The following is a 72,089-nucleotide window of genomic DNA, read 5'->3' as shown; positions in this document are numbered from 1 at the left end:
GTCTCGGGTTCGGGGTGTTACAATATAACTCATTTACCTGTTTCATTTCTTCCATATGAAAATAGACTTATCAAGATTCGATTCCATAACTTATTCATCATTTAATTCCCTTTCTACTACTTTTAGGGATTTTTCAAATTTACATCACTGCTGCTGTCTGATTCTATTTTGTGGCCAATTTTACCTTTCCAAGGATTTTCATGGTTTAGTTCAGACATAAAGCATACATGTTATCATATATAAACTTGATTAGCCATTCCAATAGCTAATCATTCTCAAACATTTCCATTCCATCCATGGGCCATATCGTAATATTATACATACAAAATGATTGGAATACTATACATGCCATATTTCCAAAAATTACAAGTCATTATACTGCGATTGTCCAGTGATGGTGTGAGCGTGCCTCCGACCGTCCCAATCTCCAAATTGACTTGTCAAAACTACAAAGAATGAAAAGGAGGGAGTAAGCATAAATGCTTAGTAAGTCCACATGCAAATAACAAATAACTTAACAAAGCAATTATACCAACCAATCATTAGCATAATATCACCAAAACATATATCACATTTCTATTCATCATTCATCATCTTACCATATTATTGTTGTCGTATCAAGTCTCAACCCGAGGGTTAAGTACATACCTGTCCAAAGTGCCCATTCCACAACACTTACTAATACGTCACTTGCATCTTGAGTATTCTTCCATTTCACTAGAATTTTTTTACCCGTTGAACACATCGGAATATAACTCGGATACATGGAAAGTTTGCACATAAGTGCCACATATGTAGCCAAGCTACCATGTAACCCTCCCATAAGCGAACTCGGACTCAACTCAATGAGCTCGGGCGTTCGCATCCATAAGTAAACTCGGACTCAACTCAACGAGCTCGGATGCCTAGTTACATCTCACGAACTCAAACTCAACTCAACGAGCTCGAACATTCGCATCCATAAGTGAACTCGGACTCGACTCAACGAGCTCGGATGCCCAAATATCTTAATCTATTCCTAAGGTTCAACGGGACTTTCCTCGTTCGTGCTCCTTTACCATTCTCCTTGGAATACCAATGACAATACTTCGATAGTCTTTCACATTTTTCACGTAATTCATTAAATTTTTGCATGTTGTCCAACAATGACCACAAAGCATAGAATTGTATGATAACAATCATAATATCGTATAAATAGCATTAAATAATTTAAAATAACGGTTATATTACAATATTTACATATGAACTTACCTCGATACAAAATGAGAATAGTCGAGCCTATTCCTCGTAAACTTGATTTTTCCCTCGATCTCGACTCGAATCTCTTTTCTCTTGATCTATAATACCAAATTAATTTATTTAATACACACATTCATCAAAACAGCCCCTAGTACGAACTTTGATAAAATTACCATTTTACCTCTAAACTTTCACATATTTACACTTTTTCCCCAAGGCTCGTAAATTAAACCTCATCCTATTTTCTTATGTTTTATGACATGCTGATCATTTTTCCCTTCTATAGCAACATCAAATTCACACTCTAACATGTACTTATGAATATTAGGTATTTTTACCGATTATGTCATTTTACTCGTTTTTACGAAAAATCACTTAGGAAAAGTTGTTTAACACAATCTCAAACTTTATATTCTACCATAAAACATCAAAATTCATACATATCATCCATGGGTAAAATTTTAAATATAAACCCTAGCTAAAAATATTGGTAGAAATAGGTAAACCGAGCTACGAGGATTTCAAAAATGTAAAGAACATTAAAAAGGGACATAGAAATCACTTACAATCAAGGCTTAAAAGTGTTGAAACCCTAGCTATGGTGGAGAGAAAAATTTGGCAGCAACTTATGGAGAATATGATCATTTTTATGTTATTTTTCCCATTTTATTTCATTTAATATCCAAATGACCAAAATGCCCTTCCTTACTAAACTTTCAAAAATTCCATCCATGTCCTTTTTTTGTCCATAAACTTAGAAATTGGTCAAATTTCTATTTAAAACCTCCTAATTAATATTTCAAAGCAATTTCATACTAGAAACTTCTAGAATGCAAGTTTTGCAACTTATTCAATTTAGTCCCTAACTTCAAATTAAGCACTTTATGCATAGAATTTCTTCACGAAATTTTCACACAATCATTCAATCATATCATAGACCTCAAAATAATCATAAAATAATTATTTCTATCCCAGATTTTTTGGTCCTGAAACCACTATTCCGATTAGGCCCTAATTCGGGTTATCACAGACGGTAAGCACTATTTAGACCCTTAAATGCGTGAACTGTTTGTATGATGTATGTACTGAGCATGATGATTACATGAATGAATATTGAACTGTATGTATAATTGATATTCATGTATTAGCATGTCATATGCTGTTTGTTGCATTGCATTGGGTTGGGATATTAATATTTAAAGAAAGTGTTCTGAAAGGCTCTTAAGCCTATTATCTGGCAGCTCAGCTACAATTTACTGATTATGTACTGCATTCAGTACTACTTGGAGTGTAGGGATGGGAGGGTGTTTTAAACCCCACATGGAGTGTAGGGATAGATGGAGATAGTGTGTAAAGGCTGGTTGGGTAGGACTCTATTTACTGACTAATGTATATCTGATACTATTATTGTGATGGGCTTAGGCCCTAATGCATATCTGGCCCAAACCGAAATGGGCTAAATCTCAAGCGCTCATCGAAACTAAAAGCGGGCTTAGCCTGCATCGCATTTGACTGTTGGTTGTGATTGACTGTATGCATGTTATCTGTGGGGATTACATACTGAGTTTACATAAACTCATCCCTTTTTGTTTTATCTGTATAGGTAATACCTAGACTTAGAGGGTTCGATGTGGCGGAGGATTCAGCGGTGACCACTAGTTTATTGAACGGTTTTAATTCCATTTAAGGTTTTTAATTTCTATTATTCTGGGAGTATTTTTTATGTAATTTGGATTGTTTGCTTTCGTTTTGGATTTTTCACTGTTTTCATGAACTTTTGAACTGCCACAAAAGCTCGGCCTTATAATACACTACGCTTTCTTAAAAACGCATGATTTTCTTTAAATAACACGTTTTCAAAAGCTTCTACTACAGAATATGTTCTTAAACGAATCAAATTAAAGAGAGAATGATTTTGAAATTGACGCGAGATAAATAGAAGATAATAAATAGAAACAGTTTTAACTTTATAAATTCGATTTCAAATTTCATTCCATGTGACGTCGCTAGATTCAGCCATAACATCTAGGCCGGGTTTAGGGTGTTACACAAGCATGAAAATGAAACTTTTGATATGTCAAAATATCTATCATCTACCATTAAAAATTTAGGTATCCCTTACAAATTTTGGTTCTCGTTAGAAGTTTGGTATCTATTTGAAATTCTCGTATCCATTAGAAATTTTGGTATTTTGTTACTAAATTTTTGTATCCATTAGAAATTTCGGTACACTCTATTGGTCCCCAATACGTGTAACATGATACCAAAAATTCATGTTCTTCACTCTTTAAAACTCCGATCTAACAAATTCAAATCTTTCACTGAAAAATTCAAAATTTACAAATTTATTTAAAAAATTTTAAATTTTTAAAGAACAATTTTTTTCAAATCCTTTTAATTTTTCCTTAAGATTTCATCTTTTTTCTATTTTCATAAAAATATATAATTTTTAGAACAATTTTGTTCAAATACTTTTGGTTTTTGTTCAAAACTTCATATTTTTCTTTTCTCATCGAAATTTAGGAATAATTGTTTTCAAGTACTTTTGGTTTTCCTTAAATGCTTCATCTTTTCTCTTCTCTTTTAAAGTCTAGAGCCTAAACCCAAGAAATAGTTTTAAAATTATTCTTCTTTTCTTTTTCAAATCAAAACAAACATCAAAATGAATATTTTTAAGAATCTTTCAGTTTTTTGTAACATCCAAGTCTCTCCATGCAAACAAAAATGGAGATGAAAATCCTGAAAGAAAACAAATTTCTCTCAATCATTTTGATTCTTGAGGCAAAAACAAAGATGAATTTTAATTATAATGAAAAAAATTAAAGAAGAATTTTTTTTCTTAAGTTGAACCAATAAAAATTTTCTTTTGTGAGAGAGGGAGAGTTGTAGACTTTTTCATACAAATTATGATATTCGTTAAAACTTTTGATATTGCATTATAGATTTTAGTATTAGTTAAAAATTTAGTATTTAATTAAAATTTTAAAATTTATTTTATATGGGAAAGAATATATTAAAATTTATTTTATGTTAGTACTGATATCTGTGCAGCAAACTGGGTATTTCATTCATTTCAAATAAATAAATAAATAAATAAATAAATAAAGAACTAAATTGTCAAGGTAGATAGATAACCCAAGTGGGGGAAAAGCTTATAAATTAGCTAGGTTGAATTTTTATTTTCTTTTATCATGTTTGTACCTCAAGTTTTGAATAATTATTTGGCCATGCAACTTGAGTCATAGTTGCTTTTATTAACAAACAATAATATTAGATTCCTATTAATAAATATTGAGTGTAATAATATTTCACGTTACATTTTTAAAAAAATAAAAAAATTTAAATCTTAAAAACATAATATAAACTATAAAACAAACATAAAAAATAAAAAAAATAAAATTAATTCTCAAAACCCTAAAACTTTAATATCATTGTCCCAATATAAAGAAAAAGTGGCAATAATTATTAGGAAAATTAATCCTACAGAATTCATTCATAAGCAGACATTGGGTAGAGCATTGTAATTTACCACAAAGTAGTTGATCTTCATGTTCAGATTTTCTTAAATTAAAATCTACAAATGAAAATAAAATAATAAAAAGAGATAAATATAATAATGAAGTAGCAGAGATCCTCCATTATTGGTGATTTGGTTCCTGTGGCTGCCACTGCCCTATCAAATTCCACCACCAATTTGCAAGTTTAATTTATTAAAATAAGAAATGGTGATTGGAGCAATAGCCAATCAGATACCCCATATTTATATCAGGATTAGGATAGTTGCATCATTAAATATTAAAATTGGTGATATGTAATTGGAAAGGATTCAAACTTTTCAGGGATTAGTTTAGGTTTGATACTATTTCCTAGGTCATTTATTCTTTTCCTTTCCTTATTAGAAATACGATATGCACAACGCGACAACATTCACATTAACCATACTTTTCATTTCCTTTTTTATGTTAATTTATGATAGGGTAAAATAAACCCTATATCTACATTTTGGTCAATTGTTATTCAATTTCAAATTTTAAACTCAATACAACAATTCAAACGTTAAATTTTATTATTAGTCATGACTCAAACACTAATAATTAAATTTAAATTATTAATTTTAATTATTATACTATTCAAATTGATCAATTTCAGTTCCTATACTTTTAAAATTTAAAATTTTAGTCTTAATCTAAACAGTACAATTAAGTTCGTTCAATTAAATCCAATCATTAGTCATGTGCTATGCATTTAGTTGTAGATTTAATCTATATTCTCCAGTTAGATCATTACGAGTCCTTATATTTTTCTAATTTTAAATTTTCAATCTTGATGCAAATGATAGTCATTAATCCCTTATTAAATTTTTAGTACTAGTAAATGGAATTAACAAGTGACATAACATTACACATATGGTAATATGTTTGTTCCATCAAATTTTGGGAATAGCGAATTTAATTAAACAAATTTAATAGTTATCATTTGGTGAGGCTGAAATTTAAAAATTTAAAAAGTATAAAGATAAAAAAATAACCAAATTAAAGTATAGGGACTAAATCCACAACTTTCACAAATTACATAGACTAACAACAAAATTTTACCCCAATTTAAATATTCTAAAATCCATAATAGTAAATTTAACCTTTAATATTTACTTATTTAATTATGTTGATCTTAATTCTTAATTTAATTATTTTGGCAATCAATTATTATTTAAGTGAAAAATTGATTGAATCATTGATTTTTTTTTGTGTGTAAAACAAACTGAAATAATTCAAAAGGTTTACATAAAAGTAATCGGAGCCAAAATGCATTTTAGTCTATCCTCCTTTAAAACTACTTGAATCTTCATAGGAGAGATATCAAACATACACAAGTCTTCATCATTCTCAAAAGTCATTTTAGTTAATGCATCCGCTTCTTGATTGTTCTCTCTAGGGGTACGCCTCAAAAACCACTTGTTTTCATGGGACAAAATTTGATGAATTCTCCTCAAAAGTGATAAATTTGCTCCAATGACTATCACAAATAGCTCTAACAATCTCGAGATTACCAAATTTAATGATGACTCTATTATAATCTTATTTTTGAAAAAGAGTAAACTATCCAGGATAATCTATAGCTTGGCAACAAAAACTGAACACTTAAAAGTGTGAAAAAAATTAATTGCATCATTAAAACTTTAATAATATTGACGTAACAACTCGTATGACAATTCATATCTACATCATAAAAATTTTAAATTTTAAAATTAATAAAAACGTAGTTATTAAAATTTAATAAATTTCAAAATTTTATTTATATTAGAAATGAAGCATACATAAGTCTTAAGCTGTAACATCAATACCATCAGCTTTTCCATCTAAAAACAATAGGGGTTAAAAGTCAAAATGATAATAATAATAAATTGCAGTAATATTTGAAATTGACGTAGAAGTGGGCATCTATGCTTACTCTCACTTGCTCTACCCTTTAATATTGAGCCAAATTAAAAATTAGATCACAAGACTAGATTGAATTCGCAAATGTGATTTAATTTCTTTTTTCATATGCTCATTAATTATTCAATGAAAATAAAATTCTTTTCGGAAAATTCTAGTATTAGCTCCGCTAAAAAAATTAAAAAAAATCTTTTATTAAAATATCTAAGGACTTATTAATATTAACTTTACCAATATTCTAACACTTTATCAATATTACTAATATTTCTAACATTATATCTCAATAAATTAGTAGATATTTTAATAAAAGCTTTTCATAAACTTTTTTAGTGAAGTAAATTGAATAAAATAGCTTTTTAAGAAAGGATAGCATAAAATAGGGATGTCACGTCATTCTGTAACCTTTTTCAATTATTTAATGACATTTCAGTAATTTTTTTTATGTCATTGATATATAATTTTGGTAATTTTTTTTTAAATTAAACCCTAAACCTTGAACCTTAAATCTTGTGCATTGACCCTTGAATCTTGAACCCTAAACATTGAAACCAAAACCCCAAGCTTGAAACCATGAACCCTAAACTCAAAATTACTATGAACCTCAAACCTTAAATTTTAAATCTTAGTTTCTAAACCTTAAACTTGGCCTTTTAATTTAAGATTCAGGGTTTAATGTTTAGATTCAGAGTTTAAGGTTTCAAGTTTTTGGTTCTGGTTTAGAGTTCAAGGTTCGGGTTCAGAGTTCAGAATTTAGTATTTGAGGATTCGGGTTCGAGGTTCAGGTTAAAAAAATTACCAAAATTATATATCAATGACATAGAAAATTTGTTGAAATATTATTAAGTAATTGCAAAGGGATATATGATGACGTGATGCCCCTATTTCATACAATCCTTTCTCGCTTTCTTTGGGCACCAAATATAAAAATTTTGATACATAAGCAAATATCTTTTAGAAGGAGACTATAAATACAATTATAGTTACAATATAATCATAAATAATATAGTCAATTCTCTTTCTAACAATCTTATTTTTCTGCCAAGATTTTATCTAGTATAGAGAAAGGTGGTTGTTACACATCTATAATAGATACCATGCTGTTATGGATACATAATTTTTCTAAACTTATAATAGAATTTATATTGTCAATTTTCATCAGATGAATGCTAAGCGGGTGCATGCATTAATACTTTTATGCGTATTTTTATTTTACGTTCTTTCACGTGATTAATTATGAAGTTTATAAATCTAGCAAGTTCAATTAATCAGTATGAGTTATCAAATTAAATTAACTAATTTATCATGAGCTATTAAATTCAGGTAACCAATTTATAAGTTTATGATTTTTCAAATTCATGGTAGAATATTTAATTAAGGATCTTAATAGTTTATTTAATTGATATCTTTAATTCCACTCATGGAAGATTATTTTCATTTAATAAAATATAATTAATATATATTTTTCATGTGAACTTTACATATTTTATTGAAATAATATTTTAATTAAGATCATTTTATGTAATAAATTATAATTAATAGGCTTGCCTATATGAAATAACTAAAATTTTACTTAAAATTTTTGACAATATGTTGTTATATAAAACAAATCTAATAAAGAATGTACTTCATAACTATGGTTGTTGTTATAAGTGAATAATTGTTATAGAGAGTTAAATTAAAATATAAAAATTAGTTCTATTAGAAACTTGGTTATTATAGTCAAAAACTATTATAGTAGGTGGTTGTTATAGAGTGGGCTGATTGTACATGTTCAAATAACTATAATTACAATCAATTTAGTATGTATAACTAAATTAAAATTTTGAATAAATTCAAACAAAGCCCACATATAGTGAAATACAAACCCATAATAAACTTGAGAGATGATCCACATGTGATATTTACACATGGTAAGATTAAAACCTAAATATTTAAGATACCAAAGTCTTACCTTTTGCCATAATAACTAATGCCTCATTGGTTGGATAGAACAATATTTTTAAAATTTTGCTCCATTAAAATAGTAAATTAATCACATAAAAAAGTTCTTAAATTGTCTTCAACATTCTATGTATAATCTCATCTTTATAAATCTAAGCTAGAACTTTGCTAATTCCATTTATTCAAATAACTTGTCCAAATGTTTAATACCTACTATAAACCAAATTACCACATTTTTTCTTTAACGCAAAGCAAAATTATATTGAACTTGAAACTTAGTCATGCAATTATCATTAAAATATTTCATTCATAGGTTTTGGTTTAAATTTATCTTTTGATCCATTTTCTTACTCTTAACTTATGTCTTTATTGTAATATTTATCTGTACTGGAAAAAGATTTAGTTACATATAGTAAATGGATTCATTTTTGTATGCAAAATTAAAATAGTTGAACAGTTTAGTACCAATTACTTGGGTAAGATGCAACTTTAGTTGCAACTTAGCTTGCATCTAACAAACTAGTGTAACTTAGCTTATGCCAAGCGTACTCAAACACCAAGCCTTCATTCTTTGGAAATTCTTAGAAGAAATCACAATCTCCATCACCTTTAAGAAGATACCCAAAAAGCATTGGTGAAAGAACATCCACCAAGTACCTCAAATCGAACCTCCACTAGAACTTATTCAAGAACCTTAACTAGATGTTCCACCAATTGCAATTGAGCAAGGCAATGATTAAGAAGGTAATCCTCCTACTTGCAAAGAATCACCTTAAATGACATAGTTGATGCTTATTATTCCGCATATGAAAGGACTATTGGTACTAAGAATGTGGTTCAGAATGTTGAAAAGGGTGTAGAAGTTATCTCCACTAAGACTCATGATAAAGAAGTGGAATAAATCAAATGATTACTTGTTGAACCTCCCCATCTAGATCAAGATACTCAACTTAATTAGTATATTGATGTAACCACTAAGAAAAAGTCTTCTAAAGCCCAATTTAAAGTTCATCCTAACTCTCAACAGTTTGTTGAGGAAGTTGTTGATATTAAAGAGCTTGGTAAGCCCATCATAGGGAATGATTATGAAAGTCCAAAGCTAGAGGTAGCTGTTACCTCAATTGCAACTGGCCTTGCATCTCAAAGGCAAGCAAACTAAGGCTTAATCACCAAGGCTAACGAAAATGAGTATGTAAAGCTGAAGAAGACAGGCAAAGGAAATGAACCTTTCATCCCTCAAGTTCCAAAGAAGAAAAGAGTACAAAGGAAAATGAAAAGTCTTGAATGAAATGAAGTTAATGGTTTTTCTAATTTTGAAGAAAACATGCCTTTATCATAACTGGCACATAAAGTTGCTAACCGCATATCAAAGTGGCCTAGTGCTCTCTCATCGACTAAAAAGAGAAACAAAAAGTTAAAGGAAGTTGGATTCATTAAGATTATGAAGGAAGCTATAAAGGTTCCACAACCAAAACCTAAATAGAGGAAGCCAAAGTTTATTAGTCTTGCCTTTGCTAAAAGGATGAAGATTACAGTAGAAAAATGCTTTATTCTTGAGAGAAACATCTAATAAAATGGCTTTTATGAGTACAATGTTGATGTCTTCCTTGGTTAAAATGAACTTATATTTTTGTTTCATATGTTCAACCTTTTGTGAAGAATGTAGTTCTAGAGTTCTACATCAACCTTTAAAAGTCAATTAAAGACCCAAATAATGAACATTATGTGGAAAATATGTGAGAAGATATTATTTTACCTTTAGTATAGTTGTGATCAATAACGTTCTCCATCATTATGGTTTGGGTGATGAAAAATTTTCAATAAAAGATTTCTTGTTGCTCAACTCACTAAAAATGTTTGTAATGCTTAGCTTAAAAGGCAAGACGAAAGAACTTCTTGCGTAATTCATGCCTTTCTGTTTTTATGACCAGTAATTGTTTTTTGATTTCCATTTCAAATTGTTATCTAGACTTTTTATCAATATGAGGTGATCGTAACACAATATATAAGACTCGTGATTCAGGCAATCCAATCTTCCGTGTGTAAGGCGGAAACCCCCAAAAAAGGTTTTCCATAAATGGATGATCAAAAGATCGAATCACTATGCGTATCTTGGTGGTCGTTACTTTTGGTGGTCTTTCTTTTTGGCTGACTCCTCTTCCTGTTCTATTGATCAGGACATTTAAACTTGAGCCTACATATGTATAGTGTTGTAGGCCATTGTTACAAGAAATTGACTCTTTAACAAATAAAACATGGTGGAGAACAAAATGATGATTGTCTTACAATAAAAAGGTAGTTTCATTTATTCCTTTTGATCTTGGTTTACTAATCTTTAATGAAATCGTTAAACATGCAAAGACAGGGACTACTAGACATGCAGTTTCATTTCCTTCACTCAATTATCAAAATTTTCTCAAACAAAAATAAATATATAATGAATAAAGATGGGGTTATTGAGCCTCAAGTTGGTAAACTGAAATATTCTCAAAAATGGAAGAGGGGAAAACATGTTGCTACTGACACAAAATTAGGAGCTAATACTAATAAAGATGAATATCCTACAATAACTGTGGCCCCATTTACAATTGGATCAACATCTAGTGGGGTAGGACTTTTGGAACACCTAGATGAGGAATCAACTTGTATGGACGAGCATATTCAACATCTTGAAAGTCAAATAAAGCTCTTTAATCGATAAAAGAATCGTAGTCTTTGCTACAAGTTAGATTTGTTGGCTCACGATACTTAATGCCTTTGCATTTTTTAGACAAAAAGGGGGGGGGGGACGAATAAGTCTAATGAGTAAGTTAGGGGGAGTGTGGTATTTTTTTTATTCAATGATTTGATACTTGTACTTTTGTTGTTGTTGGATTTTACTAGCTTATGATGTGACAGCCCAAAATTGACCCTAGTCGGAAGGTGGTCTCGGGACCACAAAACCGAGGCATAAAAATAATTAAAAATTTATTTTGATGCCTATAATATGTGTGTGCTCATGTATGACATTTTATGATGATTGATTTAGTGTTATAAGGGTGAATTCCACAAGAAAGGACTTAGTAATGAACTTTGAAAGTATGATAGGGAAATGTGTGATGACTAATTAAAGCATGCATGCAAAATAATGGACTTGCATGTCAAATTCCCCTTTATAGGTGGTGGCGGCCATGACAAGGGAGGATGGGCTAAACATGTCATGAAACATGTTTTGTTGGTGCATTAGGGTGAAATAATAAACAAAGGTGTATGGGTGATAAAAAATGAAAAAAAATGTGTGTGAGTGTGGTAATCCCCCATTGCCGTGAGTTGTAGAGAAGGAAAGAAAAAATTTTGTTCATCCTTTCTTTGAGCCAAAACTAAGGAAGAAGGAGGATTTTTGCTTCATGCTTGGTTTGGAAGAGATCTAGAAGGAGATTTGGCTAAGTTTGCATCAAGATTAAGGTATGTATGAGGTTGTGTTAGGAGTTTCATGCATGTTTTGGTTGCTAACTTGATGTGCATGTTAGCCATGGCTCAAATCTTTGTTAAGCCATGGAAATGGTATTTGGCCAAGGTTGTTATGGTGATAAAGCCATTGCATGCTAAGTGTGAAGCTTGATGATGATGCATGCAATGATGGATTGTCTACTCTTGAGTAAGATTTTGAGCTTTCTTTTTGTTTTATCATGATTGAAGTTGAAAAGGAGCATGATTGTCATATTCGCCATGATGCATTCATGAGCATGGTTCATGCTTCTTGCATGTTAGTTAAAATTTGTGTTTTGGATGGCTATGGACACCTTGAAATTGCCATGCTCATATATGTATATATATGTTGCACATGATGTTTTGGTTATGAAGGAAGTGATGAATAAGTTTGTTTAAAGAAGAAGATGTTGAAGAATAATTGTGAAATTGTAAGCACATCTGCCTAGCACACATATGAGTGCTTGATGCTATATTGTAAGTTTTGAGCTACAATATGCAAAGCATTAACTAGTAAAATGCATGCTGTTTTTGTGTGGTATTAAGTGCATAATTGGCCTCAACATGGACAAGTATATTCGCCTTGGGTAGCCTATTGAAGGCCTTAGCTTTTCCTTGATGCTCGAATAAATTGTATTGAATTGCTTGATGTAGTATAAAATGTGCATGACCATTGTGTATTCAAGCTAAAGGGTGGCCATATGACCATTTAAATTCCTTGTCATATTCGCCATAAGCTAGCACAATGAGGTTTTGATAAATTGAATTTGTTTGAATTAGCTCAAGAGCTAAGAGGGCCACAATTGGACAAGGGAAGGAAAAAGTAATCGAATAGCCGTAAAAGCCGTTCGACAACATCCGAGGTAAGTCCTCAAGAAGTGACCTTACTTGAATTATGTGGAATGAAATATGGATGTATTGATTATTGATTTATGTGTGTATGAGAATTGAATGATACCGGGCTAAGTCCGAAGGCGATTATGTTAGTGATTATAATTGTGTTTGAGCCTTAGTAACGAAAATAAATATGTATGTCCAATGATTATTGATGTATGTGTGCATGAGAAATTGAATGATATCCGGCTAAGCCCGAAGACAATTATGCTGGAAATTATAACCGGGTTAAGACCAAGGCAATTGTGCTAGTGGCTACATCCGGCTAAGACCGAAGGCATTTGTGCAAATCGTGATATCCGGTTAAGTCCCGTAGGCCTTGGTGCGGGTTACCATAACCGGGCTATGTCCCAAGGCGATTGATCGAGTAGCGACATCCGGTTAAACTCAAGGTATGTGATTTGAAAATTATAAGCTTGCTGGAAAATTTCAGCTAATGCACTTGTGAAATTTCCCAATGACAAGGTAAGTGCGGTGAGTGCTTTGCGCTAGGAGTAGAGCGTGTGAATATCCGCTCCTATGATGGAACGAGTTATCGGCCTTAATGAAGCCGTTATTTGTGTATGAACATAAGAGTTGGGATGGTGAAGTAAGTATGATTATGTGAATGTGCATTAATGAAATGATGCATTTAACTATGTGAATGTATTGCTGTAATTAGAGTTGATTATATTCCTTGAGACTTACTAAGCATAAAAATGCTTACTCATTGCTTTGGCTCTCGGTTTTTAGATTTCGCTCAAGCAATCGGATTTGGGATCGTTGAAGTCGAAGTCATCCACACTATCAAGCCTCCATTTTGGTATAAATTTTGGTTGAACTTGAGATGGCATGTATAGGACTACCTCTTGTTTGTTAAATATGTTGTAATGTAAGTATGTACGGCCATGCGAAAATGGCTCGAAAAAGGAAGCATGAACTTAGACTAATTGTGGTTTGTATATATATATTTGGTGTCATGATGTGGCTATGGCTTGGAAATGGGAATGTTGGTCATATGATCAGCCATTGGCATGGTTAAAATGATCATATATGAACCTATGTATGGCAAGACTAGTTGATTCATGGAGACTACCAAATAGGTAAGCCCTACCTTAAAACAGATGCTGCCAGCTGCAGTGGCGTGAATGTGAAAATCACCAAAATTCATAGGAATGGAATTAAATAGTGAATAAGCTATGTAAATGAACCTTGATGAGTCTATTTTCTTATGGAAGAAACGAAATGGTCATAGGAGTTACAGGTTAAGAGATATTAAAGCTATTGTGAGACAGGGCCAGAATGGTTTCTGGGTTCCCTGTCTCAACTTTAAAAATTCACTATAAATTATCCAAAAGAATTAGGAGACATACCTTATATGTACAGATTCCATTTTGAGTCTAGTTTCATTAGAAACATGAAACATGTTTTGTTGGTGCATTAGGGTGAAATAATAAACAAAGGTGTATGGGTGATAAAAAATGAAAAAAAAATGTGTGAGTGTGGTAATCCCCCCATTGCCGTGAGTTGTAGAGAAGGAAAGAAAAAATTTTGTTCATCCTTTCTTTGAGCCAAAACTAAGGAAGAAGGAGGATTTTTGCTTCATGCTTGGTTTGGAAGAGATCTAGAAGGAGATTTGGCTAAGTTTGCATCAAGATTAAGGTATGTATGAGGTTGTGTTAGGAGTTTCATGCATGTTTTGGTTGCTAACTTGATGTGCATGTTAGCCATGGCTCAAATCTTTGTTAAGCCATGGAAATGGTATTTGGCCAAGGTTGTTATGGTGATAAAGCCATTGCATGCTAAGTGTGAAGCTTGATGATGATGCATGCAATGATGGATTGTCTACTCTTGAGTAAGATTTTGAGCTTTCTTTTTGTTTTATCATGATTGAAGTTGAAAAGGAGCATGATTGTCATATTCGGCCATGATGCATTCATGAGCATGGTTCATGCTTCTTGCATGTTAGTTAAAATTTGTGTTTTGGATGGCTATGGACACCTTGAAATTCGGCCATGCTCATATATGTATATATATGTTGCACATGATGTTTTGGTTATGAAGGAAGTGATGAATAAGTTTGTTTAAAGAAGAAGATGTTGAAGAATAATTGTGAAATTGTAAGCACATTCGGCCTAGCACACATATGAGTGCTTGATGCTATATTGTAAGTTTTGAGCTACAATATGCAAAGCATTAACTAGTAAAATGCATGCTGTTTTGTGTGGTATTAAGTGCATAATTGGCCTCAACATGGACAAGTATATTCGGCCTTGGGTAGCCTATTGAAGGCCTTAGCTTTTCCTTGATGCTCGAATAAATTGTATTGAATTGCTTGATGTAGTATAAAATGTGCATGACCATTGTGTATTCAAGCTAAAGGGTGGCCATATGACCATTTAAATTCCTTGTCATATTCGGCCATAAGCTAGCACAATGAGGTTTTGATAAATTGAATTTGTTTGAATTAGCTCAAGAGCTAAGAGGGCCACAATTGGACAAGGGGAAGGAAAAAGTAATCGAATAGCCGTAAAAGCCGTTCGACAACATCCGAGGTAAGTCCTCAAGAAGTGACCTTACTTGAATTATGTGGAATGAAATATGGATGTATTGATTATTGATTTATGTGTGTATGAGAATTGAATGATACCGGGCTAAGTCCGAAGGCGATTATGTTAGTGATTATAATTGTGTTTGAGCCTTAATAACGAAAATAAATATGTATGTCCAATGATTATTGATGTATGTGTGCATGAGAAATTGAATGATATCCGGGCTAAGCCCGAAGACAATTATGCTGGAAATTATAACCGGGTTAAGACCGAAGGCAATTGTGCTAGTGGCTACATCCGGGCTAAGACCGAAGGCATTTGTGCAAATCGTGATATCCGGGTTAAGTCCGTAGGCCTTGGTGCGGGTTACCATAACCGGGCTATGTCCCAAGGCGATTGATCGAGTAGCGACATCCGGTTAAACTCGAAGGTATGTGATTTGAAAATTATAAGCTTGCTGGAAAATTTCAGCTAATGCACTTGTGAAATTTCCCAATGACAAGGTAAGTGCGGTGAGTGCTTTGGCGCTAGGAGTAGGCGTGTGAATATCCGCTCCTATGATGGAACGAGTTATCGGCCTTAATGAAGCCGTTATTTGTGTATGAACATAAGAGTTGGGATGGTGAAGTAAGTATGATTATGTGAATGTGCATTAATGAAATGATGCATTTAACTATGTGAATGTATTGCTGTAATTAGAGTTGATTATATTCCTTGAGACTTACTAAGCATAAAATGCTTACTCATTGCTTTGGCTCTCGGTTTTTAGATTTCGCTCAAGCAATCGGATTTGGGATCGTTGAAGTGAAGTCATCCACACTATCAAGCCTCCATTTTGGTATAAATTTTGGTTGAACTTGAGATGGCATGTATAGGACTACCTCTTGTTTGTTAAATATGTTGTAATGTAAGTATGTACGGCCATGCGAAAATGGCTCGAAAAGGAAGCATGAACTTAGACTAATTGTGGTTTGTATATATATATTTGGTGTCATGATGTGGCTATGGCTTGGAAATGGGAATGTTGGTCATATGATCAGCCATTGGCATGGTTAAAATGATCATATATGAACCTATGTATGGCAAGACTAGTTGATTCATGGAGACTACCAAATAGGTAAGCCCTACCTTAAAACAGATGCTGCCAGCTGCAGTGGCGTGAATGTGAAAAATCACCAAAATTCATAGGAATGGAATTAAATAGTGAATAAGCTATGTAAATGAACCTTGATGAGTCTATTTTCTTATGGAAGAAACGAAATGGTCATAGGAGTTACAGGTTAAGAGATATTAAAGCTATTGTGAGACAGGGCCAGAATGGTTTCTGGGTTCCCTGTCTCAACTTTAAAATTCACTATAAATTATCCAAAAAGAATTAGGAGACATACCTTATATGTACAGATTCCATTTTGAGTCTAGTTTCATTAGAAACAAACGGCACCAACATTAAAGCCCTGTACAGAGATATTAAAGTTATACCGCGCGAAGGTCAGAGCAGTCGATCCCTGTAACATGGGTGACTTTAACTAATAAACTGTACCAATTGGCCCGACCAAAATTCTAGAAATAAATCCATGGATGGATATATGAGTCTAAATTCAGGGAAAATTTACGAAACCAGTTTCCGAGTTTTGAAACTCGAGATATGATTTTTAAGGCGACAGTGACGCAGTTTTTCCAGCCTGACTGAAAATGTCCAATGGATGGGCAAAACTAGTGAACTTGGCTTGCTAACCCCTCGTGTCCGACACCGGCGATGGTCTCGGGTTCGGGGTGTTACATATGATGGAAAATTCCCATTGCAAAACAAAGACATTAGCATTGACAAGTACAAATAATAAAGGAAAAATAAATAAGTATTGTATCATGGAGAACCACTATCTTAGAAGCGACTTCTCCTTGATCGGTGTAATTGAAAATGTACATCGCTCCCCAAGGTTAACATAGTGCTTTCGAATTCATACACCCGAATAAGGAATATGAAACTCAACAAGTATTACTCTTTTTTTTAAAAAAAAATTACAAGAAATAAGATTAACATAAGTTTAAATGTGGTTGAAAATTTTGGTTAGAAAAACCACAATAGGATCAATTCCTAGGAAAGTTTGAAGGGTCACAGACGGTCCCGCTTAAAACTCAAACTCCTACACAAAACTTCCTCTAATGTATTTTTTAATAAAATAACAGAGCTTTAGAGAAAGGAGAATAAGGGAGACGAGAAGAATGATGGAAGCTATTTTTTGTTGTGTTGAAAATGAAGAAGATATCCTCCTATTTGTACTGTTAGTTGAATGGAAAAATAGTAAAAATGCAGGGCCAAAAAGGTAAAACTGGTATATAAAGTTTTCTAAAAATAGTTCAAAAAAAATTTTCTATTGACCAAAATTTTCTTTATTTTCTGAAAAGTAATACAGAATTTCTATCCAAAAATAAACATGTGTCGTATGTGTCGTAAACATGGACACGGGTTGGACGATGGCGGCGGCACATGTGTGTTAGTTCTTTAGCCAAATTACTCAATAAGAGTAAGGAGTAAGGCTATATTTAAACCCTTTCATTAACCTATACACAACCAATGTGGGATTTCTATACATTACCCACATTCCCCAGCTAATGCAAAGAAATAAAGATTTTTGAAAAAAGGGTAAAAAAACAATAGTGAAATTAGCCACTTAGGTATTAGTATCTATTAGATTGACACTAATACATTGTGAAATGAGCAATTCTTCTCTTAACATGTGTATGGATCTGAAACTTGTTAAAATAAGAGTAAACTCATAACACACGACTGGTCTCAGGTCAATTGAGTTCCACGATAGATCATCAATTTAGCCAATACACCTTAGCATGTTGGTAAGTGCCCTAGAAAAAAGACCCAACGTCTTTCATATAAGGTGGCTAATCTTTCACACTTACGTACGTGATTCCATTAAGTCTATCCCAGTATAGACCATCTGGACTAGGGCAATGAAATCATTGAGAGCATTTAGTAAGCATAACCTCTCAATTTAAAAATTTAGTGAATTCATCAAGTCCGTCTCACTAGGACCACCCAAAGCCTGAGATATAAATTCATTAAGAACATTTAGTGGCTCGTCTTATAAATTTCGTAAGTTCATCAAGTCTGTCTCAATAGGAACACCCAAACCCTGGGCTATGAACTCATTAAAAGCGTCAAGTAGTTCATATTATAAATTCGACGTATTCATCAAGTTCGTCTTAGCAGGACCACCCAAACTCTACGTTATGAACTTATTAAGAGCATTGAGCTCATCCTTATACATGTACATTGTACACCATATGGATAGGTAAAGAAGTACGCTATGAGTCTATCCATAGTTTTGTGTGAGCACAGTGATTTTAGAAGACTAAATTGGGTATCTACCATGAGCTCCTTAACCAATGGACTTAAGACCCATCCCCCTCGACGAATCAAGAACTATTTTCCTACATAACCCTTTGATTAGTGGACCAACTAGGTTCCTCTTAGATCTTACGTACTCCATGGCTAGCACTTCATTCTTTATTAAGTGTCTCACACATTCATGTCTTATTTGTATATTCCTTTTCTTACCATTGTAAGCCTGATTTTAAGCAACATAAATGACAACTTGTGAATTACATAATAAATACAAGAAGGTGTAAGTTTTCCCATAAAGGAATCTCTACAAGTAAATTCCTGAGCCATTTAGCCTCTTGCCTAACTAAATCAAGAGCTATAAACGTTGATTCCATGGTAGAGTGAGCAACACATGTCTATTTAGCAAACTTCCAAGAAATCGTTGTTCCACCCAAAGTAAACACATAGCCACTAGTAAAGCTGAACTCATCATTATCATATACCTATTTTGCATTATAGTATCCCTCTAGGACTACACAGTATACAAATTACAATCCCCAAGTCATCATACCTTTGAGGTACTTAAGTAGACGCTTAAGAGCATTCCAATGTTCACTACTTAGGTTATGAGTATATCTATTCAGTCTACTAGCAACATAGGCAATATCTGTCCAAGTATAGTTCATTTAAAACATAACACTCCTAATAATTTTAGCATACTCAGATTGTGATACACTTTTCCCTTTTTCACTTTATTCCTTTTTAGTTGTTTGCTAGGGTCGAAGGGAGTTTTCACAAGGATTACATCAAAACTATTAAATTTCTTCAACACTTTCTAATATAATGAGACTGGTTTAAAGAAAAACCATTATCTAATTTAGTAATCTTAAACCCTAAGATTACATTTACCTCTCTCAAGTTAATAATTTTGAATTTGGTTGATAAGAAATTTTTTTTTTCCATAATGGCTTCTATGTGTGTACAAAAAATCAATAAGTCATCCACATATAGACTTATGACAACACAATCTGAACGAAACATTTTTTAATATACACATGCATCAACACCATTAACATCAAAGCCATAAATAAGGATAGTTTTGTGAAATTTCTCATACCATTCATTTTGGAGCTTGTTTGAAATAATACAGAGACTTATTGAGTTTGCATACTTTGTCTTCCTTCCCAGGTGCCACAAAACCTGAAGGTTGCTCTATATTGATCTTCTATTCTAAATCACCTACTCTAAATCACTATTCAAGAAAACAATCTTCACATCGATTTGATGCACAATTAAGTTGTGAATGGAAGCTAAAGCAAAAAAAAAATGGTTGAGATCTTAGTAACGGGAGAGTATGTATCAAAAAATCAACTCCAATTTTTATAGTAAATCCCTTTACAATTAGTCTTGTCTTATACCTTTGGATTGATCCGTTTGGTCTAAATTTCTTTCTAAAAACCCATTTATTATTAAAAGGTTTGCAACCTTTAGGAAAGTCCACTAACTCCAAAGTATGTTTAGACATAATAGATTCTAGCTTATCCATTAATAGAATCTCTCCGAAAACTAGCATCAGTTGATTTTACAGCTTCAACACATGTTTTTTGATCCTCATCTATTAGGAAAGTAGGAGAAACTGAATCACTTATTGAGTCTAAGTTAACAAATTCAATTATAAAAGAAGTAAGAAAGTCAGGACCAAAACTAGTTGCAGTTTTCTGTCTTTTACTCCTCCTAGGTTCATCATCATATTGAGCATCCCTAGCATGTTTACTAGAAGAGGAAGAAGCATGTTAATCTGATTGTATGTCATGCATGATAACAAATTTCTTTAAAGGAAAAATGTTTTCGAAGAAAAAAAATATCTCTAGATTCACAAATAGAATGATCATATGAGGATATAAATCTTTATGTCACATTGTTTAAAGCATAACCAATAAAAATTGCATCAAAAGTTTTAGACTTGGTGTTCTTTTTAAAAGCGGCTACTTTAGCTAAGCACCCCTACACTTTCAAGTAATGCAAATTAGAGACATAATCTGTAACATCTTGAATTAGGGCCTAGTCAGAATAATGGTTTTAGGACAAAAAATCTGATGTTAAAATAATTATTTTATGATCATTATGAGGTCTAGGATATGAAAACAAGCATGTGTTAAATTTTCATGAAGAAATTCTATGTGTAAGGTGTCCAATTAAAAATTAAGGACCAAATTAAATAAATTGCAAAACTTGGGTTCTAGAAGCAATTAGTATGAAATTACTATGGATTATTAATTAGAGGTCCTTAAAGAGTAATTTTTCCAATTTCTATGTTTTTGTACAAAAATGGGCATGCATGAAAAATTTTGGAAGTTTAGTAATGAAAGGCATTTTGGTCATTTGGTTAATTAAAGAATAAAAAGGGAAAAATAAGTCAAAATCATGTCATTCACCTTCTCCATGCTGTCGAAATTTGCATGCTCTCCATAGCTAGGATTTTCAACATTTCAAGCTCAATAGTAAGTGCTCCCTATCCCCGTATTTTAATGTTCTTCGTATTTTTAAAATCCTCGTAACATGCTCTCTCTATTTCTACCCATGTTTCAAGCTAAGGTTCATGTTCAAAAATTTACCCATGCATGAGATGTTTGTGTTTTGATTATTTATGGAGGAATATGAGAGTTTAAAGGATAGTAAACAACTTTTACTAAGTATTTTTTCATGGAAATGGCTTAAGGGACCATTTTGTAAAAGCTGTGAAAATGGGTAGAAAAATATTAAATGAAAGAAAACGTAGGCTGCTATAGGTAAGAGAAATATTTGGCTAGGCTTGGATAACTTAGAAATTTCATGCAGTTCATTATACGAGCCTTACGACTAAATTATAAAAGTGTGAAAAGTTAGGGGTAAATTGGTCATTTTGCCCGGGGGTGAGTTTTAAATCGTAAAATGAAAAATGTGATGTATTAATAGTCAAATTTTATTGATATAGACTCCAAGAAACCAATTCCAGAGGTCGACCGTGGAAAATAAAAGGTTTCGGAATAACTGAAATACGAAACTAAAACAATTATTAGGTAAGTTCATATAACCTGAAGTAAACTCTTAATATACTTAAACATGCATGTTCTTGAATGTATGAAAACTTAGATATTCATGGAATGATTATTCATGAAATGTGCTTGTGTGAATGAAAGATGATAAATGTCCCGGTTGAAATAGAAAGGGAGATTCGATGGATAAACTATGGCTTACATGACATGAAATCTTTCATATGTTGCAGAAAAGGATTTAGCCCAGACGGGTAATCTGATGATCTCAAAATAGAAAGGATCTAGCCCAGACGGGTGTTCCTTGAGTGATCAAGCCTCCCGAAGAATATGCGTGCATTAAGGATTTAACGTGGATAGGTAATCTGATTGAGGACTGAATTTAGCCTGGACTGGCAATACAGATCTGAGCTTATAAGAGCAATTGTCGTTAAGAGGGATTTAGCCTAGATTGGTAATCCCAACATTGCTCGATGAGTTACTACTAAGGGGGATTTAACCTAGACTGATAATCCCGCCGTAAGATATAAGGTTCATGGGAGTGCATACATGAGATGATCACTTGTATGACTTGACAGTAATTGGGCTATCCATTGAGATTTTCGAGGAATTCAACGAGATTAACATGAGAAATAGAAATAGAAATATTAAATTGATGAGCTCATCTAAGATTAATGATATGATGTATTGTTATGAGACTAACTTGATGATTAAGTATTTGTGATAGGGAAACTATTTCATGCTTGTTGGAATTATAGCCTAAATATGGTTGTATGCTAATTAATCAGTAAGTTTACTTTCCAATTATCCGGACTTATTAAGCATATAAATGCTTACCCCCTTCTTTTTTCCCTATCTTACAGAGCTCGTGGACTCATGAAGATTGGAAAATGGTTGGAGAATCAACACACTATCAACTTGTTCTGGTTTGGTATATAGATACTTTTATTTTGTTTAATGGCATGTATAAGATTTTTGGTTATTTTGTTATACGTGTCATTTGGCTAGCCAATGTAAGGGCCTAAATGGTATACTTATTCTTTTATATATGACCATGAGATATGGCTCATATTGATGTAGGTTGTAAACCTCCTAATGATGCATGTCTATGTTTAAATGTTTTATGAGATATGATGATGAGGCTTATCATGAATGGATGATTGAAATGGGACCTAATATTTTGAGAGTGGACATAGCATATAATGGTATATGGTTATAATATGGCCTAAGTGTAAAATGTAAAATGTGTTATGCTAATCCCTAATACAAAAAGGATAATTTAGCATGTACTAAACCGATGAGATGAGATTAACATGCAATGAGTTATGTCAAGGTTGTTTAAGAGTATAATTAGGCCATGTTAAATACCATTGAAGTCTCTAAGTGTGTATGGAGGAAAGAGGGTGACCAATGGCTTGGAAAATAGCCCTAAAAAGGTCTACACAGGTAGACACACGGGCATGTGTTTAGGCTGTGTGTGACACACGGTCAGCCCCATGGGCGTGTTGCCTGGCCATGTGTCCCATGCACTTAAAATTTTAGGTTTGTTTTCATGGTAATAAACACACGGGTAAAGATACGGCCTTGTGTCTCAACTGTGTGGAGGACACGGCCTAGCACACGGGCGTATGCCTTGGCCGTGTGCCTCAAAATGAATGATAATTTCATAAACAGAATGTCTGGGTTTTTGAACACGGGCATGTCTAGGCCATGTGAGGGACACGGGTATGTGCTTGGCCTTATGAAAGTCTCTGTAGGTTCGAAATGAAAAATAAATCCAAATAATTTAGCACAGGTGTGTCCATAAGCACACGGGCATGTCCCTAAGCACACGGGCATGTCCCTAAACACACGGGCATGTGCTTTGCCTCCCAGGCGTGTGAGGCATAACCATAGTAATTTTTCTAAAATTTTCTATAGTTCTCGGTTTAGTCCCAGATCGCTTTTAATGTAGGTTTTGGACTTTGTAGGTCTATAATCGGGACACTGTGATGCTGTTTGGTCAATTTTATATTAGAATGAAATTCTATAACCCATATTTTTTAAAAGTGTGTGTGTGGTAACGCCTCGTACCTTATCCCAGTCTAGGATACGGGTAAGGGGTGTTACATAGCCTTTCCATAATTTATATGGGGTGCAGACTAATTTTTTATGAGGCACCCTGTTAAGAATGTGGTTTGCAAAAAGTACAGCCTCCCCTCACATATTCTCAGATAAGCTAAAGCTTAAAAGTAAGGCATTCATTTTTTTTAAAGTTCTATTCTTTTTTTCAGCTATGTTGTTTTGTTTTAGAGTATAAGGGGCAGTGGTCCCATGTATTATGTCGTGTTTCTCACATACTTCTTTTAGAAATTAGTGCTATATTCACTGCCTCATCGAATATAACCCGTTTTATTCTCCTATCAAGTTGATTTTCTACTTCTTTATAAAGAAGAAATGATTTATCAGCTTTATCTTTTGACCTTAGGAGATAAACCTAGAAAAATCATCTACAAAGGTAATATAGTAACATTTTTCTCCTTTACTCTTTGTGTTTCTAAAATCTAGTAGATTTGTATGAATTAACTCTAAAAGTACAGTCTTCCTATCAGTAACAGGTTTGAGGTGAGGTATAGTATGTTTTGATTCAAAAAAAATTTCACATTTCTTAAAGTTGTTATTATCTAGATTAGGAAGCATTTTTATCTCTTTAAGCATTTTAAGAGAGTGAAAGTTCACGTGTCTTAATCTAAATGTAACATCCCGAAATAAGGCCTAGTCAAAAAAGTGGTTTCTAGACCACAAACCCAACATCAAAATATTTAACTTATGATTACTATGAGGCCGAGAATATGAGAATATGCATGTGTTAAAGCTTCATGAAGAAATTCTTTGAGTAAGGTGCTCAATTGGAAATTAGGGACTAAATTGAATAAATGGAAAAAATTCAATTCTAGAAGCAATTTGTATGAAATTGCTTTGGGTTATGAATTAGAAGGTCTTGGAGATTAATTTGCCCAATTTCTAAATTTTTGGACAAAAATGGGCTTGCATGGGTGAAATTTTAAAGAAAAGGGCATGAAGGCATTTTGGTCATTTGGCTTTTTAATGAAATAAAATAGGAAAAATCAAGCCAATCAGCCATTCTTCTTCTCCATGCTGCCAAAATTCTCTTGTCACCATAGCTAGGGTTTTCAAACATTTCAAGCTCAATAGTAAGTGCTTCCAAGCCCCGTTTTTAATATTCTTTGTATTTTTAGAGTCCCGGTAGCTTGTTCTCTTCATTTCTAACCATATTTCATGCTAGGGTTCAGGTTTAAAAATTTCCCCATGCATGAGTTGCTTGTATTTTGATGGATTATAGAGGAATATGAATGTTGAATGTGTGTTAAACATCTTTTCCTATGTGATTTTCATGAAAAACCCTTATGGGGACCATTTTCCAAAAGTTGTAAAATGTGTGGTAGAAATGAGAAATAATGGGAAATGTGGGCTGCCATAAGAGAGAAAAGTTTTTGGCTAGGCTTGGGTAAGATAGAAAGTGCATGTGTTTCATTATATGAGCCTGGAGACTAAATCGTAAAAATGTGAAAGGTTAGGGGCAAAACGGTCATTTAAACTAGGGTGAGAATTAGACTTGTGATGTATAATGTGGGGTATTAATGATATAATTTTGTTGATATAGGCCCCGAGGAACAAATTTCGGAGGTCGATCGAGGTAAACGCAAGGTTTTGGAATAACTAAAACACAACTCCGAAACAAATACCAGGTAAGTTCGGATAACTTAAAGTAAACCCCTAATATGCATAACTATATGATTTATGAATACATGATGATTGCATTTATTATTGGCATGAAATATCATAGAAATGCATATTTGATGGTAACATGTGAAAAATGTCTCGGTTGAGGTTGATAAAGGGAATTCGATAGATGAACCCTGATTGATATGTGTAACGAGATCCTGCATGTGTTGCAGTAAGGATTTAGCCTGGACGGGTAATCTGTTGATCTCAAATATAGAAAGGATCTAGCCCGGACGGGTGTTCCTTGAATGATCGAGCCTCTCGAAGAATATGTGTGCATAATGTATTTAGCCCAGACAGGTAATTCGATTAGGGTCTGAATTTAGCCTGGACTGGTAATTCAGGTCCGAGCTCACTAAGGGTGTTTGTCGCTATAAGGGATTTAGCCTGGACTGGTAATCCCGACATCACCTTATGAGTTCATAAAATGGGGGATTTAGCCTGGACTGGTAATCCCACCATAGGATGTGAGGTTCGCGGGAGTGCATATATAGAATGATCATTCGTATGAATTGACGGTTAATGGGTATTCCATCGAGATTCTCTAGAAACTCAACAGGGTTAATATGATGTATGTCAATAAGATGATGAATAATGAGCTCCTCTACATAAATTACATGATGTGTTGTTATATGACTAACTCATTGATTGAGTGCATGTGATAGGGAATCAATTTCATGATTGATGATTTCATGATTTAAATATGGATGTATGATAATTACACGGTAAGTTTACTTTCTAGTTATTCGAGCTTACTAAGCATGTAAATGCTTACCCCTATTTTTTTCCCTATCTCACAAAGTTCAAGGACTCATAAGGACTTGAAGACGGTTGGAGAGTCGACATACTATCAACTAGTCAAGCTTTGGTATAAAGACATATTTATTTTGTTCAATGGTATGTATAGGATTTTTAAGTATTTTGTTATATGTGTCATTTGATTTTCGAAATGAAGGCATGTAAAACTATGTTTATCTTTTTGTATATGGCCATGAAAATTGGCTTAATTGAAGTAAGCTATGACCTACGAATTTTTGTATGGTTTTATTTACAAGTGATGGGTTGTTACCAATTGGCAATGTGTTACATGAACGAGCCAATTTCAGACGAATTAAAGTGACATGGAAACCCATAAACACTAAATGGGAAATAACCTTTCATGTATGAAACCAATGATATGAGGTTTCCATACGCCTAGTTTTATCAAGATTATTTATAAGTATATAATCATGTTTTTCTTCGAACTTGGTAACCACTAGGTATGAGGAGTAGAAAGGGGTGACTTAAGGCTTGGAAAATAGTCTATTAAGGTCCACATGGTCGGATACACGAGCGTGTGTCTAGGCCGTGTGTGAGACACGGTTCCATCCCATGGGTGTCGGCTATGGCTGTGTGTCCCTTGTACTTAAAATTTTAACTCAGAAACGCACACAAGTAGGCCACACAGGCGTGTGTCCTTGCCGTGTCTGCAAAACAGTGTTGCCCATGGGCAGGTAGCAAGGGCATGTGCCACGGCCGTGTTGATAAGTCAGTGTTGCACACGGCCGAAGGGCATGGGCGTGTCCCTAGTCACACGGGCGTGTGAGTCCACACGGCCCATCTATACGGGCGTGTAACACTTTAAGATACGGAAAATTTTCCAAGGTACCCAAAGTTTATCAAACGTTCTCGGTATTGTCCCACGCCACCTCTAGACATGTTTTAGGGCTCGAAAGCCTGTTTAAGGGAAATGATATACATATTTGAAAAGTTTTAAATTAAAGCACAACTTAGTGACTTGATTTAATATGTTTATGAACGTGAAATCCAGCTAACGCCTCAAGCCCTATCCCGGCGTCGGATATAGTTGAGGGGTGTTAATTTAGTGGTATCAGAGCTACGGTTTGTCAGTTCTAGGACTACCGTAGAGAGTATTGAAGTTTGCTATACATGTCATTATTCGAATATTGATAGTGTGACGTCTCCTAACTGTTCAAATTATTTTGAATATAGTAAATGTCTTCCAATCGAGCACAAGATGAGTCCAAGGGAGCCGAGAGCCATGCTCCAGCTTCCGTACAATGAGTTGTATGTAGTAGTAGTAGAAGGCTTATGTCAGAAGGCCGGGAAGAGGCTCGAGCTGCCTTCTTTGATATGATGGATGAATGGTTTGGGGATTACTTGATAAATCGCCCCAACATGCCAAATCCTCCCCCGCCCCCTAATCAACATGATGATGATGTGCCGCAAGGTATGGCACCGGTTAGAATTGGTCGGGCCCTTGTAGATAAACTTAGAAAGTATGGGGCCGAGGAATTTAGAGCTAAAGTTGATGATGACGCTGAAAGAGCCGAGTTCTGGCTCGAGAATACTATGTGGGTGCTAGATGATTTGTCGTGCACACCCGATGAATTTTTGAAGTGTGCTGTGTCCCTTTTGAAGGACACTGCATACCATTGGCGGAAGACCGTATCCTTGTTAGTCGAAGGAAAATATTACTTGGGATTTCTTTCAAGCAGAGTTCAAGAGGAAATATATTAGCCAGCGGTTCTTGGACTCCAAGCGAAAGGAGTTCCTGGAACTCAAACAAGGGAACAAGACTGTAGCGGAATACAAGAGAGAGTTCATATGACTAAGCCAGTATGCAACTGAATGGGTGCAAACTATAACACCCCTCACCTGTATCCGACGTCGGGATAGGGCTCGAGGTTTTAATGGGATTTCAAATTCATAAACATATTAAATCAAGTCACTAAGTTACGCTCTAATTTAAAACTTTTCAAATATGTATATCCTTTCCCTTAAACAGGCTTTCGAGACCTAAAACATGTCTAGAAGTGGTGCGGGACAAAACCGAGAACGTTTGATAAAATTTGGGCACCTTGAAAAATTTTCCTTATCTTAAAGTGTTACACGCCCATGTAGATGGGTCGTGTGGACTCACACGCCAGTGTGACTAGAGACAGCCCATGCCCTTCGGCCGTATGCAACACTAACTTATCAACATGGCTGTGGCACATGACCGTGCTGCCTACCCATGGGCAACACTGTCTTTTAGACATGGCAAGGACACACGCCCGTGTGGCCTACTCGTGTGCGTTTTTTATTTAAAATTTTAAGTGCAGGGGACACATGGCCATAGCCCACACCCATGGGATGGAACTGTGTGTCACACATGGCCTAGACACACGCCCGTGTATCCGATCATGTGGACCCTAATAGGCTATTTTCCAAGCCTTAAGTCACCCCTTTCTACTCCCCATACCTAGTGGTACCAAGTTCGAAGGAAAACATGATTATACACTTATAAATAATCTTGATAAAACTAGTTGTATGGAAACCTCATATCATTGGTTTCATACATGAAAGGTTATTTCCCATTTAGTGTTTATGAGTTTCCATGTCACTTTAATTCGTCCGAAATTGGCTCATTCATGTAACTTATTGCCAATTGGTAACAACCCATCACTTGTAAATAAAACCATACAAAAATTCTAAGGTCATAGCCTACTTCAATTAAGCCAAATTTCATGGCCATATACAAAAAAAAAAAACATATTTTTACTTGCCTTCATTTGGCAAATCAAATGACACATATAACAAAGTACTCAAAAATCCTATACATTCCATTGAACAAAATAAAAATGTCTTTATACCAAAGCTTGACTAGTTGATAGTGTATCAACTCTTCAATCGTCTTCCAGTCCTTATGAGTCCTCAAGCTCTGTGAGATAAGGAAAAAGAGAGGGGTAAGCATTTACATGATTATTAAGCTCGAATAACCGAAAAGTAAACTTACCGAGTAGTTATCATACATCCATATTTAAATCATGAAATCATCAATCATGAAATGATTCCCTATCACATGCACTCAATCAATGAGTTAGTCAACTAACAACGCATCATGTAATTTATGTAGATGAGCTCATTATTCATCATCTTATTGACATACATCATATTAATCCTGTTGAGTTTCCAGGAAATCTTGATGGGATACCCATTATCCATCAATTCTTATGAATGATCATTTCACATATATGCACTCCTGCGAGCTTCACATCTTATGGTCGGATTACCAGTCCAGGCTAAATCCCCTATTTTATGAACTCATAAGGTGATGTCAGGATTACCAATCCAGGCTAAATCCTTTAGAGTGACAAACACCCTTAGTGAGCTCGGATCTGAATTACCAGTCCAGGCTAAATCCAGACCCTAATTGAATTACCCGTCTGGGCTAAATCCATTATGCACACATATTCTTCGAAAGGCTCGATCATTCAAGGAACACCTGTCCGGGCTAGATCCTTTCTATATTTGAGATCAACGGATTACCCGTCAGGGCTAAATCCTTACTGCAACACATGCAGGATCTCGTTACACATATCAATCAGGGTTCATCTATCGAATTCCCTTTATCAACCTCAACCGAGACATTTTTCACATGTTACCATCAAATATGCATTTCTATGATATTTCATGCCAATAATAAATGCAATCATCATGCTTTCATAAATCATACAATTATGCACATTAGGTGTTTACTTTAAGTTATCCAAACTTACCTGGTATTTGTTTCGAAGTTGTGTTTCAGTTATTCCGAAACCTTACGTTTACTTCGATTGACCTTCGGAATTTGTTCCTCGGGGTCTATAACAACAAAATTATGTCATTAATACCCCCAAATTATACATCACAAGTCTAATTGTCACCTCCTGTCCAAATGACCGTTTTGCCCTTAACCTTTGATATTTTTACGATTTAGTCCTTAAGCTCATATAATGAAACACATCCAATTTCTACTTTACCCAAGCCTAGCCGAACACTTTTCCTTCCTATGGTAGCCCTCATTTTCCATTATTTTCACACTTCTACCACAAATTTTACAACTTTTGCAAAATGGTCCCTACAAGGGTTTTTCATGAAAATCACTTAGGAAAAGATGTTTAACACATATTCATCTTTCATGTTCCTCTATAATCCATCAAAATACAAGTGACTCATGCATGGGTAAATTTTTAAACATGAACCTTAGCGTGAAATATGGGTAGAAATGGAGAGAGCGAGCTACCGGGATTTCAAAAATACAAAGAACATTAAAAATGGGGCTTGGGAGCACTTACTATTGAGCTTGGAAAGCTTGAAAACCCTAGATATGGTGACAATAGAATTTTGGCAGCATGGAGAAGAAGAATGGCTGGTTTTGGCTTGATTTTTCCCATTTTATTTCATTAAAAATCCAAATGACCATAATGACCATAATGCCATCATGCCCTTTCTTTAAAATTTCATCCATGCAAGCCCATTTTTGTCCAAAAATTTAGAAATTGGGAAAATTACTCTCCAAGACCTTCTAATTCATAACCCAAAGCAATTTCATACAAATTGCTTCTAGAATTCAAGTTTTGTAATTTATTCAATTTAGTCCCTAATTTCCAATTGAACATCTTACTCAAAGAATTTCTTCATGAAACTTTAACACATGCATATACTCATATTCTAGGCCTCATAATAATTATAAAATAAATATTTTGATGTCAAATTTGGGGTCCTGAAACCACTATTCTGACTAGACCCTATTTTGGGATGTTACACAAACTGAGTTGAAAATGTGTAAACGCTTCGAAGAAGGTCTGAATGAGGAAATCAATTTGTTGATTGGAATCCTTGAAATACGGGAGTTTTTCGCATTGGTTGATCGGGCCAAGAAGGCTGAGGAGCTTAATAATGAAAGAAAACAAGCAAAGAGAGAGGCTCGAGTTACGAGCAAGAGGTCTAGCAGTAAAACACTCTCGTTCTCCACGAAGAAAGCCAGGAGAAGTATGAACACTCCACTTCATCAGTGGGATATTCAGGTAGAGCGAGAAGCTCTAAACGACGAGGTCAAAAGTCTTCCTCGCCGATGTTAACTAGTGTGGGGAGTGTAGATGATCAAAAGCCGAAGTGTAAGATTTACAACAAATTTCATTTCGGAGAGTGCCGAATGAAGAGTCGCGCATGTTTTAGGTTTGGTTCTTTTGATCACTTTCTCATAGACTACCCGGAACGAGTCGAAAAAGAAGTGGATGTAACTCCGAAATCGAGTACTCCTATCCCTCGAGGTAGACCTTCGAGATACCCTGGGAGTGTTAGTGGCAATCGAGTTGTGACTAAAGACGCTGCAAAATTAGAGGTTCAAGCACCGGCGAGAACGTATGCGATACGCGCCCGAGACGAAGCCTTTGCTCTTGATGTTATTACGGATACTTTTTCTCTTTTTAATACAAGTGTTATTGCTTTAATTGACCCGGGGTCGACGCATTCATACATTTGCATGAGTTTGGTATCTAGAATGAACATACTCATTGAGCCTACGAAATTTATTATTAAAGTGTCGAACCCACTAGGCAGGTCAGTCATGGTTGATATAGTCTGTAAGAATTGTCCTTTGACGATTTAGGGTCATTGTTTTCTGGCTAATCTTATGTTGTTACCATTTGATGAATTTGATGTAATACTTGGTATGGATTGGTTAGCACTGCATGATGTAATTGCAAATTGTGGTAGTAAGTATATTAAATTGAAATGCCCGGATGGTGAGATTCTACGGGTTGATTCAAGAGAGTTGGATACACTTCCGGTTGTGATCACAGCAATGGTTGCTCAGAGATATATGAGGAAAAGGTATGAAGCCTATCTTGCATTTGTATTGAACACTAAGGAAACAGAGTTGAAGATTGAGTCTGTACCTATAGTATGTGAGTACCCAGATGTATTTCCAGAAGAATTACCCATATTACCTCCTGAGAGGGAAATAGAATTTGGTATTGAGTTGGTGCCAGAGACAGCTCCCATTTCTATTGCTCCTTACAGAATGGCACCAACTGAGCTGAAAGAGTTGAAGGCACAGTTGTAAGAGCTGACAGATAAAGGATTCGCTAGGCCAAGTTTTTCACCTTGGGGTGCCCTCGTATTGCTTGTAAAAAATAAAGATGGATCGATGAGGTTATGTATCGATTATCGACAACTGAACAAGGTAATTATCAAGAATAAATATCTTTTACCAAGGATAGATGACTTGTTTGACCAGTTGAGAGGAGCCACCTTGTTCTCTAAGATAGACTTAAGGTCTGGCTATTATCAGCTACGAGTTAAACAATCAGATGTACCTAAGACAACTTTCAGAACGAGGTACGGTCATTATGAATTTCTCGTCATGTCGTTTGGGTTAACGAATGCACCGGCTGTTCATGGATCTAATGAATAGGATCTTCAGGCCATATTTGGATAAGTTTGTCGTTGTGTTCATTGACGACATCTTGATTTATTCCAAAGATGAGTCAGAACATGCAAAGCACTTGAGAATTGTGTTACAGACTTTGCAGGGAAAGCAGTTGTATGCTAAGTTTAGCAAGAGTGAGTTTTGGCTTTAGGAAGTTGAATTTTTGGGTCATATTATTTCGGGTGAAGGCATCCGAGTTGATTCAAGTAAGATCTCTGCTATCGTCGAATGGAAACCAACTAAGAATGTAACTGAGGTTAGAAGCTTTTTGGGCTTAGCCGGTTACTATCGAAGATTTGTGAAAGGATTCTCCATGATAGCAACCCTGATGACAAGATTGTTACAGAAAAACGTTAAGTTTGAATGGACGGAAAAGTGTCAACAAAGTTTTGAGAAGTTAAAGACAGTATTAACTGAACTCCTGTTTTAGTATTGCCTGAGTCGGGAAAAGAATTTGTCATCTATAGTAACTCATCCTCAAATGGACTGGGTTGTGTACTTATGCAAGATGGTAAGGTAATAGCCTATGCTTCACGACAGTTGAAGTCGCATGAGAAGAACTATCCTACACATGACCTAGAACTTGTCGCCATTGTTTTTGCTTTGAAAATTTGGAGCCATTATTTATATGGTGAGACTTGCCGGATATTCACTGACCACAAAAGTTTGAAGTATTTGATGACACAAAAAGAATTAAATTTGAGGCAGCAGAGGTGGCTAGAGTTAATCAAGGATTACGAACAGATCATTGACTATCACCCGGGAAAGGCAAATGTGGTCGTTGACGCGTTGAACAGAAAATCCTTGTTTACATTAAGGGCCATGGATGCTCGTTTGGCATTGCTTGATGATGGTTCAGTCTTGGCTGAGCTAGAGGCTAGGCTGACATTCCATCAAGAAATCTATGATGCTCAAACTAATGATGATGACTTGCAAGCTAAAAGAACTCAATGTGAGTCAGGTATTGAATCAGATTTTCGGATTGGTTCTAATGGATATTTGATGTTTAGAGATAGGGTTCGTGTACCTAAAAACAATAAACTTATTCAAAAAATTTTGCAAGAAGTACATAACAGTCGTTTATCAATTCACCCGGGAAGTACCAAGATGTATAACGATTTGAAGAAAATGTACTGGTGGAACCGCATGAAAAGAGATATTTCTGAATTTGTGTCGAAATGCCTAGTATGTTAGCAAGTTAAAGCTGAACATCAAGTGCCTTCAGGTTTGCTACAACCTGTGATAGTCCCCAAATGGAAGTGGGACAGATTTACTATGGATTTCGTGATAGGATTGCCATTGACTCTAAAGAAGAAAGATGTCGTATGGGTTGTGGTAGATAAGTTGACGAAGTCGGCTCATTTTATTCCGGTGAGGACAGATTACTCCCTCAATAGATTGGCCGACTTGTACATTTCTGAGATAGTAAGATTACATGGAGTACTAATGTCGATTATTTTAGACAGAGACCCGAGGTTCACTTCGAGATTCTGGAAGAAGTTACAAGAAGCCTTGGGTACGAACTTGAGCTTTAACACAGCTTTTTACCTTCAGACTGATGGTCAGTCTAAGCGGATAATTCAAACTCTTGAGGATATGTTGCAATGTTGTATTCTTGAATTTCAGGGTAGCTGGGAAAAATACCTACCATTGGTAGAATTTGCCTACAACAATAGTTTTCAGATGAGTTTAAAGATGGCACCTTATGAGGCCTTGTATGGCAGGAAGTGCTGAACTCCATTGTATTGGACAGAACTTAAGGAAAATTAGATTCACGAAGTTGATTTGATTAAAGAAACTGAAGAGAAAGTTAAAGTGATACGAGACTGTATAAAAGCGGCATTGGATAGACAAAAGTCATATGCTAATCTGAAAAGAAAGAAAATTGAGTTTCAAGTTGGAGATAGAGTGTTCTTGAAAGTGTCTTCATGGAAAAAGGTATTGAGATTTAGCCGGAAAGGCAAACTGAATCCACGATTTATTGGACCGTACAAGATCATTGAAAAAGTTGGACCGTTAGCCTATCGCTTGGCATTGCCACCTGAACTGGAAAGGATTCACGACGTGTTTCACATACCTATGTTAAGGTGATACCGATCAGACCCCTCTCACATGATTTCACCGACTAAGATTGAAATTCGACAGGACATGCCCTATAAAGAGGAACCGGTTAAGATATTGGCTCGTGAAGTTAAAAAGTTGAGGAATAAAGATGTGGCTTTAGTAAAAGTTTTATGGCATGGCTCTGGTGTGGAAGAGGCTACATGGGAGCCAGAAGGAACCATGAGAAGCCAATATTCGAATCTGTTTTCTGGTAAGACTTTCGGGGACGAAAGTCCTTAAGGGGGGAGAAATGTAACATCCCGAAATAAGGCCTAATTGGAAAAGTGGTTTCGAGACCATAAATTTGACATCAAAATATTTAATTTATGATTACTATGAGGCCTAGAATATGAGAATATGCATGTGTTAAAGCTTCATGAAGAAATTCTGTGAGTAAGGTGTTTAATTGGAAATTAGGGACTAAATTGAATAAATGACAAAACTTGAATTCTAGAAGCAATTTATATGGAATTGCTTTGGGTTATGAATTGGAAGGTATTGGAGAGTAATTTACCCAATTTCTAAATTTTTAGACAAAAATGGGCTTGCATGGGCATGAGGGCATTTTGGTCATTTGGCTTTTTAATGAAATAAAATGGGAAAAATCAAGCCAAAATCAGCCATTCTTCTTCTCCATACTGCCGAAATTCTCTTGTCACCATAGCTAGGGTTTTCAAACATTTCAAGCTCAATAATAAGTGCTTCTAAGCCCCATTTTTAATGTTCTTTGTATTTTTGGAATCCCGGTAGCTTGTTCTCTTCATTTCTACCCATATTTCATGCCAGGGTTCAGGTTTAAAAATTTACCCATGCATGAGTTTCTTGTATTTTGATGGATTATGGAGGAATATGAAAGTTGAATGTGTGTTAAACATCTTTTCCTAGGTGATTTTCATGAAAAACCCTTTTGGGGACCATTTTGCAAAAGTTGTAAAATGTGTGGTAGAAATAAGAAATAATGGGAAATCTGGGTTGCCATAAGAGATAAAAGTGTTCGGCTAGGCTTGGGTAAGATAGAAAGTGCATGTGTTTCATTATATGAGCCTGGAGACTAAATCGTAAAAATGTGAAAGGTTAGGGGAAAAACGGTCATTTGGACCGAGGGTGAGAATTAGACTTGTGATGTATAATGTGGGGTATTAATGATATAATTTTGTTGTTATAGACCCCGAGGAACAAATTTTGGACGTCGATCAAGGTAAACGCAAGGTTTTAGAATAACTTAAACACAACTCCGAAACGAATACCAGGTAAGTTTGGATAACTTTAAGTAAACCCCTAAAATGCATAACTGTATGATTTATGAAAGCATGATGATTGCATTTATTATTGGCATGAAATATCATAGAAATGCATATTTGATGGTAACATGTGAAAAATGTCTCGGTTGAGGTTGATAAAGGGAATTCGATGGATGAACCCTGATTAATATGTGTAACGAGATCCTGCATGTGTTGCAGTAAGGATTTAGCCCAGACGGGTAATCCGTTGATCTCAAATATAGAAAGGATCTAACCCGGATAGGTGTTCCTTGAATGATTGAGCCTTCCAAAGAATATGTGTGCATAATGGATTTAGCCCAGACGGGTAATTCAATTAGGGTCTGAATTTAGCTTGGACTGGTAATTCAAATCCGAGCTCACTAAAGGTGTTTGTCACTATAAAGGATTTAGCCTAGATTGGTAATCCCGACATCACCTTATGAGTTCATAAAATGGGGGATTTAGCCTAGACTGGTAATCCCGCCATCTGATGTGAGGTTCGCGGGAGTGCATATATGGAATGATCATTCGTATGAATTGACGGTTAATGGTTATTCCATCGAAATTCTCTAGAAACTCAACGGGATTAATATGATGTATGTCAATAAGATGATGAATAATGAGATCATCTACATAAATTACATGATGCGTTGTTATGTGACTAACTCATTGATTGAGTGCATGTGATAGGGAATCAATTTCATGATTGATGATTTCATGATTTAAACATGGATGTATGATAATTACTCGGTAAGTTTACTTTCCGATTATTCGAGCTTACTAAGCATGTAAATGCTTACCCGTCTTTTTTTCCCTATTTTACAAAGCTCGAGGACTCATAAGGACTGGAAGACGATTGGAGAGTCGACACACTATCAACTAGTCAAGCTTTGGTATAAAGACATTTTTATTTTGTTCAATGGCATGTATAGGATTTTTGAGTATTTTGTTATATGTGTCATTTGATTTTCCAAATGAAGGCATGTAAAACTATGTTTATCTTTTTGTATATGGCCATGAAAATTGGCTTAATTGAAGTAGGCTATGACCTACGAATTTTTGTATGGTTTTATTTACAAGTGATGGGTTGTTACCAATTGGCGATGAGTTACATGAATGAGCCAATTTCGAACGAATTAAAGTGACATGGAAACCCATATACACTAAATGGGAAATAACCTTTCATGTATGAAACCAATGATATGACGTTTCCATACACCTAGTTTTATCAAGATTATTTATAAGTGTATAATCATGTTTTCCTTCGAACTTGGTAACCACTAGGTATGAGGAGTAGAAAGGGGTGACTTAAGGCTTGGAAAATAGGCTATTAGGGTCCACATGGTCGGACACACGGGCGTGTGTCTAGGCCGTGTGTGACACATGGTTCCATCCTATGGGTGTGGGCTATGGTCGTGTATCCTCTGCACTTAAAATTTTAAATAAAAAACGCATACGAGTAGGCCACACGGGCGTGTGTTGTTGCCATGTCTAAAAGACAGTGTTGCCCACGGGCAGGTAGCACCGGCGTGTGCCACGGCCATGTTGAAAGTTAGTGTTGCACACGATCGAAGGACATGGGCGTGTCCCTAGTCACACAGGCGTGTGAGTCCACACAGCCCATCTACACGGGCGTGTAACACTTTAAGATAAGGAAAATTTTCCAAGGTACCCAAAGTTTATCAAACGCTCTCGATTTTGTCCCAGCCCACCACTAGACATGTTTAGGTCTCGAAAGCCTATTTAAAGGAAAGGATATAAATATTTGAAAAGTTTTAAATTAAAGCGTAACTTAGTGACTTGATTTAATATGTTTATGAACGTGAAATCCCGTTAACGCCTCGAGCCCTATCCCGGCGTCGGATATAGGTGAGGGGTGTTACAAGCATGCCACACATCAAGAGACTCAACAATGTAAGTAGAAGTAGAAGCATTAGACGCAGTCTCGATCACAAACAACCCTCCACTCAGGTAACCTTTTCCCACATAGTTTCCATTACAGGAAAGTACAAGTTTGTCAAATTCAAAGTTTATTTAATGTTTGCCTTATTTTGAAGTCCACCACTAATCAAGTTTCTACGTAAAGCGGGAACATACAAAACATTATTTAAAACAAGTATTTTGCCAAAAGTAAGCTTATGTAAAATTTTTCTTTTATTGAGTACTTTTGAACTACTCGAATTACCCATGTAGAATTGTTCACCTTTGGCTACATTCTCAAAATCGGTGAACGTCTCTGTGTTGACGCAGAAATGTTTAGAAACACATGTGTCTACTATCCACTCAGTGTCACTTTCTACCAAGTTAATCTTAGAGACCGCAACGGTGATCACCTTGTCTGGATCTTTAATCAGATGCACTAATGGTTTGAGTTTGGATAGATCATGGATGTATTTGCTAACGGCAAGAGACATTATTTCTACAATAGTAAGACTTACTTCTAAATTGTTGGAAAATTACTACTGCAAAACAAAGATGTTAGTACTGACAAGTACAAATAATAAAGGAAAATAAATAAATATTACATTGTGGAGAACCACTACCTTAGAAGCGATTTCGTCTTGATCAATGTAATCGAAAACAAACATCGCCCCTTAAGGTTAACACAGTGCTTCCAAATTCGTATACCCAAATGAAGAAGATGGAACTCAATCGTATTGCTATTTATTTTCTAAAAAAAATTACGGGAAATAAGATCAACATAAGTTTAAAGGTGGTCGGAACATTTGACCAACATAAGCTTAAAACCTAAACTTCCAGGCAAAACTTCCTTTAATGTTATTTTTAGTAAAATAACAAAGCTTTTAGAGAAAGATGAATGATGGAGACAAGAAGAATGATAGAAGCTATGTTTTTTGTTATGAAATATGAGGAAGTTAACCTCTTATTTAAACTATTAGTTGAAGGGAAAAATAGTAAAAATGTAAGGGTAAAAAGGTAAAACTGGCATATACAATTTTTTAAAAATAGTTCAAAAAAATATTTTCTATTGACTGGATTTTTATTTATTTTCCTAAAAATAATATAAAAGTTTTATCCAAAAATAAACATGCGTGGTATATGTCGCAGACACAGACACGAGCCAGATAGCTGCATCACGTTTGCATTAGGCCTTTATCCTAATTACTCAATGAAAGTAAGGAGTAAGGCTATATTTAAACCCTTTCATTAGCCTATACGCAACCAATGTGAGATTTCTTTGCATTACCCATAACTTATACTTAAGTTATTCTTACTTTTATTATGTTTTTATGTTACTATGATTTTCTATTTTTAATGTTACCTTTATGTGTTTATTATTGATTTTGTAATTCTTTATATAGTTGAATGGTTGGTTTAAAGGGAAGTCCTGAGTTGAAGACCTTATTTACCTTGCTTGAATGCGTTGTTGTGTATTTTTTTATTAAAAATGTCAAAGAGGGAGATTGTTAGCACCAATTACTTCGGTCAAATTCATCTCCAGTTGCAATTCAGCTTGCATCTAGTAGGCCAATGTAACTTGTCATATTTGGATGACTGCTTTTGACTAAAAATGTTGGACTCTTTAAAAGCACATCTTTGAGATTTTTGGCAACTATTTAATAAGTCAAAACGTAGAGAAAGCCAAGTCAAGCAAGGATATCTTGAAGACATTCAATGTGATCGAACTTTCTTATTTGAAGAGATCTGATTAGTAAAGAAGATTACACCTAAAATACCTCTATTGATACATTCCATATTTAAGACTTTATCGAGCTAAATTCAAGGAGTTTTAGATTTGCATTTATAGTAATTAAGCAAACCATTATATGATTATTTAATAGATAAATTGTTATAGTTAATGAAAAATCATTTATATTGTTCATGTGAGGAATTTATTTTAGTACAAAATTGTTGTAAACAAGTTGCTCTTTTTGTTCAGTTTGCAACTAAGCTTTCAAGGAAAAAGTCTTAGTGGAGGAGTGCTTTAGATTATGTATACGAGTGAGGTAATAACTTGTTGAATGAGTTAACTTAAATCACATCTTGTTCAAGGAGATTTTAGGTGTGTTTGACAAATTAAAAATTAAGTGTTAAAATTTAAGTTTTGGATTTTTAGTACTAAATTCTATAAGCATTGAATTTAATATTATAAATTTGTTTGATATATTCGTCAAAATTAAGCCCCAAATATAATTATTTTGTTTGATAATAGTAAATATTGATTTTGAAAATTTATTATTTCATAATTTTAATCTTATTGATATTGTATTATTTATTTTATTTTAAATATTTTTTTATAAAAGTTAAAGATAAATTTTGAATATTTTAATATTTTAATAAAATGAAGAAATAATTTATTTTAAAAATAAAATCAACTTAATATTTTCCACATTAGGTGATAAGTAGCTATATATTTACTTATCATATTCAACATTTTTTGTTAAAAATTTATATTAAGTAAAACTTAATATGGTTATCAAACATAATTGAAAAATTAAATGTTAAAATTTTCATTTTCAATGAAATGAAAATTCTCAATGGTTTATCAAACACACTCGTATATGGATTCACTCGATAGGCAAAGCCCTGCTAGAAAGTTTTCAAATAATGTAACCAAACTTATATGTCAATCTCTTGTTTTTATATTGTTAGTAAGCCCAGTTGCAACTAAATGTATATCTGAAAGGCAAAATCAAAGAACTTCCATTACTTTCGTAACTTTTCTATAATTAATATTTACAAATCCAACATTCATATTTTATCTTCTTTATTGATATAAAAGTAAAACAAATTTACACACTTTCATTACTTCTGCTTTATTAATATTTTATAAGTTCAACGTTGATATTTTATCTACAATTTATATAGATGATGTATACGTTTAGTTTGAGTAAATTAAAAAAATAACTAAACAATTCCTTATCATTAAAAGTTTATTATTATAAACAATATTTTATATAATATAATATAATATAATATAATATATATTAAATTAATTTCAAAATATACATACATAAGTTTAATTATATTAATAAATGGGAATGATATTCTCAAAACAGTAAAAAGATTGTGAAGAGTACGCAAGTGGTTTCTTGCGCGCGTGTATATATATATTGGTAAGGGTATGTTTCTATTAAAGTGGCTTTATGGATGAAAATATACGTTTATCCGCAAACGATTGTTATGGAAAGATCAGCTTTATGAATTCCAAGAAGGCATTTTCCTGTATATATCTTTCATCTTTCATGACAACCTTTAATTTTATAAATAAGAAATCTCCAAAAAGTGATCCTTTTATGTGATCTGATCTTTTGGGACTAAAAGCAAAACCATCTACGATCCAAAAGCATTATATATACTACAACAACTTGGTCTGTTTGCCATTAGCATAGCCTTTCAACAAAGTTAAATATCTAACTATATGGTTGATATGGTACATCAAAGTTGGTCCATATAATTTCTTCATTTCTACTGTTAACTTCCAATAATATTATTTAAATTAAATGGTATATATATAATATACTCTTACATCTTATGCCATATTTTAAAATGCACTACATTAATGATTAAAATTTGTGATTTCATTGGTAAGGTATGTTATATCCTTCCTCAATCTCTACACATGTCAACAGAATAGATAGTTTTGATCTCCTTTTTTATTTCGCTTGGGAATACAACTTACCCAACCCCCCACCCTAGCTAAAAGAGTATAGACCTCTTGTTTCATAGTGGCCCACTTGGTAAGCCCTCCTAGCAAACACCTTCACGTTAAGAAATGGAGCAATCACCCACTTTCTAGGTGAGAAAACTCTTCAAGCGTGAATACTTTAAAGTCACTGGAATCCATTTGGACATATCAACATCGTTTATTGAATGCATAATAAAATGGACCCTATGATGCACATCCTTCATGTATTGCATGATGACAACCTCCTTCATAATGATTTGTCATGTCACGCTAACGAATAAGAGACCTCTCTTATAAATACCTTTCCAACAATAAAGAAGGAATTAAACTCTTAAGCCTTGAGTATACTCTGAGCAACTGCTCTCTCTTCTAGCAATCAATTTGTCCTCTTGTCCATTTTAGGCTCTTCGGCTTTTTAAGTGAATCGACTTCCTTAATACCATCGCATAGTCCTCTTTGCCCCTTTTCTTGTTGTACATTGTATCAATAAGGTAAAGTATACTTTTAAAGAAAAAAATTATGTTTAAACTTTAGAGATTGCGTTGTCGAGAAGAACAATCATCAATCTTGAAAAAATTATAATTTATAAAACAAATATGAAAAATGCCTTAAAATTTAAAAATATATATATATGAAATAAGATGCATGAAATAAAAAAAAAACTTAGTTAGTTTCTATTTACCGTATAATAAAAAAAATAGAAATCTTCATCTTTTAAAAAAATTGATAAAATTATGTTAATTTGTTTTTCATTCATAAAAATCGAAATTATTCATACATTTTTTTAAAAAATGATAGAATTATGTCCATGTGTTTTCATTCAATACGTTATTAGGCATATTTAATTTCCATTTTACACTTTATTTTTAAAATGTTTTAATTTATATATATATATATCGATAAATGATAGTGTATTTAAAGAAAAACCTAATGTGGTTTTTCATTTTACACGTTTTTTTAATTGATGTTATAGTTAAAAGTAAGTTTAAAATTATTTTTCATTTGACACTATTTGTGTGCAACCAGACATGATCAACTATTGAATTATTTATCTAGGTTGAAAAGTAAGTTTAAAAATTAAGAATGGGTGGAGGTTATGATATAATTAAAAGGGTAAATTGTAAAAATAGTCACTTTTATTTGTTTCAGATTATATTTTAGTCACTTATGTTTGAAATGTTATGTTTTAGTCACTGACGTTATCCTTTTGTTATGAAGTGGCCACTTTACCGTTACCTTCCTAACGACAATCCTACGTGGTAGTCCAAATGAGTTTTAAATGCCAACTTAGACTGTCATATAGCACCGCCGTTAGGGAGGTAACGAAGAGCTTAATGGTAGAATTACTATTTCGTAACAAAACGATAATATAAATAACTAAAATGTAATCTGAAGCAAACAAAAGTGACGATTTTTATAGTTTATCCTAATTTTAAAAAAAACTTTTTTTTGTATGTCCCTATACTTTTCTTTCTCATCTTGGTCTCTTGAGGTAAAAATTTTTGTGACTAGGCGGTGACCTTCGAGCCGTCCATCGACCTATTTGCTTCTCCCTTCTCTGTTCTCTTCTCCTGAAGATTGGTTGCCGACCTTATCGCCAGTGCCGACCTTCTCCCTTCTCCCATCCCCCTCCCTTTTCCCTGATCACCTTCCCCTCTCCCTCCTTTCCCTTTCTTCCCTTCTCTTGCTAATATATATATATATATATATAAATTTTTTTGTTTCTGGAGTCGTTGCTATATGGGTTGCAATCTTTGACCACTCTGGAACAATCAGTTTCCCACCTTTTCTCCGTTTTCACCTTTTACTCGCTTCCCTCTCCTCCCCTCTTGTCCCTCTTGCTTCCCCATGCCAGCCACTCTCAGTTTTCAGCAGTTTTTGTCTCGGGTTAAATAAATGTTGGCCTCGGGTCCTTCTCGCTCCCTCATTCGAGGTCTTATCAAGTCGATTAGGACCCATTCGCTCAAATCTGGTGTTTCGATTTGCTCGAGACTTGTGATATGATTTTCTTAAGGCTTGATTGACTTGATTATTTTCTTGGCTAATCTAAACGGTTTAAATGAGTTAGGTGATCCAAGATGGACTCTTCGTCAAGAACAAATATTATACACCAATCGATGTGTTTTTTTGTTGATGGTTGAGTCTTGCTTAAGATCAGATGCTCTAGTTGTGATGGGTATTCATGGCAGAGTTGTTCTTACCGACTTTCGTTCCTGAGATTTGGCGATTTTCTTAGTATAGCTTGTCTGTTGGCAAACGTTTACACCGTGTTCTTTGATTTATTTTTCTTTGAACTTATGTTTCAATGTACAGAATCTTTCTTCTTCTTTCTTTGTACGAATTCCAAATCAATGGAAATATTTCACGTCCAAGAAAAAAAATTAAGAATGGGAGCACTATTAGTGGGAAGAAAAAATTGAACCGGTAGGAGTTTAATGATGAATTATATTTAAAATTTAAAAATTTAAAATTTAAAATTTAAAATAAATAAACACATGCAATCATTTAAACCCTACTTATGAATTATTTTTCTTTTCACTAAGTCTACCTAATAACAACCTTATAAATATTATGCTTAAGAAATGAGTTGGTATAAAAAATAGGGTAATCTACAAAAATAGTCATTTTTGTTTCTCATGTTACATTTTAGTCATTTATGTTTTAAATGTTACATTTTAGTCACTTATGTTATTATTTTGTTACAAAGTGAAAACCCTTTCGTTAAGTTCCGTTATCTCTCTAACGATAATCCTACGTGGCAGTCCAACTAGATTTTAGGTGCCAACTTGAATTTCTAAATGGGATGAAAATAGATTTTTAATTAAAAAATTTAATTGAATTAAATTTTTTAAACCTAAACCTTAACTAAAAAAAATGACTGTTCATCTCCTCTTTTTTTATTTTTCTTTTTCTGTCTCTTCTTTTTTTCAATGGTTTTTTTTTCCATTTGATTGGAAAAACTATTATTAAGATTAAAATAGTTGAAATCAAATTGACTGCTTTATAAAGATGGATTCAATGGAGGGTTCAAGTATGTCTTCTTTGCATTCCTCTATCTCTTTTATTCAATATTGAAAAACAAAAGATTGAATTTTTTATTGTTTAATGAAAGCCCTAAATTAAAATTCTTGATATTTTCTTCTACTTTTTGAAATTGTTTGTGCATCGTAGACATCCCATAATTGAAATTGATTTAGCTGATGGACAAAGCATCATGAGGGTGTAAAAAGGGGTTAGTTAATTTTCTAGATTGAATATTGTGATTTTCTTTGTGAGCCATTGCAAATTGTTTGTTATTTTCTCCCTGTTTGTTTATTGTTTTTGTTCTCCCTTTCCTATATAAATTTCAAATTTCAAAGTTTAGCAAGTTATACAATAAGCTAAGTAGAATACAAATTGTTGAGAGTTTTCTCCTTATTGAATCATGTACAGTGTTTGCTTGTATCATAGTATCATGGTAGAGGTGGCTTAGCGGCATTTGAATTATACTCCGTTGAAATTGGTGGAAAACATCAATTTATACCCTCTTTTACTTGCTCATGTTTATACCAACTAACCATAGCTTAACTACATTCACTGTGTTTTTGGTCTCACGGTATAATATTTGCTTCAGTTTTATTACTTTAACCTTTTCGCCTATTAGTTCAAATCAGGGGCCTTATGAGTCTTCTGTTCCTAAAAGTTTAAAATATAAAAATGGTGCATTGCTTTGAAAATTTTATATTTAGCAAGTTATTCAAACATCCTATCAAACATCCTATGACCCTTGTGCACCTTTGTGAAGCTTGCATCTTGACAAGAAATTTAGTATAAATTTAGCTACCCTTTCTATTGTTCCTTCTTGGAGACACCTCTCTCCTGGCTGTCTAAGGGGGCACCCCTCTCTCCTTGTTGTCCAAGCCCTCTTTGGGAGCCTTAACCCTTAGGCTTCTACCTCAGTTCCCCTTTTGCACTCAGTTGTGCATGGTCTTCCACAGAAATAACAGTTATTTAACTTTTTTTATGGAATTTTTCTTCGGGAAAAGTCTTCTTTCTAGTGGTGAATCATTTGCATGTATTCAGAGTTAGATTTATTAACCACAAGCATCATTTGATTCATGGTAAGTAGGGTAGGGTTGATCATTGTTCATATTTTTACCTCTTTAGGAGAGAGGATCAACATTGAGGAAGTGAAGCCATACTATATCACCCTTATCCAAAAGGTATATATATATACATATGTATTTTCATATGTATGTACAAGTCCAAAATCATATATATGTAATACATCATATACTTTAGCCTTTAGGCCACTTTTTCTTTTCCCTTTTGGGTTAGAGATGAGCCCTGGTTATCAGGAAAGATAAGTTAGTTCTTAAGGGTAGGAATATCATAGGAATGCGACGGCTTGGGATCTAAAACTACCCCAACTTGGCCTAAAAAATTTCAATAGAAACCTGTTTGACTCACTTGAATTCGTTTTTTTTAAATCCTATAAAATCAAATCAAAACTCAACTGACCAAAAAGAAAGAAAGATTCCCCATCCTAATATGCATGTACTAAGAAACCTTGGACCCTTGCTATTGGAATTGTCATAGCAAAACAAACATTATTCTTTGTCAATCCTTTATGCTTATATCTATGTTCAGCTTTTCATTTTAACTTGGGTGTATTTTGATGCAAATGTATAACAAATAATTGATTTAAAGATGTATATAATGTTAACTTCACTCTAATTGTCTAAGTAAGGATTGAAGTTCCCTAATTTTGCCACAATGTGTTAACAATTTGCACTTGTAATTTATAGCTGTTACCAAAATATCTTTTAATGTGTATATTTATGCTGTCCAAATGCAATTTACAGCTGCTGCCAAAATATCTTTTAATGTATATTTACGCTGTCCAAATGTAATTTACAGCTGCTGTCACAATGTCTCTTAATGACATATTTATGTTGTCAAAATATGAATAATGGCTATTATTTTTATGTTCTAGATTATGTGTTTTAATGCTGTCCAAATATGAATATCGACTGCTATCCAAATGTTTTAAAATGTCTATGAATTCATTAGTTATGTTGTTTGAAATTAAACTGGAGCTTATAAAATGTTGATTTTAGGTTTGAAGTTTTGTGCAATTTTTTGGTACTAATATATTATTTTATTTTCCTTTTTTGGTTTAGGGTTTGATGTTGAACAAATTACTTTAGGGGGAGATTTTGGAGGAGAAGCGTCTGACTCAGATGATAGTTCATATAAAGCTTATGAGTCAGGTACTTCTTATTCTGATTCTTGAGTTTGATAATGATAGGGTAGATGAACCAAAAGTTGAACTGATAGGTGAAATGATACAGAAGAAGTTAGGCCACTTACTAGGCTCAAATTTTTGGGGTTTAGGAGATGATTTTGATAATAACAGTGATGAAGATTTGAATAATAACGTAGGTTATGATGGAAATGGGAATAAAAAGTACCTTCTGTTCAATCATCAAACCGATATGAGGAACCCTATATTGATAAAGGGTTTGGTTTTCCCTAGCAGAGATATTTTAAAAGATGCAGTCAAACAATATGGGAGGATAAATAGGGTAGTAACCAAACTAACTAGGAATGACAAGCTTAGGGTGAAAGCAGTCTGTGTACCTAGTTGTCCATGGACATTGTGGGCATCCAAATTAAGTCCCAAGGATCCAATGGATGCGAGTTGGCAGATTAAGACCTTAATCAATCACCATAAATGTGGCAAGGTAATGAAAAATAAGAATATTACTTCAAAGTGGATGGCTAGGCATTATTTACACAAATTTCAAGTTGATTCTAATTATTCATTAACATCTTTACAAAATGATATTAGGGTGGATTTTGGAACAATTGTGTATCGAACTAAATGTATGAGGGCTAAGATTAAGGCTTTGGAACTAGTTCAAGGGAATCACAAAGCCCAATATGCCAATATATATGATTATTTGCTTTAGTTAAAGAGAAGCAACCCTAGTACAACAACCATATGTAAATTAGACTGTAGGCTATTTCAGCGGCTTTATATATGTCTTGAAGCATGCAAATCAGGTTGGTTAACTGGTTGTAGGAGAATTATAGGGTTAGATGGGTGTTGGCTGAAGGGATATTATGGTGGACATTTGCTTGCTGCTGTTGGGGTTGATGCCAATGATTATATATATCCAGTGGCCTTTACTGTAGTTGAGAGTGAAAACAAACATTCATGGTTTTGGTTCCTTAAGCTATTACAGAAGGATTTGGAGATCAACAACTCCTATAATATATGCTTCATGTCTGACAAACAAAATGTACTATAAAGTCATATTATATGCTAAAATGTTTATATAAATACAGTTGCTTATCATGTTATTTTAATTGTTTTGTAGGGTTTAATAGAAGTGATTTTTGTGTTGTTCCCTAATGCTGAAGTAAGAAACTGTGCCAGACATCTTTACAATAATTTCAAAAACATTGAAGGATTTAGAGGCTAAGCTATGCGTCTCACTTACTAGAAAGCTGCTAAAGTAACTTTTCCAAGACAATTTGAAGAAGCAATGTCTGAAATGAGGTCACTATCAAAATCTGCTGAGGCTTGGTTGCATGGAAAGAATCCAAGGACTTGGTCAAGAGCCCACTTCTCAACCAAACACAAATCTGATCTGCTACTGAACAACAACAGTGAATGTTTCAACAAGGTTAAAATTAGTTTTTTAATCTAATTATTTATCACTTCATGTTGTATAATTGTTGTTGGAGTTATTTAAGGACTTGCTCTCCTTGTAGATCATTTTAGAAGCTAGAGATAAACCAATCTTAACGATGTTGGAAATAATTAGAAGAAAAGTCATGACTAGGTTGGTTTCCATGAGGGAGGCTGCTGAGAAGTATCCTGGACCTTTATGTCCAAGGATACAGAAGAAGTTGTCTGAAATTGTTAATCAATCCAATAAGTAAGTTTTGCTAACTCTTTTTTACTTAACTTGAATTATGTTAATTGGATGCAAAAGTTTTAACTTTAAAATGTTACTTTGTTTGTAGTGTATGGCAAGTATATGCTGGAAACGAGAAGTATGAGGTAAATTGTGGATTAGGCAACAAGTATGTAGTTGACCTCCTTAACTCCTCTTGTTCATGCAGAAAATGGGACTTCTCAGGAATCCCACGCAAGCATGCTATTTCTTGCATGCAACTACTGGCTGTGAGCCCCGAAACTTATGTCAATACATGTTATATTGTCACTACCCAGTTGAATATTTACAGCCACTTGATTAACCCTGTAAAAGGTAATAGCCCTAAAACCCTAAACCTTTATAAAATATTACTTATTTGTAAAATGTGTTTGACATCTTTAAATTTTTACGTATAGGTCCTATACAATGGGAACATGCGAAGGACATGGAGCCTATTCTTCCTCCTATGATTAGAACGCCTTTAGGAAGACCCAAACAAACAAGGAGGAAAGAAGTTGATGAAGCAAGAAAAAGTGGACCAAAATTAAACAAGACAGGACAACAAGCTAACTACACTAAATGTGGCAAAACAGGCCATAATAAAAGGACTTGCAAAGGTATTTTCGGGGGAACCCAAATGGCAAACCAGTCATCGAGCCTACAAATTTTGAACCAAGCCACTTCAATGGATAACACAGCAAGCCAACCATTCTTAAGCCAACAAAGCTCAAACCTTCTAGCAAATTTTAGGGCCAAATTACCTTTCAAAAGGAATAATCCACTTGGTCAATGAAAAATAGTTAGATGATGCCAACTCAACAAATTAATGACGCCACTCCAACACAACTATCACAATCTAAAAAACGCCCAAGGATGGATCAATTACTTTAACTGAATTGGATTTTATTTTTTTGCACAGTTAGGAATATATTTTGTTTGGGGAAATCTGTTTTGTGGACAAATATTATATCTTTTTGGAAGAGTTGTTTAATCATGTTAACAATAGTTAGATTATACATTTTGTCTTAATTTAGGGTTTGCAAACAATTTTTTTTTTTGAAATGTTGAACTATTGAACAATTACTTGAGAAATGATTGCATATCCATGAGATAAGTAAACAATTTACATATATATGTTACTACCATAATAGAGTTCCAAGGATAACGTAACAGGAAACGAGTTATATCATTAGACTTTTTCTACAAGAGGCTACGAATATGATGTATGTCAAGACTCAAGATACCGTAGTTTCTGATTATTCATGTTGGTTTTATTGGTGAATATTACGTTGAATTTTAACATGTTAATACCATACTCGAGTCTAAATATTGTGTGCATTTGTAGAATCATATTATTTTAATATGATTAAAGGAAGTTATCATTGCCTATTCTTCTCAAAGCCTCAGTCAATTCACAAAATTTTAATAGAAAATATTCAGATTCCTTAGCTTAATTTCAATAAATAAGAGAAAAGAAAAGGACCATATTCTTTAACTTTTATTTCTATTTGTCTCACAAAACACAACTATTTGTTCATTGTGCGGCTCTTAAATTGTCATATGTCGTTCTTGTATGTACAACTACCTTTTTGTAATTTTTTTTCTTGCAGTAAAGAGAAAAGTTGTTATACATTTGCATTCCTGTAATTTACATTTTCTTCAGGTAATGCACTGACTGAATCAATCTGTTACAGATACACTAACTGTTTTCTAATGGAATATTATGTCCACTGCTTCCACTAGGTATGCTACTTTTCATTTCTCCTTGGGTTAACTAAAATATCATATACAAAAGTGATATACATTAGCCTCCTGTTGTTGACATTGTCTCGCAGCAGTTGAACCAGGTGAATTTGCTACAAAATATGATTCACCTTGCTGTTCCGATTCACCCTGTGAGACCTAGGAAATTTAAAACAAAAATCATAATTTGCATTCAATAATTTGAAAAAGGGGGCATTTCAATAACCAGCAGCACTAGCACATATAAAACACATAACAATGAAGTAGAATAAAACTTGAATATAGTTAACAATGGATGAGTGAGTGGAAAGGAGACAAACAAAAGGCAAACATCTTACATGAGGAGCATTTCGGTCTTTTAGTTTTAGAAGGATCTTTTTCTTCACAAAATCGGCAGAAAAAGTGATTCCAGTTACATGACCATCAATGCCACGGACTGCAATTTAACTAATTAAACAAAAATATGCGGGTAAATAAATGAAAAAGATAAGTTAAACACCAAAACAACATGCAACCCAAGTATTTTCATATATCACCAACTTCAAGTCAAATGAAATAAGATAATCCAAGTACTAAGCAGATAAAACTAATAACATAGAAATATAATTTAAAGAAAACAAAAGTTACTAACCAATTAGCTTTAAACCAAAACTTACCCAAGACCAAAAAAAAAAAAAGATTGCAAGGTAATTCAGCACAAAATCAACAGTAAGAAAGAATAATCTGTAAAATCAACAAAGTGAAAACAATTTCATTCATAGATGCTCATGTAAACTCATGAGCATGAGCATACAAACAGCTAATATTTGTCGACTTGCACCTCTATTTGCACGGTCACCAATCTTAGATTTTCATCGGGCCCTTGATTTGAACTAATAGGCCAGAAGGTTAAAGTAATAAAACTGAAGCAAATGTTATATTGTGAGACCAAAGACACAATGAATGTAGTTAAGCTATGGTTAGTTGGTATAAAACTGAGCAAGTATAAGAGGGTGTAAATTGATATTTTCCACTAATTTCAACGGAGTATAGTTCAAATGCTGCTAAGCTACCTCTAACAAGATACTATGATACAAGCAAACACTGCACATGATTCGGTAAGCAGAAAACTCTCAACAGTTTGTATTCTACTTAGCTTATTGTACAACTTGCTAAACTTTGAAAATTGGAATTTATATAGGAAAGGGAGAACAAAAACAGTAAACAAACAGAGAGAAAAGAACAAACAATTTGCCAGACCTCACAAAGAAAATCACAATATTCAATCTAGAAAATTAACTAACCCCTTTTACACCCTCATGATGCTTTGTCCATCAGTTGAATCAATTTCAATTATGAGATGTCAACCGACACACAAACAATTTTAGAAAGCAAAAGAAAATATCAAGAATTTTAATTTAGGGTTTTCATTAAACAATAAAAAATCTAATCTTTTGTTTTTCAATATTGAATAAAAGAGATAGAGGAATGCAAAGAAGACATATTTGAACCCTCCATTGAATCCATCCTTATGAAGCAGTCAATTTGATTTCAACTATTTTGATCTTAATAATGGTTTTTCCAGTCAAATTAAAAAAAAAACCATTGAAAAAAGAAGAGACGGAAGAAAAATAAAAAAAAGGAGATGAACAGTTTTTTTTAGTTACGGTTTAGGTTTAAAATTTTTAATTGATTAATTTTTAATTAAAAATCTATTTTCATCCCATTTAGAAATCCAAGTTGGCACCCAAAATCTAGTTGGATTGCCACGTAGGATTACCATTAGAGAGATAACGGAACTTAACAGTAGAATGATCACTTCGTAACAAAATAATAACATAAGTGACTAAAATGTAACATTTTAAACATAAGTGACTAAAATGTAACCTGAGGCAAACAAAAGTGACTATTTTTATAGATTACCCTAAAAAATATTAAGCTTATTTAAAATGTACAACTTAAATTTTAATATTTAAAGTCCAACCTCAACCTAACTCATTTTCAAATTTATAATATTTTTCTTTCCTTATATATATATATATATATATATATTAAATAATTTATATCTTATAAAAATTAAATATGCTATGCTATCATATGAATATTAAAAGATATGTTGAGTTATTTATATTTAGGAATTTAATAAAAGAAAAAATTAGATAATAATAATAAAAAATTTACGTATAATTAACTACCAACAAATATTGGGTGTAGTGTTAAAGGCATTGTACTCGGGGAAAAGTTAAAAATTTGCATTAGGGGAGGTAGAGATAAAGCATAGATTTTGGAGGCTCAAATTGCAATTTATCATTATCCTAACTTGAATCTTATAAATTTTAAAGGGACTAAAATACATATTTACCGTTTTGGTTGGGGGACAAAGCCACTAACTAGTCTCTTATCTATGACCCTAATTATATTTTTAAGTGGAGAACCATATTTAAACCTTAGAAATGACATTGTTGAAAAGAATAATTATAGACCTTGAATATGAAAAGTAAAACAAAGGTAAAGAACACTAAAAGATGTATATATAAATATGTATAATTACTAAAAATATTTAAAATAAAATATTTATGAATTTAAAAGTACACAGTCCTAATGAGCTTAAAATTAGTTAGGTGCAAATTTAAAATTTAAAATTTAATTTATTTTATTTCGACTTATATCAAATTTAAACAATTATATATTACAATGATAAATCTAATCTAAACCCAACGTTAAGCCTATTTACTATATGAAACTCAATTTTGTAAAATAAATACTAATTTTATTATGTTATAGGGCGGTTGGTTCGTCTAATGTAATATTACGACTCTTAATGTTACAAATGAGATTTCGTGTTTAGATTTCAATATTCTAATTATCCAATAATTTCACATTACAATTATCTTATAATATAATGTGTAATCTCATTATAGCACATTCTTTAAATAATCTTAAATTACGAACATAATATTAAAATTTGGTCTAATTTATTATTTGTTTTATTATTCTAATTAAAAACAAAACATGTTATACCTTAACAATTATAAATCAAACACCTCAAAAAATTTTATTTGACACGTGATATAGTTTTGGGAATTACTCATGAAAATTTTTACTTAACTACCTAGTAGTATTACTCTCTAAGTATCTATCAGATCCTTTTTAATTGTTCTCCCTTTTTTATTGGACGCGGAAAGGAAGTCACATCGGTTTTTGGAACGACTTCATTTTATTTCTAATATATTTATTCATTTATTTACAAAATTAATATAACTATATGAGTGTGCTGATAAATTTTAATAAAAAATACCATGTCAATAATTAAAATATAAGTTTAGAACGGAAAATATAGAGAAAAACAATTTTAACTTTTGAAATATATGAATAATTTCAATACTTTTTATCAAATCTCTAACTTTTATTGGAGTACAAATACTAATAACACATGTTGACCTTAATTTTTTACTTAAAACATGCTTTGCATTTTGTTTATTTAAAAGAAATATATATTTGTTAAATACAAAATTTCAAGATTACATTTTACCTTACGTTTAAAAAAAGGATTATTTTGTTTGGAACAACTAATTATTGTTGTACAATCAAATAACTTTGTATATTATAATTTCTATAAATAGATATCATAAACTTTGGGTGGATAGAGATTATAATATTAAATCCAATTTACGTGACGGCAAAGTGTTACACACATCTTACAGTCATCTCCATTATATAATTCCACCCAAAATAATAATAACTAAGAAAACAACAAATAACATTGGAAAGGTAAAACCTTGTTTTAGAATCACTAGCCAATTATCTTTTGTCACGTAAGCTAATTTATTGTTTTGTGTATTTTGTGGATTAGGTAATTTCATAGAGTAAATTTCTCAAAAATATCTATTTTTAAAAGAAAATTATCGCATTAGATCGATTTTTAGAAGAATTATAGGATTAGGCCGAAAACACAAAAATGCTTCTAGCTAGAAGTGTTTTCAGCGAATTTGTAAGAAAACGCTTCCAACTGAATGCGCTTTCTGCCACATCCATTGAAAATGCTTCCAACTAAAAGCATTTCCTTCTGAATTTAGGGTTTTTTTAGGGCAAGGGTTTTGGTTTTTGTTAAAATAGGATTAAGATTAGGGTTAGGGTTTTGTAGGTTTTAATATTTTATATTTTAAGGGTTTAGAGTTTTTTTATCAGAGAATATAGTGCGGTTGGCTTTTAACCCGAACATACAATTGGTAGAGCTGCATGGAAGAATTAGGTGAAAGTTCATCAGATCCAACCAGGTGAAAGTATCGTCATTGCAATATCGATTTTGTGCTTCAGTCGACCTTGTCAAATATGACGCTTTCAATATTAAAGGTGCAAAGGGGTTAGAGACGATGGTGCTGATGCATATTGCTAGTGGATCATGTAACACCTCTAACTCGTATCCATCGCTGGATTAGAGTTACGAGGCATTACTGAACATAAGTACAGTTTTGAACATTCTCATTTGCTAACACAAGCCATATTCATAAATATATATAAACATATTTATACTTATTAAATATACAATTTACTAACAAAACATATCTAATACTTATTCAATATCAAACTTCATCATTTATACCTATTTTACCAACCACATAAGCATCATATACACATATACACTTCCATTACAAACCAAATCATAATGACAAACATCATTTAATTACACATACATACACATGTTCATATATATAATCAACAACTTACTCGATTGTTAAGCCAAATTACAAAACCTTTACAAGATATAATATGTCTTAAATAACCTTTACCATATTAGAACTATATATATATATATATATATATATATATATATATATATATATATATATATATATATATATCATCAATGCCTGTGACACACTTAACACCTATACCACACTTATCAATCAATTTCATCTATATACTTTATCTATATACAATTAAAACCGAATCATATAATTATACTTATGAAAATTTATATACACCATGACCAACTTATCAACCATAATCAAACCATTTCCAAAACATATACTACAAATCACATATACCATTCATTCATAGTATATAACATTATAACTACATCTATTAACCATTAATACCACATATAAATCAAACCACAAGTTCACTTCATATCATTTATGGCATTTATATATATATATATACCTTGACCGAACTTCATCACCTTTAGCACTTATATTTTTATCACCTAAATTAATCACATAACCAAATCATTAAGATCATATTCAATTCACTCCATCATCATTCACACATAGCACACTTAAATATTATACCCGAAATAACATAAATTCATAAATCAACTTAGCTATTTTTGCATGGCTTTAGTTATACATAACTATAATTCAACATTTCATAATAAAACACATTTCAACCTATACATGCCATAATTTAAGTTCAATAATTTAAATACCAAAGCTGCAGATAGTGTGGTGAACTTTGCTGACGATCCCCGAGCTTGTAACTTGAATCCAAAATCTATAAAACAGAAACACATATATATACACAGAGTAAGCATTTATAGGTTAGTAAGTCATAAGCAAATATCAACTCAATAATATATTCAACTCCTTAAAATTTAAAATAAACTAATTTATTATATCAATGTCATAATTAATTTCAACTTAATCAATCCATAACCACACATGTTTAACATAACTATCACCTTGGTCGAAGACTTATAAGGTTAACAATTTACAAATTTTCATTCAACTTTCAAAGCCAAATATCATTATATATTCAAATATCTTCCACATATTACATAAGCTCACTAAACAAAATTTAACTTCATATACCAACATCACTCATCTGGCCAAATATACAAGATCCAATATAACATCACATATGTACATTCCTATATGGCTGAATATACAAGATCATTTAGCTCAGTTTACTTACTCAATTACCACATCAACATGAAGTCTTATAGGCATAGGCTTGAAAATAAATCACCGGCATAAAACCTACTAGGCATAAGCCTAAATCACATACCGGCACAAGGCCTGCTAAACTCAAAGTCTAATTTTATTCACCGGCAATAAGCCTACTAGGCATAAAGCCCGATTAAATTCACCAGCACAAGACTTGCTAGGCTCATAGCCTGAATATCATTATTATAAAGCTATCTCATAAAAAATTCATATATCGAACATTTCAAATATTCCACATAATTCATACTGTCTTCCAAATATTATAACTCAATCGAGTCAAACTCAAATGCATTATCTCTATGCTTTATCACATTCGGCTAACTATACCATAAACCCATAAATACCAAATCTACATATTAAACTATGTTACATTCAAAATTAACGATGTCTAATTGTTTAAAGACTTACCTCAAATATCGACAAACGATGTAAATCGACTATTCGACCTTTTTTGCTTTTCCCCGATCCAAGTCTGATTTCTTTTGTTCTTGATCTATATAATTTCAAATTAATCTCATCCAAACACAATTTCATTCAATTTAATCCAACAACACAAAAATGGGAAAATTACCATTTTACCCCCGATATTTCATATTTTTTACAAATTAGTCCTAATTGCATAAAACACAAAACAAGCAAAATTTGCTCATACTATACTTAGGCCAAATACTCCCCATACCAAAACAAGTCCTCACATTTCGTTTATTTTTCATTTTAGTCCTTCAATTTATTATTTTTGCAATTTAGTCATAATTATTCAAAATCTTCAAAAACTCCAATACAAAACATGTTAATCTAAAACATATTTTTGATATTTCATCATCAAACATCACAAAACACAAATATTCATCAATGGCATAACTCAAAATATGCATCAAAATCAAAAATTTAAGCATGGGTCGGATAGTACTCGAAGCAACGATCTCAAAAACGTAAAAATTATCAAAAACTAAAGTAAAAACATACCTTGATTTAGCTTGAGAAGTAGCCGAATGTTCAAAGCTTTATAAACCTATATTTTCTTTAAGTTTCGGTCATAAGAAATAAAATGAAGAATATGGATTTAATTATTATATGTTTTATTATATACATATTATTACATAATTTACATATTTAACCCTATGTAAAAAATATAAAACCATTTTAAATGCATGGTCACAACCGTCCATGATATTTAACTAAGGTAAAATTACATTTTAAATACCTCCATTTACAAATACATATTCATTTTAGCCCTTTTACAATTAATCGTCAAATTTTTATTTTACGCGATTAAGCCCTTTTATTTAATCGGACACTCAAACAAAAAAATTAAATTACGAAAATTTCACAGGCACAAATTCACAAAAAATAAACACAGAAAATAATTTTAAAATATTTTTTGACTCGGATTCGTAGTCCCAAAACCACCGTTCTGATTAGGGTCTAAATCAGGTTGTTACAGATCATCAATACTCGAGTTATATGCGAAGTATGAAAACACTAATGAAGGCACTCAGAGGTCGACATATGTTTCAGTTCGAGAGTTCGGAACGAAAGAACAAGTCAAGAGTCCAACAATACAGTTGTGCGGTGGGTTTACTACTTTGTTAGAAAGTTTCCATTATAATATTCCAGAATCATCAATGAGAAGACACTCATCGATTTCAGCCCTAAATTTCAATCAAGATAGGAAGAACATCTAGTAGTTAGGGTTTGGCAGTAATACGGAATACTAGACATTAACATGATACTTAGTGGTTTTGATTTGAACTCCAATCAGCCGATGTTCAACGCTGGGCACTTATAAAGGAATGACACCAAGTTTCAGTGGTTGGCAATCAACATGTAATTTTGGTTCTTTCAACAACTATACAAGAAGAGATGATGTATTCCCTGTGACGTCCACTAGCAAGGGGACATCCAACCCTAGAGATATTGGTGGGGTTGAGAATAAAGAGGGCACTAAATTTGATGCCAATCTAATCTTGGAGCCCAAGGCCGATGGTTTGAAAATTGTATTATTTTCTGAACCAAAGTCGGTTCCAACTAAACTAGAAGATGAAGGTTCAAATGGTAAAGGTCCGAGCGAAGATGCCGAAAAAGATTCGCTGTTCAGGGCATACTCATCTCCGATCTACATGCATAATGTGGACCTATCAGTAGAATATGGGTTGGAGTTTGTAGAATTCCCACATAGAAGACCAAGCCATGCAAGTTATTTGTTGGATTTGTGTGATTTAAAAGTGGGAAGGAATTTTCCTTCAAAGATGGTTTTGTCACTACAATAAAATAATGTAACATAAAGAACAGGGTAAACTTCCATGTTGTTAAATGCTGATTTGACAAGTTCGAGGTCGAATGCACAATGCGATATAGCAGATGTGTATGGAAAATCATGGCTTATGTTAAGAAGAAAATGGGGTTTTGGATCATAAAAAAATATGCCGCTCTACACATATGTGTTGCCGCGAGTACTTCTTCAAGACTGTCTTAAATCTGAGGTGTTGAATTCCTAATTTTAACGTACTCGTGTTGTTGCAGGTATTTCATGGGACCATCTAAAATTAGATTTGGAGATGATCGAGAACATAATACTACTTATGGTGAAAGAGAGTCTTAAGATCACAGTGCCGGTTTTTATTGTAAATATTTGTAGCCAATTCGATTACACGCCATCATACTGCAAGGCGTGGATTGTAAACAAGAATGCATTGGAGAATATGCATAATGGGTGGGACATATCGTACAATGATTTGTGGTAGTGGTGTCAAGTACTGGATAATTATGTTCCAGTTTGCGTAATTGATTTAGAAATGATGACTGCATATTAAAACAATCGATTGCTCTACGGATGCCAAGTGTTCTATTGTTTCTTCTGGACATTCAAGCAATGTCAACAGGCATTCCAGTACTCTAAGCAACTGATACAGATCAACAGTACATTTATGTACGGGAGATATACACATTGGTTGTTATTGGCTGTGGCACATGAGGGCAATCGAAAAATCCTACAAATTACCTTTGGAATAATGCCGGGAGAAGACGATTGGGATTTCTTCCTGTCTAGGTTGAAGAGGCATGCTTACCTTCAACCCGATATATGCGTCATCTTCAACAATGGACCTAGAATATTGGCTGCAATTGAACGACAAGGAAGCCTTTAAGACCGCACACACCACAGGTATTATTTAAGACATGTTGTGGTGAACTACCATAGACAACACAAATTTGAAGCTCAACGCGCACAAGTGATTACATGGGTATGTATTCACCACTATTTAAATGTTTGATATTTAACCAGTCATCAGATGTTGGGCATTATGGATAAATTATTCACTTTTCTAGACAGGGTACGAGCTTATCAAACATCGTTTCCATGAAATGCTGGAAAACTTACGAGCCATTAACAGTGCTGGAGTGAGGTACCTCTCTAACATACCCTTCGATAAATGGATACAATTGTATGACAGGAGTCTATGATATGAGCACATGACGACAAACCTGGCAGAATGCATCAATTTCATATTGAATAGAACACGTCATTTGCTGATAACCATGGTTTTTGAAGAAACATATTTTTGTTTGGCTGAACTTTTTCCAAAGTGAGCAAAAAAAATATGTTGGACAGATAAAAGGTAGCAACGTTTGAAATGATGACGTTATGAAATAAATTAGGAAGGCTACAACACGACTGAACTTTATGTATCTAGTGTGTCACTCGCGCGAAGACCTATTATTTTAAGTTACAGAGTTCGATAGACCCAACCAAGGTATTGTCGGGGGAGTGTATCGTGTACACTTGTGACAACAGACCTGCAGTTGTGGGAGATTTGGCACACTTCATTTTCTACACGCTCATACAATTGCAACATGTAGCAATGTATGTTTGGACCACACGAGCTTTGTGGACGAAGGTGGTGGTCTAAAAATAAAACCTGGCATCGATGTAGAAATAGAAAAATGTGGTGCAAAATGTGTTACTTGTGTAAAAATGACGGGGTTACTAAAAGCACCAGAATGAGTTGAGCCATACTGACCCACCTCGATAGTTGCTCTAGACTTTGGATGCCTAAGTGGCCGTTATGGCTTCCTCGTATAACGTTGCCTACCCCTATCCTCTTTCGCTAATAGATATGGCTTGCTATGGTGTCTAAACCATGGCATGTACTCCAGATCGCAGGCTAACTCTAAAGCGATAATAGCTTTACGAGTAGGTAAAAGGTCGTACCTATTGTTCCAAAGGTTGATATATTTCACATGGAATATAGGCCAATTTTCATCCGTTGTCCCCTATAAGTTGATATGGTGCAAATCTTCAATGTCTTGGGGTGTCAACGAAATCATTTGCCTAAATCTGAACTATTCTATAATTTTATATGATTCGTGCGTCTCTACTGTACCGTACACTACCAATGACACATTCACGTGCTAAATGTTGAGGTTCACCAAGAATTCCAACGAGATGCATTCTTGAATTCTCAAATCAGAGTATGTCATCCATTCAAACTATATTAAAATAATAAAAATTTTAATTATATATACTATTAATTTTTAAATCAACTACGTTAATATTAAATAATTCAAATCTAAAAAATACATACCCCCGCTTCCGATCGTTGATCTAAAAGAAGCAGTATATCTTGAAGATCTTGCAATAGTCACATGTAACTCGACCCATGGTTCCACCTATTGAAATAATATGTTAACACAATAATTTAAAATTTAAATAATTTTATTATGGTAAATATATTATCTAATGAATTTTACCTTGTTATGAGTGGGAATGTATAAGGGTAGTCTGCTCGATGACATAAAAATGACAATCGGTACCACGTCCATGATTGTTGTAGTAGCATACAACTATTGATTTTAATTTCTATGGTTTCGTCGCCCGACACATCTCTCGGTACAACGTTGCCAACACGGCTGATCCCCAACTAAGTTTACTAGCTTCTCAAAAGTCCAGCTTAAATGGACAAGATTCGTGATTTATCGAGTATTAGGAGACCCTTGGTGATCATAAGAATGTACGCCCAAGCGTGTTGTTCTCTTTGGACTACACTTGATTCCGCATCGAACCCACCAAAATTTCTTTTCAACCATTTCATATCTATCTGGGCTCCATAAATTGTGTCTGGAACCTTCCCCAAAAATTGCTCGCATACATCTCTCCAATCTACTGCAACAACTGACCCAGTCATTATTGCCTCATCCACTAGTAACTCGAGCTGTAATTGCATGTCCTTGAGTATGATAGTGCACTCGCTGCATGGAAGATGGAATGTATGCGTCTCGAGTCTCCACCTTTCCACCAATGCGCTTACAAGTGTGCGGTCCAATCTACACCCCTACCCATACTGGCCACGTGCAAAAATATTGCATCTCTCAAGTATGGTTCAATTAAGGATGATGCAGAAGTGGGTAGATTATGAATATATATCTTCAAAATTTGATCTTCCAACTATATATAAAAAAACATACAAAATATTAAATTTTAGTATAACAAGAAAATATTTAAATTAAACTAGATTAAACATAATAAAAACAAATTCTTACCATTTGCAATTGATCGATTGAAATGTGCTTGTCATCCAAATGAATTAAAGATATTTTTCATTACTAATTTTGAAAAATAAAAATAAATTGTAATAGAAAAATAATTAAAAAACCTTAATACAATTTTAATAAAAGAGAGAGAGAGAGAGAGTTGAGAGAGGAATAAAATTGAGTGAGAAGTTAAAATAGAATTGAGAGAAATTTGAGAGAGAGTTGAGATTGAATTGAAAAAAATAAAAAAATTAGAAATTTATATAGAAAAAATAGCCGTTAGTTGAGAGGGGGTTCAACACCTATTTAAATAGTCGTTGGGGTGGGAGGGAGTCGTGGGAAGGATAACAGCTGTGGAAATTTCGATCTAGTCTCATAAATTTTCCAAGAACCAACCTAATTCGATAATTTTTTAAAAATTTTGACATTTTTAAATATTTCACCCTATTTGAGATGCTGTAACTAAAATTATAGGAATTTAAAACATATTTTAAATATGATAAATTGTAGAAATATACCATATTTGAGTTTTTTAGGTTACACGTAAATTTAGTATAATATAATCACAATCGCAATATAATATTTGAATAATTACAATTATGTCAATCATTATAATGTATAATAGGATTGATAATCATAATATATTTGGACAAGGTTCGAGTAATAAAATTTAAATCAAAATAAATTTAGATTTAAATTCACACATTATAGTTTCCTATGTAGGTAGATTTTTAAAAATTAATAGTAATTCTTTTATACGTGTATGAAAAACATATTTAGAATATAGGTGTGTGTTTAAGAAAAGTCTAATAAACAATAAAATTTATGGTTTGAAATTAATAATGACAACATATACATAATAAGTAAAAAATTAAGATAAATCATGTTAGCTTAAATCGTTAGTAGATTTAAATTAGTCGAAACATGTGACTAAAAATATTAATTGAATATTTTTTATACAATACCGAATCTTTAAATAAAAGATAAAATACACTTAAACATGATCAAACACATAAGTCCGAGGTCAATGAACTAAAATTCAATTGACAAAATAAATATTATTTTAAATAAAAGATTAAATACCTTTAATTTTATATTTATTAGAATAACTTTATTTTCTCTTGATTTAATGTGATAATTTAAATTAAATTTCTAACATATACTTCATTCAACAACTTAATTAAAATTTTATGAGAGATGGAAATAAGTATATAATATTTTAAGTAATGGACCATCCTCCTCCTTTCCCACTTGCTGCCCTTTAAATAAATATATATTTTAAGATAATTCAGATCCTCCAATCATCTCAACAAAAACAAAAAAAAGTTGAAGCCTGCAAAAAAAAAGACCCATGTTTTCTTGCTCTTTTCTCACTCTAAATTTCTCTGGCTTTATTAAATGATAATTTAGACAACAATGGCGCATCATGGTTAACGTCACACTGTTTTTAAGAAATTTAAGGCCTCTCTTCCCTCGCAACTTGCAGAGGTCTCTCTCTCAAGTCCTCAGCATGATCTCTCATTTTTATCCGTTTTGGCTTTCTCTTTTCAACCCTTTCTTCCCATCCTCTTTATCCTCTCTCTCTGCAACCTTACCTCTCCTCCCATTTCCCTCACCATGCCAGGCAACCAAGAAGTTAGTATTGCATTTTTTCTTATATTATTTTATATTGTCCTTTTGAAGGAAGCTTACCCTACTGATATATAAAAACTCTTGATCCAGGTTATGTGGCCCAGATTAGTGGCTAACAAGATCCTCAGAAAGAGATTAGGAAGCAACAATTTCGTCGCTGATTTCCCATGCAACAAAGAAATTCCAAGCTTAGATCGTCCATCGTTGAGTCCCAACAGTATATTTAGTCACCACAAGGATACCCATAACTACAGGTATTTAACTCATTATATTGTTCTCTTCTCCCTCATTTTAATAATAAGCATGTCTCTAATTTTCTTTCGTAATTTTCCTCCCAAGGATTTTCGTTAGTACATGGAATGTTGGAGGGGTTGCACCACCTGAAGATTTGGATATAGAGGATTTGTTAGATACTGGCAACACCTCCTGCGAAATCTACGTTCTTGGGTAATCAAGTACACCATAATTATTGTTAGTTCTTTTCTTTCTTAGTTTTTGCTAGAGAATCAAACAATGATGATTGATATTAAAAATCATTGTGGTGGTACGCGTCTTGGTTTTCTTGTTTCCAGTTTTCAAGAAATTGTACCCCTTAGCGCCTCCAACGTGTTAGGATCTGAAAATAGCAAGGTTGCCATGAAATGGAATTCCCTAATTAGACGAGCCTTGAACAACAAGAAGAAACCACACTGCCTAGACAAAATCCAACATTCCAATGAAGAGCAAAACAAGAACATCCCAGGGCAAGACTTTCGGTGTATTATAAGTAAGCAAATGGTCGGGATTCTAATCACAGTTTGGGTTCGAAGCTATCTTTGTCCTTATATCCGGTATCCTAGTGTCTCGTGTATAGGCTGTGGAATCATGGGCTGCCTAGGAAATAAGGTGATCATTCTCAACATGTATGCTTACTGTCAAACAAATAATGAACTCTAATCTCTATGTACCTAGTGATAACCAAGTGTCAAGATACAACTAGTTTTGATATATATATAATTAATGAAATTTTAATTAAGAAGCTTATTAATTATCTCTTCTTCTTCCTCTTTATTTCGTTTGGTTGCAGGGTTCGGTATCAGTTAGATTTCGACTACATGAAACAAGCTTCTGCTTTGTGTGCAGTCATCTAGCTTCTGGGGGTAGACAAGGAGATGAGAAGCTTAGGAACTCCAATGTTTCTGAAATATTTTCCAGAACAAGTTTCCCTAGAGGCCCTTCACTTGATTTACCAAGAAAGATTCTAGACCATGAGTATGTAAAATTAATTACTTCATTACTCATTGATTAATCCTCTATCATGAAAACAAGACATGAACATCCAATAAATTATAAACCCTAAACATTATTATTTGGTTACCGGTTTCAAACTTTGAATCTTTCTTGTTTGGATTTGAAGCCGCCAAAGATAAAAGATTGTTGTTTTTTTTTTTATTTGTGACCTTCGGCATATAGGGTTCCAATAAATTAAATTAGTGTAGTTGTTAAAATGCAAGTTTTAATCTGGTGGGCTAATTAATATAATTTCGTTACTGGTAAACCGTCTTTTTATTATCCAATCCATTTATTTTATGATAAAGTTGACTTGTTAATCAAGTTAAAAAATTACTTTTTAGACTAATAATGAACAGAAAGATTAAAATAAATCTATTATGGAAATATTTTGGTGATATCAGCTGAATTAACCATTTCCATAATTGTCTTGCAGTCGGGTAATTTTCCTTGGAGATTTGAATTATAGAATTTCCCTAGCAGAATCAAATGTTCGACTCTTAGTGGATGAAAGAGATTGGAAATCCCTGCTGGAAAATGACCAGGTAATAACAAAAAGAAATTCGCATTTATTCTTCTTATTCCTTAATTCTCATTCTAAACTTATGTTTATTAAAATGAAGCTACGGATGGAGCTGATGAATGGCCAATTCGAAGGCTGGAATGAAGGATCAATTCAATTCGCTCCTACATATAAATACCGTCCCAATTCTGATGTATATTACGGATGCTTTCATCAAAGCAAAAAAGGCGAAAAGAAACGTGCCCCTGCATGGTAATCATGTACTTATCACTGTTCATTCATGTATGTATAACTCGGTCACACCTATGGTTTGGTTAAAGAGTTTCATGTTTTTGATTTGCAGGTGTGATAGAATAATATGGTATGGGAAAGGATTAAAGCAACATGAATATGACAGAGGGGAAGAAAATTTCTCGGATCATAGGCCAGTGAAAGCAATATTTACAGCTGAAGTTGGGGTTTTACATTCACTCAAACAATTTCAAAGCTTTTTTTTATCTGAAAGGTTTGATAGAATTACAAGCCAGACTGATGATTTTGTATGTAAAGGAAGATCAAGCTTCCAAATTTAATATATTAAACTGCTTTATCCTTTTTTCTTGTTTGATGCATGTTGAACTAGAGAGAAAAAGGGTGAAAGAAATTAATTAAAACCACTTAAGATATGATATAATTTCTTAATTCTGTGATAGTTTGCACCTTAAATTTGCTGATGATTGTACAGTGATTTTTGGAGGACTTATTTATCTATTTTATTTTATTTTTTTTGTATTTACTAATTAATAGAAAAGGTCCAAATCATCTCTTCTTTTCTTTTTTTCCCTTTTTTCATTAGATTATTGAAAAAGAAAATTAGGTTTTGTTTTGGTCCAGCAACTAGAATCCAACATTTTTGCTTCCAACCAGGTTGTAGCATGCTAATCTCCATGCAGTTTATGTTAATCATCTATTAATTTAATCAAAACTACCCTAATGATTAGAGTAGCTTAAGAATCAAATTGATGGGCAGATTTCAAGGTGATTATAATTTACAAAATTAGTCATCTTTCAAACCAATAAAATATTTGAAGAAAAAAAGGATTTGAAAGAACATAATATAAACTATGGGACAATAATTGAGTAGTTTGGACTATGGATGATTTGTGGGGAACAGTGAGAAAGCATAAGCCAAAACCAAATTAATTCTGCCTATTAATTGGACCATTTTTTTATTTAGATAATGATTTATAGTTTATAGAAATGTATAAATAAGATGTATTAGAAATGTGTAAATAAGATGTAGTTATGGTTTTAAAATAGGCAAGTGGTGCAATAATTTTGTGCCTCACTGTGTGTGTCATAGTACATATAAGTTCTCATTCAATGGTTGATACTGAAAATGAACCAATGAAATTATTTATTTCATAGCAATCAAAATCGTTGCACTAAAATATAGTTTAGTTGATAGCACCCCCTTTACTTTTTATGTCCCTGGAAAAATAAAATCGACTCGTATCGAGTAAGTTTAATACTATCATGTATCAAGTTATTTAGATACATAATACATAATAGATAAATATAAATTTTATTTTGATTAATTTACTTTCAGCATATATAATTTTTAAGATAAATTATATTAATAATCACTTAATTATTACTAAATTTTTATTTTAGTCACCAAATTATGAATAGTTATGAAATGGTCACTAATGTTATCATTTATATAGTCACTTATCCATTAATTCAAACTAATAGTGTTGTTCAATTTTATAGGCTTATTACCTAATATGGCGGCTAAATTAAAGATATATGTTGTTTTTTAAATTGGCCTTTTAGGCTGTTTTTTTTTTAAATTAAGAAAATTAGTCGTTTTTAGAGAGAGTGTATGAAAGCATGTCCAACTCTCTTCGGTCTTTTTTTTTTTTTTAAATTTGATAGGGTTAGAGTTAGGGTTTTTTAAATTTTGTTAGGGTTAAAGTTTTTTTTAGGAATTCAGGTTAAGGTTTTAGGGGTGAAACCGCAAAAGTTTATAGGTAGAATTGAGGGACCGATGATGCAATAATGCGTCTCAGAACACATATATTGCATATGTTATGCCAGGATAGGACCATTACCTCAAAAACCCATCCTATGAAAGTCATGTTTTGGAGTGACAGTGCTTGATACGATCACGGGTCGAAGTTTAAGTGGAGGTCCCAGTTGGCGGCTGTGATGCGGTCATGAGTTCGAATATAACCAGGGACCAGTTGATGGTCATCACGAGTTCACAAGTTCAAGCTTTTTGGATACCCACAAATGATGTTTTATATATATAATACATAAGATTGATGCCATAATCATAGGGAAAAACAAAGAGCTTTGTTGTGTAATTAACGTAATTTTTCTCTCTATTTCCAATTAGCTAATATATTTAACCTTCATTCTTATCCGAAAGCTGACATCGAACATGAACTTGCGTCGCGTCCCGAAAGGTTGTTTGAATTCCACTCGGATATGCTCCAATATGGATGTTCAGGTGAGGGACAATCAATAGAGGCTTTGTGAGTACTATAGAAACCCAAGGCATACAAAGGCAACATGTTCTGTATTGAAGGGTACATTGCGACCTCAACGTTGCTAGCATTCATTTTTTTACGATATAAAATTGATTACAATGCTTCCTTTTTTGTGTATACAAAAATTGTTCTTCTTTTTAACTTGCATTTTAGTTGTATTTGTCACTGTCTGCTAACATTTACGTAGTGTAAAAATTGCTACTTTAAGTATTACTTCAAGTACCAATTACAATTTCTTAGGGAATTGCTACTAGTTCGATAAAGGTGCCTATCCAAAGTTACATATTTCATATCAAATATTATATATGGAAATTTACATATAATTTCATTAGAATTTAACAAAGATTAAAATGAGTTACAATAGAAATATACAAAAAAAATATTATTTCTTTATTGTTGTCATTTATATTTACATGTAATAAGTAAATAAAAAATACATCACCGGCATCGTCGAGCCAAATTTGTGGCGCAGGGCAATGTCTAATGGGTACGTATAGGATTTCTATGCACAACTAGTTGTGCCGGCTCCTCCAGTTGATCGTGACCATGGTCTTCATCTCCACCAATGTCTTCATCTTCATCTCCACCCTTGGCTTCGTCTTCATCTTTGTCTCCATTGCCTTCCTCCGTGCTTGAGTATAGTGTCATCCTAGCCTCCCATTATGTATCCTCCACTCCACAAAAAGGTGGTTGCATTGGTGACCCACCATAAAAGGAAAAGGATACCCATATGAACCTACCATTAATGACTAGTTCGAAGAAGAAGAGTTTGTTTGATCTCTTATTTGATTAGATAGACCATGATAAAACAATGACGCGGTGGGTGTTTTTGACATTATCAGTGAATAACTGTATGATGTTAGAAAACCTGGATACATCGACATTGACTTGAACATTGATGACAGCATCAATGTCGCCATTAGCGACAGTACAGGAGCCGACATTTGGCTCGACGTTTGTGTTGGCATCGACGTCGAAATGGGGGCATAGAATGCTGGGGATGGAAGTACCGCAAAATATGTACCTACGAGAGGGGTAAAAGTAGGGCGCTGCAGTGGTGCATAGTGTGGTGCTTGTGAAAAAACACAGGGTTAGTGAAATGAATAAGAATAAGTGGAGTGAATTGATCGGGATGTGGCGTAGACATTGGTGACACTTGTTGGGTTGGATCTTGTAACACCCCATACCCAGCCTGGACGCCAGGCCGAATATCAAGATGCCACAACACCATCTCACATTGATTTCATTGTAATTATTAGAGTTGAAATACGTGTAGTTTCGTTTTACTTTAATTATTCTAGCATTTATGAGAAAATCAAGTCAAGCAAGCTTAGTTTAGCGTTTAATCATACTAACACAAGACAAACAAACATAAAATGTACATATCTCGTGCATAGGGACCACTTAGCAAATTTTTCCAAAAATGTTATGTAGGTATCGATACCACTTCTATGGTATCGATATTTTCTTTAACTGGTATCAATACCACCTGTAAAATCGATACAAAACTAGCATTCTATTTCTCGTCAAATTTCAAAACATCAAAAAATATTGGTACCTTTCACAAGGTATCAATAATTACACCACGAGTATCGGTACTCAGTGTAACACCTCTAACCCGTACTCGTCGTCGAAATAGGGTTACAGAGCATTACTGTAAAATCGTAACTTAAAACATTCAATTCCAAACATTTCATAAATCATAGCATAATTCAGTCAAACACATGCATATGGTCCCTTATTTAAGCCATTGAGGCCATTAATAAACACTTTAGAAATGATTTGGGATTAAATCAGAAACATTTAGAACTTTATGGAAAAAGATAGAAAATTTCACAATGCAGGGGTCACACAACCGTGTGCCTTACAGGGCTGAGACACACACCCGTGTCTCAAGCCGTGTAACTTTTGAAATAGGGAGACACGGTCATGTCCCAATCCGTGTCTGTGCTCGTGTAACCCTCTGAGTTGGGTCACACGGCCAAGCCACATGCCCGTGTGCCAGGCCATGTAATTCTCGAAATGGCCTCACACGCCTGTGTGCCAGGCCGTGTAACTGCCTGACTTGAAACACTTTGAAACCTATAGGGGACACACAGCAGTGTCGCATGGCCGTGTGTTACACACAGCTGAGGCACACGCCCGTGTCTTTGGCCATGTGGACAAGAAATAGGCCAATTTCAAGCTATTTCCTTCACCTTAAAAAAGCACGCACGTACAAGCCATTTGCACATACAATCAAGCCTTTAAAACATGCCTAAAAAATGCATAATAAGACCAATTTAATAGGTCATTTATCTATACAAGCAATATGCCCAAAAGACACCTCAATCACAACAACCAAACATACTTAAACATATGCATAATTTAGTTATTCATCACCCATACATTTCTAACCTATTTCTATACCAAAACTTACCATAATGGCCATATGCCAAATCACATTCAAACATACCAAGTTGGTCATTCAAAATATACCATCATTTGACCATTTCAACATCAACCATCAAAGCATCAAAATGCCAAAAATTCATCAACCATAATACCAAATTTACAAGCCAAACATCAAAATCTACTGAAATAGTCCCTAGATAGTGTGATAGGTCTCTGACAAGCTTCCAAACCAATCGTGACATCATTAGATTTTTGTCGTGACATGATATGATGAATAATATAATAGCATTTAAATCAAATACATTAAAATGCTATTTAAACATACAAACTTACCTCGATCACAAAAATGACGAAATAGGATCGACTAGTCCGGTACTTTATCTTTCCTTCGATCTAGATCCCTATGAGGCGTAACTTGATCTAAATAAGCAATTTCAATCCATTCAATAATCATTCTATTCAATTCAGTCCAAAATACATACTTTTGCAAATTTACACTTTTACCCCTAATATTTTAACCTTAAGCCTGTAAATTGAAATTCCTGCAATTTCATCCATATACTAAGCTAGCTGATTTACCTAAGGACTTATATCAACCCAAACAAGGCATTAATTCACGATTTCACCATGCTGTTTTACTATTTTTACGTAATAGACCCTAAATGATAATTTCATCAAAAATCACTTTACAAAAGTTGTTTATTTAACAACAAGGACTTATAATCTTTCATAAATTTCAAGAAACACACAAACATGTTGATGGTAAACCCTAGTCCTTAAATAGTTTTGCAAATTAGTCCCTAGGCTAGCTAGATTAAGCTACAACGATCCTGAAAACATAAAAATCATTAAAAATGAAACCGAAATTCACTTACATGCAAGGATGAAATGGTCGAACCTTCAAACATCCATCAATGGTGTTTTTCACCATAATTTTCAGTGGAAGATAGAAAAAACCAAAGATGATAGCTTTGTTTTCATTATTTTACTTAACTTATTTAATAAATTACATATTTAACCTTTAATATTAACCTTTGAAATCACATATTTAATGTCCAAATAAGTCAAAAAATAATCAAAATGGCCTAATTACTATTTAAATCCCTTAACCATTTAATTTCATAGCAATTAGATACCTTTAACTTATAGAACTCTAATTTTGCACCTTTTACGACATAGTCTTTTTCACCAAATTAAACATGCAACCAATAAAATTTCTTAATGAAATTTTTATACGACACTACTAATATATTGTAGACATCAAAATAATAATAAAATAAATATTTTCACGTCGGATTTGTGTTCCCAAAACCACTATTCCAATTTTACTAAAAACGGGCTGTTACACTCGGGCCAAGGTATCGATACCAAATTGATATTCTGGCTTCCTACACTTTTGAAAATATAGAGGTATTGTTCTAAAGGCCTTAATATTGATACCTCTACTTCAGGTCACAAAAATTCAGCATATAAGAGCATTTAAATCATTCAAACTTAGTCCCTAAACATCTTGTTTCATTCACTTAGTCACATATGCATCAAAATGTCTAAACAATAAACCCAAACACCATGTCCAAGTTCACAAGCTTCCCAAACATATGCAATATACAAATAATCCTCAATACATCTTAATGAACTAATATAAAGTCTACCACATTGCTCTATTACATTGCCTTCATTCCCCAAACATAAAT

At 33.3% G+C, this 72,089-nt stretch overlaps 2 protein-coding genes across 2 annotated transcripts; both read left to right on the top strand.

Moving 5' to 3' along the window:
- The first annotated feature begins 47,161 nt into the window (after positions 1-47,161).
- On the top strand, positions 47,162-49,640 carry LOC128290556 (uncharacterized). Its single transcript, XM_053026256.1, has 7 exons — positions 47,162-47,644; positions 48,020-48,205; positions 48,284-48,325; positions 48,410-48,592; positions 48,681-48,847; positions 48,936-49,180; positions 49,264-49,640. Exons 1-7 carry the CDS (start codon positions 47,162-47,164, stop codon positions 49,638-49,640), a joined length of 1,683 nt encoding a protein of 560 aa, XP_052882216.1.
- Positions 49,641-63,340: 13,700 nt separating this feature from the next.
- Positions 63,341-66,132, top strand: LOC108478738 (type IV inositol polyphosphate 5-phosphatase 9). The gene is made up of 8 exons (XM_017781205.2): positions 63,341-63,678; positions 63,766-63,929; positions 64,015-64,122; positions 64,248-64,560; positions 64,742-64,926; positions 65,381-65,489; positions 65,568-65,719; positions 65,811-66,132. Exons 1-8 carry the CDS (start codon positions 63,661-63,663, stop codon positions 66,037-66,039), a joined length of 1,278 nt encoding a protein of 425 aa, XP_017636694.1. The 5' UTR covers positions 63,341-63,660; the 3' UTR covers positions 66,040-66,132.
- The last annotated feature ends 5,957 nt before the right edge of the window (positions 66,133-72,089 follow it).

The sequence above is a fragment of the Gossypium arboreum genome, chromosome 3, assembly GCF_025698485.1.
Source record: "Gossypium arboreum isolate Shixiya-1 chromosome 3, ASM2569848v2, whole genome shotgun sequence".
In the NCBI taxonomy this organism is placed as follows: domain Eukaryota; kingdom Viridiplantae; phylum Streptophyta; class Magnoliopsida; order Malvales; family Malvaceae; genus Gossypium; species Gossypium arboreum.
Note: the sequence above shows the minus strand (reverse complement) of the source record. Positions and strands in the feature narration are given on the sequence as shown.

Excerpts from the sequence above, each read along its gene's own strand:
- LOC128290556 (XM_053026256.1), top strand. The coding sequence starts at position 47,162 with ATGAGTCAGGTACTTCTTATTCTGATTCTTGAGTTTGATAATGATAGG. Across the intron at positions 47,645-48,019 it reads ATCACCATAAATGTGGCAAG|GGATATTATGGTGGACATTT; the intron begins GTAATGAAAAAT and ends TGTTGGCTGAAG. Across the intron at positions 48,848-48,935 it reads ATTGTTAATCAATCCAATAA|TGTATGGCAAGTATATGCTG; the intron begins GTAAGTTTTGCT and ends CTTTGTTTGTAG.
- LOC108478738 (XM_017781205.2), top strand. Across the intron at positions 63,930-64,014 it reads AAGGATACCCATAACTACAG|GATTTTCGTTAGTACATGGA; the intron begins GTATTTAACTCA and ends TTTCCTCCCAAG. Across the intron at positions 64,123-64,247 it reads TGCGAAATCTACGTTCTTGG|TTTTCAAGAAATTGTACCCC; the intron begins GTAATCAAGTAC and ends TCTTGTTTCCAG.